The sequence below is a fragment of the Salvelinus alpinus genome, chromosome 5, assembly GCF_045679555.1.
Source record: "Salvelinus alpinus chromosome 5, SLU_Salpinus.1, whole genome shotgun sequence".
NCBI classification, from domain to species: domain Eukaryota; kingdom Metazoa; phylum Chordata; class Actinopteri; order Salmoniformes; family Salmonidae; genus Salvelinus; species Salvelinus alpinus.
Window position 1 is genome coordinate 80464289 of NC_092090.1, and position 55637 is coordinate 80519925.

Consider the following 55637-nt stretch of genomic DNA (forward strand, 5'->3'; position numbering starts at 1 on the left):
TAAAACAGAAGGCTAAATACAGGATACACTGGAGTTGCTTACCAAGATGACGTTGAATGTTCCTGAGAGGCCTAGTTACAGTTTTGAATTAAATCGTCTTGACAATCTATGGCAAGACTTGAAAATGGCTGTCTAGCAATGATCAACAACCAACTTGACAGAGCTTGAAGAATTTTGAACAGAATAATGTGCAAATATTGTACAATCCAGGTGTGCAAAGCGCTTACATACTAGGATTAATTAATAGATTAATAAAATGGAGTTAGAAGGAACTAGAAGTCCAAACCCTTGGAGTTCTATCCAATTTGGAAAAATGTCTAAAAACATGTTTTCACTTTGTCATTATGGGGTATTGTGTGTAGATGGGTGAGTTTTTGTATTTTTATGGATTTTGAATACAGACTGTAACACAAGAAATGTGGAATAAGTCGAGGGGTATGCATACTTTCTGAAGGCACTGTATATTATGGATAATTGTGCCCAATACATTTTGGGAAGTTTTTTAATCACTTTATGTATTTCTAGATATTATGTTTACACAGATCCCCTTGTATGTTGTATTGTTTGTAAATTATTGTATTTAAACATGTATGTGACTGTCCTTGTCTAGCAGTGTATCAGTGTTTTGTTACTTGTCATGTTTTGTGTTTTTTGTGGACCCCAGGAAGAGTAGCTGCTGCTTCTGCAAAAGCTAATGGGAATCCAAATAAACAAATACTCCCTCTTTGATAGGGAACTACAGGATGGAGGTGAGTAGATAGTTAGGGATACTAATACTGTCACTTACGAGTAAGGATAATGTTGATGGGTGTGCCAAGTATATTAGGTTTCCATTTTACCACAGTGGTTTTACCTCTCCAGGTAAGTGTATTAAAGTGGGAGTCAGATTCCTTATGTTCTCTGGTTTCCTCAGCAAACAGTCTTACATGAAGCTATTAATGTGCACTTATTGAGGCCCTGTATGTTCAGTTGGTTTATCTTCATGGGAATGATTTAATTTGCTTTTTGTGTCAAGCTTGAACATATTTTGTGTCAAGCTTAAAGTAACTGTCCAGAGAAAATCGAACTTTTATAAATTCATATTCTGTTAACTCATACCCAAATAATGTTTTTGTTTCATCCTATGCTCATATTTGTGGCCAAAGCATAAATTTGATATATTATTTTCTTTTTTGCCCAACCTTGTATCATAAACAGACCATTTAAAAAATGCTTGCTATTTCCTCATAGGATTATGTCATTGATGAGCTGGCCAATCCAGTGGTCTATTTACAGATTTTTTTTATGACCCAGATACACCCACACCCTTCTGTTGTTTGGGTATGTCTACACCATTCCAACACAGAAAAAGCATGTTAAAAAGCAGCTTATCATAATTTCTTGGAATTAAAACAATTTCACGTAATTAATGACCCTTCATATTTCATAGAAATCTGGAAACACTAGACAGTTACTTTAAATAATACTTTTAATCTGAGATGCAGTATTAAAGCACTACCCTTGGTTTAAAAGCAACCACCAGGGTCCACTGTTCAGCAGAATACAGTCAGAGCTCTTGTTTGCTACAGCTGTTTCACAATGGAATAAAAATGAATTTAACATTATAGACTATACTTGGACTATTCATACCCCTCAAGTGCTGTCAAAGGGGACAGCTGAAATACCCTGTTATTACCTCGTTTTTGACTGCTGTAGTAAGGTGACTGAGATGCAGTCACATTGAGATGTCACTTCTAATCCAGTTGTAACCTCTATATTGAAGGTACCACTTTGTACCTTCCCTGGTCCTTTTGTGACTAGGTCTGTGTGATGGTGAACATAATTTCGCCTTTTCCTTTCACAACTGCATTATAGGCTTTTTGCAAGGCAAGGGTTTTTCCTACAGTATACTAGACTATGGCTATCAGATCTGTCACTGTTGGGTTACATGTGCTCCAAGACTGACACTATTTGCAACAGCAGCCTCTGTGCCTCATACTGTATGTGTGTGATAAACTTAAAACAGTACCTGAGATTGGTCGGAAAAAACCTCAGTCCCACCTGAATGGAAATGTTTCTGAGAACAAAGGCCTTTCAGTTCCATCACAGCTGCTATCTCCTGAAACCATGAGTAACCTCAGAAAACATCATTGGCTTCACTGTGGGAATTCTCCATAAACATGATCAGAGTTCTGTATGAAAGGAGTTTGGAAACCTCTTCACGCTCATATTTAATTCCAGGGAAATTCGGCGTGGCACAGTTACCACAGTTGATTGACAAATTAGACCTTGTTTAAAACAATTGTCATTTCAAGTGTAGATTATGCCTGCTGTAATCCCAAACCACATACTGTACTACTTTAATTATTTGTATTCGTTTTTTTGTTTTTCTTGAGCATGACGACACCCTTCTCTAACGAAATTTGAATGCTTCATTTGGTGTCCTGATAACCTCATTTAGTGATTCTGTCTCTGGATGTCCTCAAGACTACTTTGTCCTTATCAGGCAGGGGTTGGATGATCTCAGGGGGACATAGAAAATTCCAGTCCCTGAAGCATCCGACTGCTTCCTCTCTCTGGTACAGCTGACATTTAACTGTCACTGGGATAGTGGCTCCATAACACCACCGTGTCATCATGGCATTATTTCCTCTAGCCCTGGTTTACAGTTTAGTGACTGTTGTTAATGGTAAAAAGGAGGATTGGTGGAAAGTCAGTTATCATGTGTTAACATGACCACTGCAGTTGCCCAGGTAGTGTAATGTAGTCAGTATACTGTGATCCGTAGTCAGATGTCAGTGCTCACTATTGCAGATCTTGATGTTGGTTCGGATCAAATATCAATGATGATGACCGGCAGTTGTATGGGGAATGCAGTACATTGTTTATGTAAAGTAAACAGTACAATTGTTATTTGACTTGCTACATTGGAAATTCCAGAGTATCATGGCAGACAATACATTGTCATTTATTGTTTGACTTCAAATGTGGTTAATATTTGATGGAAAGTCCTCTTATTCACTGGTATTTTGTGTAGTCATTTCTGCATTCAGCATTTCCACTTTATTTACTCTTTCTTCCCTTTATCAGCAGCAGTATGACGCTCATGTGATCACTTCCTGGCTCAGTCTGAGCCCCATCTGAGTTTCACAGGGCTGAATCTTCAAACAGTGGCGGGGAAGGACTTGAGAGGAGAGGGCCAGACAGGACAGCAGATACCATAACAGAAAGGAGACTGTCATGCCTTATATGTTAAGTGAGGAGAATGCCTTAGCCTTTGGACTGCTTCTCTGACCACCGACTGTGTGGGACTTCTAAGAGGCTTTAAGGTGAAGTGGTCTCTGTGTGGAGAGCTCAGCCATAGTCCCAGGCAGTGAGATACACCCTACAGAGTAAGCGCACTGCTGCCAGGCTGCAGCTATGGACCTTGAGGAGAGTGGTCCTCCCTCCTCCTCAGTGACCTCGCTGCTCTTCTCACGATGCTGAACGATTCTGCGTCTGTCATCTACATTGTGCTGGAGCTGCTGATAGCTGTACTGTCTGTGTTGGGCAATGTGCTGGTCTGCTGGGCCGTCTGTCTCAACAGCAACCTGCAGAGCATCACCAACTTCTTTGTGGTGTCCCTGGCGGTGGCAGACATTGCTGTGGGAGTGCTGGGTATCCCCTTCGCCATCGTCATCAGCACGGGCTTCTGCTCCAACTTCTATGGCTGCCTGTTCATTGCTTGCTTTGTGCTGGTGCTCACCCAGAGCTCCATCTTCAGCCTGCTGGCCATTGCCATAGACCGCTACATCGCTATCAAGATACCCCTCAGGTTAGTTCCAAATTGTATGAACATAACAGAGAGTGTGCTAACCATTTTAAACATATTGCTGCTGTCGCGCTGCTTTCCACTCCCATATACGGAGAAAGAGGTTAGATCAGGGGTGAGCAAAAAACTTTTTGGGGGAAATTATTATTTTAGGTAATAAAAAAAAATAGAAAGTATGTAGAAATGATAATGAACTCTTTATATTTTAAATAACTGCCCTTTTTCTGGCCCGCAAATTGATGCTGACTAACAAATTGGCCCACAAAAAATTGGAGCGGCCAAATTTCAAAATCCCTATGTGGCCCTCGAGTCAAAAAGTTTCCCACCCCTGGATTAGGCTTTTCAAAGATATTAATCTACCCTTTGATTGATTTGCATACCCAGGTTGCAGGTACATTGTGTAGTTCATGCTTTATGCCAGTAGCACATTGCTACATTTTTCTTCATCTTAAAATCTGTGTGAGATATTTTCAGAATAGAGCAGCAGAGGACCGTACTATTTTTAAATGACCTTTAGGTTTTTGGACCAAATGGCTAGATGAGCTTCTGATTTCCTCAGTGGAACCAGCTTTAGTCTCCCAGGAGGCCATATCACCCAAGACCAGTTAACTGTAATCTCCTCTTACTAATAGTTTATACAGACCATGATCCCCATTCAGAACTATAAGCATGTAAACAAAAAAAAATGCTGTTCAGACCAGTCATTTATTTTTACAAATATAAATTACATTATTCCCTAAAATGTATTAATCAGTAATTACTTATACACTTTCTGGATAGTGTGTGTAGATTGATGCTCTCACACTCTTTTCAACCTCACTCCTACTGGCATATTTGATAGTGTGCATTACCTAAAAACAACATGCCATTCACTCCCTTTTTATTGCGTCCAAGATTGCTGTTCTGTTGTTTCCCTGGGATGTGTTAAGGGCATTTGTGCATGTCTGTGTTGCTGCACGGGGGGGTTGCTGTTTTCTCACAGCTAACCTTTGAACCTCAACGTCTAGAGAATGTGACAGAAACAGGCCCAAACGCTCAGCTGCTCTCCCACACTGACCAACAGACACTTGAAATAGACTTCCCTTCTAAATACTGACGTTTTATTTTTAAGTCTCTTTTTATAACTTAGACAAGAGGTTTTCCCATAAAAAGATAGTGTGTCTAACCACATTTACATCCAAACATTTCATGCAGATGAATTACCTAGCGCATGAAACAAGTCACAACCGGGCAATGTTATATATGCCGACAGACAATTTTGTTAGTTCGACATGGTGGGATCTTTTTGTGTCTGTAAAATTAATTACGCAAGAAAAGCAGTGGAAACGCCTTTATGCACAAATATTGATATAATAACCATCATGTCGAGGTAAACTTAGTCACGCAATGATACACCATATATACAAAAGTATGTGGACAGCCCTTCAAATTAGTGGATTCGGCTATTTCAGCCACACCTGTTGCTGACGGGTGTATAAAATTGAGCACACAGCCATGCAATCTCCATAGACAAACATTAGCATAGAATGGCCTTACTGAAGAGCTCAGTGACTGTCAACGTGGCACCGTCATAGGATGCCAGCTTTCCAACAAGTCAGCATCAAATTTCTGCCCTACTAGAGCTGCCCTGATCAACTGCAAGTGCTGTTATTGTGAAGTGGAAACGTCTAGGAGCAACAATGGCTCAGCTGGAAATGATAGGTTACATAAGCTCACAGACTGGGACCGCCGAGTGCAGAAGCACATATTGCGTAAAAATCGCCTGTCTTCAGTTGAAACACTCACTACCGAGTTCCAACTGCCTCTGGAAGCAAGGTCAGCACAATAACTGTTCGTTGTGAGCTTCATGAAATGGGTTTCCATGGCCGACTTGCCAAAGATAACCATGCGCAATGCCAAGAGTCGCCTGGAGTGGTGTAACGCTCTCCACCATTGGACTCCAGAGTGATAAATCACGCTTAACCATCTGGCAGTCCGACGGACGAATCTGGGTTTGGCGGATGACAGGAGAACGCTACTAGCCCGAATGCATAGTGTGAACTGTAAAGTTTGGGGAAATAATTGTCTCGGGCTGTTTTTCATGGTTCGGGCTAGGCCCCTTAGTTCCAGTGATGGGACATCTTAACGCTACAGCATACAATTACATACTAGACAATTCTGTGCTTCCAACTTTGTGGCAACAGTTTGGGGAAGGCCCTTTCCTGTTTCAGCATGACAATGCCCCCGTGCACAAAGCGAGGTCCACACAGAAATGTTTTGTCGAGATCGGTGCGGAAGAACTTGACTGGCCTGCACAGAGGCCTGACCTCAACCCCATCGAACACCTTTGGGATGAATTGGAACGACGACTGAGAGCCAGGCCTAATCGCCCAACATCAGTGCCCGACCTCACTAATGCTGTTGTGGCTGATTGGAAGCAAGTCCCCGCAGAAATGTTCCAACATCTAGTGGAAAGCCTTCCCAGAAGAGGGGATGCTGTTATAGCAGCAAAGGGGGACCAACTCCATATTAATGCCCATGATTTTGGCATGAGATATTAGATGAGCAGGTGTCCACATATTTTTCTTCATGTAGTATGTTGTGTTGTCCTCCCACTACAACTCGGGAAAGCATGCAGTTTATTAGGCTACAGATTAAAGAAATGATGATGAACTTCGCAGTGTGGTGAATGTTGAAGGTGATGAGCTTGATGCTCCTTTCCAATAAATATCAAGGGTCTTATTCTGGTGACATGATAATCGATGCTTGGCTGCCATTTGACAAATACAAATAATATTGCTCTTATCCATAATAATCTCATAATGTAGGTAGCCTACCTGCTGTATCTGTGAGCTGTTGGCTAGAGTGCATGTGTCAAGACTGGAGTGTGCACATTTGCTAAATAACACAACAGTTTTTGTGACAAAACCATCAGTAGATTTGAAAATGTCATCACGCACAGCCTTTTATCTGCAAAAAGTCTGTTTTGATGGAAACATCTCTGGTGGGAAAATGCGCATATTGTTCAATAAAGATTTTAGAACATTCACATAAAAATTGGTCGCAAATTGGATGGAAACCTAGCTAATGAAATGCCTACTATTATAGTGTTTATTATTTAACTCACTATCCCTTGACCTCTGGGGGAGTCTAACCCTCCAGAGAGACAACTTATCCTCCTCCAGCCAAGAGAGCCCATAATGTGTGTCTTACTGACAGTCCATATCTTTATTATTCTCACAGGTACAATAGCCTGGTGACAGGCCAGCGTGCCAAGGGGATAATTGCTGTCTGTTGGGTGCTGTCCATCATCATCGGCCTGACCCCGATGCTGGGCTGGAATAAGTCCACTGAGCGCCCCAACAGCACCTGTCCTCCAGGCCTGATGGAGTGCCTGTTTGAGGATGTGGTGGTCATGGACTATATGGTCTACTTTAACTTCTTCGCCTGTGTGCTGATGCCTCTGCTGCTCATGCTGGTCATCTACCTGCGGATCTTCATGGCAGCTCGGCATCAGCTGAAGCTCATAGAACTGAAGGCTGTCTACGGGGGGAAGTCCCACTCTACCCTGCAAAAGGAGGTCCAGGCGGCTAAGTCGCTGGCCATCATCGTGGGCCTGTTTGCCAGCTGTTGGCTGCCGCTGCACATCATCAACTGCTTCACCCTGTTCTGCCCTCAGTGTGCCCGCCCGCCCCTCTGGATCATATACGTTGCCATCATCCTCTCTCACGGCAACTCAGTGGTCAACCCCTTCATCTACGCATACCGCATCCAGGAGTTCCGCCACACCTTCAAGAGGGTCATCCGCCGCCATGTCCTGGTCCGCCGGGAGCTGTTTGACATTGGTGGCAGCAGCCGCACCTCCACCCACAACAGTATCAGCGGCTCAGTAAGGGTTAAGGCCAATGGCATCCGCTTCGACCTCTTTACCGAGCACAGCAGCAGCAGCAGTAGCTGTGAGAGCTCCCACCCCTGTCATAGCCATATCAAACCTGCAGGGGGCGTTCTGAAGCCAGCGCCCATTCACAACCACCCTCTTACCGTGATTAGCTCCCACAACCACAGGGAAAGCCCCCCTGTGCCACAGCCTCTCAGACAGACACATACACACCCTTTATGTCATCCCCTGCAGTATGGGGACCAGCAGCAGCAGTCTCACAAAGGTCCGGAGGTGGAAGAGGTAAAGGACAGGCAGGATCTCTCCCCTGTCCAGGTCAAAACACTGTTCTATAAACATAAAACCTGCTTCACTGAGGTCTCCTAATGGACACAGAATGGGCATTAGACAGCTACAAAGGATCCTTATCACCTGGCCTTTGGTGTGAAATTACTACGGATGTGTACATTTTTTGGAGTCAGCTCAGAGTAGATTACTGGGCAGTCAGGCTCACAATCTGAGGATCAGAGTTTGGTTGTATCCCATGTTATCCAGATGGTCTGATTCCACGTTCTATCGCCAGGGATTGTAACCGTTGGTCCTGAATGAGTACGAAACGAGGACCTACACAAAGGCAGGCATGCAAAGCCTACTGTACATTCACCATGCGGAAGAGAACAACTTATTTTGGGTGCATGAACAATTCTATTTAAATTTGCAAACAAAAATCATTTGAGTTATTTATGGAAGAAACGTTAATGTGACTTGAATGGATAAATGTGATTCTGTTTACGATGTTTATTCTCTTGGTCTGTGACGTGTGTCTGGCGCTTAAATCTGAATCCTCACAATTGACTTTTGTTCTATGATAACTGGTGAGGTTTTAATAAATCACCTTTATGATTAATCTTGTGTGTTTGGGGATGGCAGGGATGTTCCAGGTTCGTGATAAGGGGACAGTACTACTGCATTGATTTAGAATGTTTGTGCACCATACAGATGGACATGATAAGAGCAATCTCTTAGATGTTCAGGTTTATGATCTTGCAAATGTATGAATGCTCAAAAAATTATCTGCGTGTTTTTAAATCTTAATGGTTTTAAACTATTTTGAGGAATATCTAAACTACTGTGCACTTTCTCAACTTGTCTAACTGTCAGTAACACAAACCAAAACTGTTGAGCTGATCGTTGAGATTACACAGACAATTAAATGGCCAAAATAATTAATCAATGACACATACAGCTTACATTTTTCACTGAATATACTCTCAAGTGTTACATAGCTATGGCGTTCTCTGCATTTTCACATTTTCAGATGCAATACAGGATGCAATACCTCCTGTTTGAAAATAAATATTTGTATGTAATTGTCATCTCTAAGTGTATCTGTTTGCGTTTCCATGTTGCACTGTTTACGCATTACAATTACTGTACAGCTTTCCCAACTATCGATCAATAAGCTTTCCCAACTATTGAGCAATAAGCTTTCCCAACTATTGATCAATAAGTGCAGAGAAAGCTCTAGGGCTCACCGTGGCTTTGCTCCAAGCAGGGAGGAGTTTTGGACAAAGGGAAGCTCCGGAGGCAGGCTTGCTAGTGAGTCTGGGGAGGGGGCAGACTAGAGCAGACAGGCCCTCTATGGGGATTTATGTCCCCTATCACAAGCTGTGAGATCCTCAGATTTCTCCAGCTTTCCCAGCTTTTATCCAAGTTCCCTGATGATTACAGGTTACAGGGTTACAGGGCATTCTCCTTTTGATATTCTCTCAGGGGCTTCCTGAAATGACATTTGAATGTTTTTTAAAAGATGCTCCCAGCCTAGTTCACTGGTGTTTTCTGCACAACAACATATTGTCTCTTCCCCCCATTTCTGACATTACTTAATCAGACTTCAACAACGCACCCTTTTAGCTGTGGCCATTCTGACCAATACATCTCTCACTCACCACTTACCTGTTTTACAGTGTCATCCTCACCCACATTTATTTTTATTCCAGTGTTACTGTACTAACCTCTACTGTTGATATAAGAAAACGTATGAACATGAATGTACTCACTACTGTAAATCACTCTGGATGAGACCGTCAGCTAAATTACTCAAATCTAATGTAAAATGATATACCTGTGACTGTCCTAAGTGACCTGGGGGGGTTATGTTACCTTCCTGTCATGACTCAGTGATGACCATTGGTCCTGATACTGTACATGGTTTACTGTACATTTGGCCATGAGTAATGGTGCTCAATGAACAAGAGTAATCTAATTCTGTCACTGAGTGGTTCTAGTGCTTCATTCACTGTACAATCTATCAAGTGTTCGATGGTCTGGTATTCTTGGCTCATCTGATTGATAGTGTGATTTGAGCAGTACCAATGCAATTCTCTTCATGGTCATAGAGGGGGAAATACTAGTTTATTCATAGTTCAGTGTTGATGGTTTAACTCTCACCAGCCCTGCTTAATGTAGCATATACAAGTCAGCAGGCCATGCCATGAATGGACTTAGGTCCTCAGATGATCTACTGTACTGGTCATTGTTATGGTGGTAAGTAGAGAATGTGTGAAGTGTATTCAATACAACTTGTGTGGTATTTGTGAAGTAAGAGGAAAAGCTGATTCCTGCCCCTAACATCTTTAAGCATAAAGACAGATTATTGCTCTCTTAGATTTGTTGTGATGAGGCTTGTGGTAACAACTGGCTTGCCATTGTAATTCGCTAGATATTAGTGTAGCATTGTCTCTATAGGTCATACACAGTCTTGTTTTCAATTCCAGTTAGTGGTCAGCTGACAATAAGTCATCCCCCACAGTATAGCTGTCAGACCACAGTTTTCAACAAGTAGCAGTAAAAGCTCTGTCTGTGTATTGACTCCATGGATACAAACAAAAACAGTCCCTTCACATAAAAGTCTTCCTGTCTTCTCATCTTTTGAAAGGAGAAGAGAGAAGAGTGGGTGTCAGAGGGGTTATCGACCATGGGGGAATGTGATGTCCCTGCAACAGTTAAAAACTGTTTACATGTCTGGTTAAAATTCCAAACAGAATATTTACCCTGTCAACTGTTGGTTTGCTCAGAGCAACTGCAGAAGCCATTCACAATGGCCTCTCCCTCAGTGCCAAAGCTTTGTCACTAAGTGTGATTGTAGTCAACAACATTGATTTAACACCCCCTATTGTGGCACTGTGTGCTTAGCCCAAACTCATTACTTCTTTTGGCTATATGGAAGAGGCAAGTGCTTCAGCTGCTTGTAGCGACATTACAGGAGGGGGCTATAGAGGTCTGGTCTGAAGCATTTTGTATAGAGAGAAGGTGAAATGTTTGTCACAGTGCAGTTTGGAGGTAAGTAAAAGATGGCGCTATATCATCATCATGATTTGATTGGGCATAATTCCATCATCTCTGTGGAGGTCACCAGCTGACCTATAATGAAATGTATGACATACGGTAATGGAGAGCTTTGTTGATATTAACAGATCATATGAGAATAAAACCTTTTAGAAAATCATTGGTGGGGATTTAGATGTGACAATCAGGTTACTTTAATGAAGTATGGGGTTATAGATAGAGGATATGTACAAAAATACTTCTCTTTTATTACTTTGAAAGAGGCCCAAACAGAACTGTTTAACCTGAACTGCAGGATGATAAACTTCATCCACAGTTTGAAGGAGAGGTGTGATCTGGATCCTCAAGGTACTGTCCTGTACTTCTCCCATAGAGAAGAATCATTTACAGTTGAACTTCTGATGTGTTTCATCAAATATCACATTCCTAATTCAACCTGATAGTGTGGTTACAGTATGAAAGAGTGATACAAACAGTACTGGATATACATTTAAACAGTACATTGCAGTGTGAGGTTTAATGTAAACTCAGCAAAAAAATAAACGGCCCTCTTTCAGGAACCTGTCTTTCAAACATAATTCGTAAAATTCCAAATAACTTCACAGATCTTCATTGTAAAGGGTTTAAACACTGTTTCCCATGCTTGTTCAATGAACCATAAACAATTAATGAACATGCACCTGTGGAACGGTCATTAAGACACTAACAGCTTACAGACGGTAGGCAATTCAGGTCACAGTTATGAAAACTTAGGACAATAAAGAGGCCTTTCTACTGACTCTGAAAAACACCAAAAGAAAGATACCCAGGGTCCCTGCTCATCTGCGTGAACGTGCCTTAGGCATGCTGCTTGGAGGCATGAGGACTGCAGATGTGGCCAGGGCAATAAATTGCAATGTCCGTACTGTGAGACACCTAAAACAGCGCTACAGGGAGACAGAACGGACAGCTAATCGTCCTCGCAGTGGCAGACCACGTGTAACAACACCTGCACAGGATCCGTACATCCGGACATCACACCTGTGGGACAGGTACAGGATGGCAACAACAACTGCCCGAGTTACACCAGGAACGCACAATCCCTCCATCGGTGCTCAGACTGTCCGCAATAGGCTGAGAGAGGCTGGACTGAGGGCTTGTAGGCCTGTTGTAAGGCAGGTCCTCACCAGACATCACCGGCAACAACGTTGCCTATGGGTACAAACCCACCGTCGCTGGACTAGACAGGACTGGCAAAAAGTGCTCTTCACTGACGAGTCGCGGTTTTGTCTCACCAGGGGTGATGATCGGATTCATGTTTATCGTCGAAGGAATGAGCGTTACACCAAGGCCTGTACTCTGGAGCGGGATCGATTTGGAGGTGGAGGGTCTGTCATGGTCTGGGGCGGTGTGTCACAGCATCCTCGGACTGAGCTTGTTGTCATTGCAGGCAATCTGGTGCAGTCCATGAGGAGGAGATGCACTGCAGTACTTAATGCAGCTGGTACTGACTGTTACACCAGATACTGACTGCTACTTTTGATTTTGCCCCCCCGCCCTTTGTTCAGAGACACGTTATTCAATTTCTGTTAGTCACATGTCTGTGGGACTTGTTCAGTTTATGTCTCAGTTGTTGAATCTTGTTATGTTCATACAAATATTTACACATGTTAAGTTTGCTGAAAATAAACGCAGTTGACAGTGAGAGGACGTTTCTTTTTCTGCTGAGTTGATATGGTAACTCTGCCAGATTGTTTCCTGACTGAGTAAATGTCATAAGTGAATATGTAATAGACCGAGAGAGCCCAGTGTAAAGGTCACGTTGAAGATGTACTCTGCAGACTGTGTGGACCTGATGGACAGGACAGGGGAGCTGGTGAACCTGAGTGACAAGGAGGAGAGCATGGAGCAGGCCAGCAGTCTGATGAAGAAGAGGCACAGCTACGTTCTCATACGCATCTGCAGTGAGTCTCTCAAAATATGATGAAGGCACTAGGCTTCACATGTCCATATTAAAAATCCCATGGGATCAAAGATTGGTTTCTCACATTGCTTGCCCAACACTATTACTATGCCTACTAATATGTTATAGATAGGTTGTTAACATGGCTGCAATAAATGTTATTATTACTAAAGATATTTTACAGTAATGAAACTGATTAACTTTAATTCACTTCATATTTTTCCCCTAGAAGGTGACAGGACTGAAGGGCAGAAGTATGTGCCACTCTTAAATGACCTGGACAAGAGCCATCCTGAGTTAGTAGGTAATGCCAAAAACAAGTTCATCCACAGCACAGGTAAATGTGCACCACTGAAACCACTGCATGAGTCTATTCAGTTGGAGCTGCGCATGATCTGAAGTGGTTCTTTGCGGCTTCCTAAAGGTACAGACTGGAGTTGTACCTGTAATATGACTCTCTTGCCTAGTTACTGTACATGTGCACCGCACTTGCCTTGAGCAAACCCACATCAAGTCTGATTTAAGACTTTATGAAAAGGGGTGGCTAATATGTATGTTTGTATGTACTGTCTGCACCCTTGTTACTTTTGTACAATTTTTCTACCTCAGAGGTCCTAAAGAAGCTGTCCAACCCCTGTAAGGAGCGGGACAGAAAGGGTGGTCCGTCAAGGAAAGGCTCTGTTAACCAGACCTGGAGCAAGGCCACCGCTGGAAACAAGAAGAGCCATTCTGGAAAACTTTGACTATGATGAGAGGAGAGGAGGAAAGGTGAAAATTATGGTGATGGACATGCATGAATAAAATGATGTGATCCACATACTAATACAGTAAATGTGTTGGTGCTGTGGTTCTCTTCACTCCGATTTTTTTTAACAAAGGTACATTTAGGTTGATAAATTAACATTCCAACATATCCCAACTGGTAATGTAAGAATGTTACATGTCTGCTGTGCATACTAGAGGCTGGTATAGGCCCAGAAACGTTTTGTACTCATATAGTACTATTTGTGAGAATTAGGCTATATGGACCACTTATTAAATGCATAAATCTACTTATCCATGTATTCACAACAATGAATGAAGTTAAAATAAAATACAACAATTGTTGAACAACTAGTAAAGGTAGCATATATATTTGTAGATACAGTGCCTAGTCTTATACCACATAGTTTTCTATACAATACAAGCTTTGTCTATACTGTACCTGACCTGTCATAGACTTCCTAACTGTAGTCAGTGTAAAGCATGACTCATGATGATATATGACAGAGAAACGTGATAGAATCGGACAGGTTGCATAACCGCAGCAAAAGTAAATATATGACTGTTTATTTTGCCCAATAGACGACGGGGTGGGCTTACTGGGCTATCGGGTTCACTAACAGAAGCACAAGGCTTGGACAGTGGAACTTGTACAGAAGGAGCCTCACAATGTCGGGGTCTGAGTTTGAATCTTTGGAGAAGACACTGGAGACACATATTCCAGATGAGGAATTGAAAGAAGTGAAACGAATGTTGTTTGGAAAAGAAACCAAGTGAGTTGTTGTTGAATTCTGCGCTCGGCCCTATCAGGCTGCAGAAGTCTCCTTGTCTGTATGCTGAGCCTGGTCTCATAGACTAGACGTAACATAGTAAAAGTAAATCCGGGGCATGCAAATTAGTATGATATGTAAAGTTTGGTACGGTTACATGAGACAGAAGGTTACTTAAGGCAAAAACGAAAGGAGAGTGGTTGGTCGGGGTGGATGGGTGAGCGCAGTGCATAATTTGAGACAGATCCTGGCAGAACAGGATCCTGCACCTCTCCGTTTTGCACTGTTTCGTTCCGCAAACCCATTTGTCAAGATCTGGTATCTCTATTGCCATAAAAAATAATTGTCACTGTCCTGCCCCTTAAAAACGTAATGTGAAAAAGTGCCTGATATTCTACGAATTGATTTGTGTCGGGCCGGCCCGGGTTCTTTGTTTGCGAAACATGTAGCCTATAGACCAACTTGTGTCCTTTGCTATGGTGAGAGAGAGAAGCACGCCTGTATCTCTCGCAGAACTTTTTATGATCTCTGTCCCTCTCTCTGCTCTGATGAACATGAGCCTGCAACTCTCATCTCTCCAGCATTACAGTTCATAATTTATTTCCTTATATGTACCCCAGCACCCCTGATACATTTAAACACTTTTGCCAAAGTTATAGAATTACTGCTGCCTGTTCAAAAAGAAGTGAAACAATTCAGAACACTTCTCCAGGAGTAGGCCTATAATTTAGCCACAGAGAATTAATCGTTTTTTTTTTTTTTTTGCCTAGCTGTAGATTGTGTGTAGCCCAATCACAATCGCGTACAGCTGGGAACGTGCAGACAATCGTTCAGTGAACAGAACGTAGCTAAAACAGGCCTTTCCCAGTATTTCAAATACAATCACTGGAAAACACAAATTGGAAAGTAAATGGCTCCTGCTGAAAAGAGAAGAATAATCTGCCTGTAAGAACCTGCTCAATCTTCTCTGTTGAGGAAGGGGTGCTAAAGGGGGGTTTTGACAAATAAGAAGAAAGTGTATGCGGGGGACAATAAGCAAAAACAAACCCCTCTAAATTTGAACAATGCATAACTAAGTAACCATATACTATGTTGTCCTTACACAGTCCTAGGAACTGTTAATTAAAAAATAAATATAGATTAAGCTGTCAATTACAAAATAAATGTAGATTAAGCTTGAACCCCGGGCATGGCTGCTTGAAGCTATATTGTTTTAAATAGTTTTGCATTATGGTGTCCAATAGGTGACTAAATTAGTAACAGTTGCTGTGTGATTGAAAACTGGATACAAATGTAATTAATTAAAAAACAATTCATTAAAGTCTGCAAAGATAAATAATACTGCATATTTTCACAGGAGGGGACATTGAACATTAGCTCACACCAGACGCCACATCTGTACAAAATGTGGAAAACAACACAGTGAAAGAAATTACAGGATAACGTGTGCCCCAAACAATCACAGCACAATTGCTCCACTGTCTGTATGTCACCTGTATACCTACTGTGCAAGTTAAGGTGATAGAAGACGGACTAAATTACAATACATACAAGTTAAAGGTGAAACCGTCCCTTTGTAGTAGACAAAAATAAGATGTCATTGTATTCTACTCAACTCATGACTTTTTTTTACAGTACATATTTCAATTTCATACATTGTCGATATATCCCTTTCCCACCCCCTCCCTATTGCCCCTGCCTCACACAAATTCTTATATGTATATATTTTGATTTAGAGGGTATTTTTTACATATTCTTTAAACATATCCCTTTTCCATTTTGAATATATAATAAAGTAAAATAAACCTTTACCGTGCCTCTTGTACTCATATATTTTGCACTTAAAACAATTAATTAATATTTTGAAGTTTTGAAGAGGGGACCATAGAAATGTCAGGAGAGTCTGTATAACTGTCCCTTTGTAGAAGACAATTGTAAGCAATGCTTATATTCACACCCCACATTTGAGTGAACTACAAATTACTAACAAATGTCAAACTTAAAACACATTTCAGCAATGTCCAAATGTCTGTTCCTTTGGAATAAATAATTGTTAGCATTGGTTAGACCCACATTGAAAAAAGAACCGATGTCAGGCTGGTGACTCACCTCAGACCAGTTTGTCATGGGAGCTCCTGCCTGTAGTCATAGGCTATAGACAATATAGCTCAGAGGGTCCTCCAAACACACAAGCCTCTACACTGTCTTGGTAGAGGGGAACAAGTTGAACTGTGAACTATACTGAACAAAAATCTAAACACAACATACAACAATTTCAAAGATTTTACTGAGTTACAGTTCATATCAGGAAATCAGTCAATTAAATAAATTCATCAGGCCCTAATCTATAGATTTCACGACTTGACAGGGGTGCAGCCATGGGTGGGACCCACTGGGGAGCCAGGCACAGCCAATCATAATGAGTTTTTACCCCACAAAAGGGCTTTTATTACCGACAGAAATACTCATCAGCTTCTTGATATGCCACACCAGTCAGGTGGCTGGATTATTTTGGCAAAGGAGAAATGCTCACTAAAATGGATGTAAACACATTTGTGCACAGATTTTGAGAGAAATATGTTTTTATATGTATGGAACATTTCTGGGATTTTTGATTTCAGCTCATGAAACATGGGACCAACACTTTACATGCTGCGTTTATATTTTTTGTTCAGTGTATATACAAAAGGATTGTTTCACGACCACCCTACAAGTGTCTCAGTTTCCTTCAGCACCTCGCCCCTCAGCGTATCTCACTTCCGCCAGCCACTGTTCTACAATCTTCCCCTCAGCAGAACTTAAAACATAGTTATTTTCAGTTCACAATTAACATTTCGAAGTTAGAGGCCATAGACATAACAGGAGTGTCTGTATAACTGTCCCTTTGTAGTAGATAATTTTAAGCATTGCATATGCATGCCACACATTTGAGTGAAATGCTGATTAGTTACAAAATGTTACACAGCATGGGTTAGACTCAGCATGGGTTAGACAAGCAAACACTGGACCGCCGTTAGTCTGGTGTCTCAAGCAAGTCTGTGATGAATTGTGCCTTCACCCAGGCTGGGGGCATGTCAGCTTAAATGCCCACATACAAAGGGGCATCCAGAACAGAGGACATGCAAAGAAGGGGATCGGGGAGATGGTACACAGCGTCCGGCCAATCCACTGCTGGCTGCCAGCTCACACTGGACCGACGTTAGTCTGGTGTCTTTCAAGCAAGTCAGTGATGAATTATGAACTCCCCATGCTGCTCCTGGTAAACAGCGTCCGGCCAATCCACCGCTGCTGATGCTTGTTGAGAGTTGCCCGCAAGCGCTGAGGGAGCGAGTGTTATACTACTAATAGTTGACTCAATATTAGCAACTATTCAATTACCATTTCTAAGCTTCTCATTTATTATAGAAAAACTCATCCCAGAACTTTCTGAGGCAGGCCTTGGAGGCAAGAAGGACATCACCCTCTTCTGGTTTTTGCCCACAGGGGCAAGGACAGTGATGAACTGTGAGCTCCGTAGGCAGCTATTGGTAAACAGCGTCCGGTCAATCCACTGCTGCTGCTTCCTGTTGAGAGTTGCCTGCCAGCTCTACGGAATCACGAGCTGTATTTAAGGGAGAGAGAGAGTTAAACTACTAATAGTTATAGTTAAACATTAGCAAATATTAAATTACTATTTCTAAGCTAATTTATTATAGAAAAAATCACCTCAGCACTTCCTGAGGCATGCCATCGAGGCAGGAAGGACATCACCCTCTTCTGCTGGTCTTCGCCCTACCAAGGCACAGACAGAAGAATGGGGTGGATACAAGAGGACCTGAGGTAGATCACGAGGGATAGGGGCCAAACGTGAGGCAGGAGGGCATGCTGGAGGTACCTGTACGTCCAAGGGTTCATACATAATACATACAGAGAATATATAAGTGACAGCTACAGTACTAAGCATTCTCAGCACCATGAGAGCAAATCTATAGCCAAGCAGCAGCATGGATGGTAAGTGACAGCTACTAGATTTAGTTATGTAGCTATAGAACAAAGAATCCATTGGCCTATATGACAGATACAGGAAGAGTGTCATCATGGAAGGGTTTTCATCTGTGCAAAGCACACATTGCATTTATGGAAAGCATGCGTGTAAAGTTGTGTAAAATTTAACGCATGTCAGATCTAAGAATTTGTTCTTAACTGACTTGCCTAGTTAAAAAAAGGTTCAATTTTTTTTAAATGTAATAAAAAAATCTACATGGACAATAGTAAGATTAACACAATGCATATCTTCCATTTTGGTAAAGTATTCATGCTTGCAGAATGTCAAGGGAATTAAATAGCCTACCTAACATTGCAGACCCATATGCATGTGTAGATTGAAATGCAAGGGAAATATCACGATTTTTACACCATTAAACTAGCTAACAAAATACATGTATTAGCTAATACATGACTGATACTACTACATAAAACTGTGCCATACACTGGAACCGAAAATAAACTACTGTAGCATGCTACTTTCTCACAACTTAACAGGCGTCTTATTCCATACAAAAAACACAAATTTAAGCGCAAGTATGCATTAAAATAGCTACGATTGTAAAAATATGATTTACCGGTGCCGGTAAATGCTACGTGCATCATAGGTAGATGACACCAGATATGTATTTTATTTATTTGTATTTAACCTTAATTTAACCAGGCAAGTAAGTTAAGAACAAATTCTTATTTACAATGAGATTGCACTGTATAATAATGTTTACAATTCGCTTTCCATTTTTACAAATTCACAAATGTAGCAAAAACATTACAATCGTTTTCATGCCATCTAATAAAACGATTTAACACTCTCCGTGTGATGTAAACAATGATCCAACGCGGGGAAAGCGTCATGGCCGCCGTTTGTTTTTGAAAATTTGAGTTGGGGCCGGGGCTAAAGTCAAAGTACGAACTTGATTGCACCACACGACAAACGGGTGATGGTGGTTGGATACCGTTAGTTGAGAATGTCTCGCATTCCCATTGGTGGCTTTAGTGGCTTTTCACTTAGTTGAGACTGGCTAGACATCGAATTTGCTGACAGTGTTGTCAGTCATTTCACGTAGAAGCAACAATTTTGACAGAGAAGAATGCGCTCCAAAAGGCTCAAAAAGCGCATGCGCAAAGACCCCAAACCAAATATTTTTTCAGTAATCTAAAATTATGTAGAAATGCATGAAATGCGGTTATAAAAGGCCCACATTTTCCCGGACCCTAGGCTACAAACGTGTTCCCTCATTTGTGCAACTTCTGCAAGCACCGTTACTCTACTGCTCTATGCCAGTATGTTTTTTTTTTTATGTGTTCAGGCCCAGGTTTCTCGGGCTCACTTTTTGTTCCAGCACCTCCCAATTTACCATTAAGCACTAGGTGGGAGTATAATGTGAACGTCTAACAACCCAATGGTTGTGTGTTTGAATCCAATCATGGAAAACTTTAGCATTTTAGCTCATTTGCAACTACTTACAGTACTACTTTTTAGTTACTTTGCAACTACTTAGCATGTTAGCTAACCCTAACATGTACTATGTACAGCAACAACAAATTGGAATTTGTAACATATCATACATTTTGCAAATTCGTAACATATCAAACATTTTGCAAATTCGTAACATATTGTACATTTGGAAAATTCATGACATATGTTACAAATTGCAATTCGTAACATATTGTACGACTTGCAATTCGTAACATATCATACAAATTCAAATCAAAGTTTATTTGTCACATGCGCCGAATACAACAGGTGTAGTAGACCTTACAGTGAAATGCTTACTTACAAGCCCTTAACCAACAGTGCAGTTTTTAAGTAAAAAATAGTGTCACGGCTCCTCCTCTGCAGTGCAGGGGCGGTTCCTCCTCTGCAGTGCAGGGGCGGTTCCTCCTGCAGGCAGAGGAGGGTCGTTAGTGATTGGAGTCACCTGGGCTCAGGGTATTTATAAACTGTTTCACTAATCACCTCTCTCTCTCTCTCTGCTCCTCCAGGTATGATCATGTTTTGTTTGTTCCTTTGTAGTTTTGCATAGTTTTCACTCAGTCATGTTCACACACACATATTCACGCATCCATGCACTTTACATACACCTTACATTATGATACTTCCACACCTCATTCCTTTTTCTTAGTTTAAAGTTAATAGTTTTGTTTATAATAAAGAACACTTTTAATTGGCCTATACCTGTTCGTGTCCCCTCATTTTTGTCACAGGCTATGAGCCGGCTTGTGACAATAGGTATTAGGTAAACAATAAATAAGTAAAGAAAAAAAATAACAGTAGCGAGGCTATATACAGGTGGTACCGGTACAGAGTCAATGTGCGTTTGCACCTGTTAGTCAGGCTATTTGAGGAAATATGTACATGTAGGATTAGTTAAAGTGAAATGATAAACAGAGTAGCAGCAGCGTAAAAGAGGGGTTGGGGGGGGGGCGGACACAATGAATAGTCAGGGTAGCCATTTGATTAGATGTTCAGGAAGCTTATGGCTTGGGGGTAAAAGCTGTTAAGAAGCCTTTTGGTCCTAGTCTTAGTGCTCCAGTATTGCTTGCCATGCGGTAGCAGAGAGAACAGTCTATGGCTGGGGTGGCTGGAGTCTTTGACAATTTTTAGGGCCTTCCTCTGACACCGCCTGGTATAGAGGTCATGGATTGCAGGCAGCTTAGCCCGTGATGTACTGGGCCAAACGCACTGCCCTCTGTAGTGCCTTGCGGTCGGAGGCTGAGCAGTTGCCGTACCAGGCAGTGATGCAACCAGTCAGGATGCTCTCGATGTTGCAGCTCTAGAACCTTTTGAGAATCTGAGGACCCATGCCAAATCTTTTTCGTTTCTTGAGGGGGAATAGGCTTTGTTGTGCCCTCTTCATGACTGTCTTTGTGTGCTTGGACCATGTTATTTTGTTGGTGATGTGGACACCAAGGAACTTGAAGATTTCAACCTGCTCCACTGCAGCCCCGTTGATGAGAATGGGGGCGTGCTTGGTCCTCCTTTTCCTGTAGTCCACAATCATCTCCTTAGTCTTGATTACGTTGAGGGATAGGTTGTTATTCTGGCACAACCCGGCCAGGTCTCTTACTTCCTCCCTATAGGTTGTCTCGTCAGTGAGCAGGCCTACCACTGTCTGCAAACTTAATGACGTGTTGGAGTCGTGCCTGGCCATGCAGTCGTGGCTGAACAGAGACTACAAGAGGGGACTGAGCACGCACCCTTGAGGGGCTTCAGTGTTGAGGATTAGTGTGACAGATGTGTTGTTACCTACCCCTTACCACCTGGAGGCGGCCCGTCAAAGTCCAGGATCCAGTTGCAGAGGGAGGTGTTTAGTCCCAGGGTCCTTAGCTTAGTGATGAGCTAAGCTAAGGATCCTGGGACTAAATATATACCATACCAAACATAACATATCATACTAAATGGAGTGTTTCAGATACATGTACAGAATAATATGAAATGCTATGAGACCAGGTTGCTATGCGACCATAGAAAATACAGTAGATTGCATTTCATAACTATGTGGACAATATGTACTCACCCATGAGGTTTAGCCACATATTGACACTGCTGTTATAAAGTGAAAAATATATGAAAATGTTAATGTCTCAATTTTTCCTTTTCATTCATTCCTTTGGAGTTTGATGTTCAGCAGAGTGAGTAAATTATTTACAATCAAGTGGACTTCGATCAAACGGTGTCCTTTCAACCAACCCCTGTCATGGGGGCAGTATTGAACCCTGGTTTTAATGTCTATGATTGAACCTTTCATGGGGGCAATTTTCAGTCTTTAGTATATATGGACATTAAGCAATCCACACACTATCTGCCTGGCAGGCTGGTGCCACCTGGCAGCAATGGCCAAATAAAAGGATGGTTCAATCAAAATCGTGTAGTATTTTGTTAATTACTCAATTAATACAATCACACAGATGCACTTGTTTGTAGGGTTTACCAGCATTTCATATAGGTGTTGCTGAGGGTCTGTGAAACCAGATGAGAGTCACTTCTGTCTGGATAATTAGGTTTAGCTGACCTTTAAAGCACATTTGACAATCTCTTGCAGGAAGTTTGATCTCCCAGCATGTGCAGTGGAGGCTGCATTGGAGAGGGACTTTGAGCTTCAGGGGTACTTGCTTGATGCGTCTCCGGAGCAGCTCAGGCCCCCGAGAAACGTCCTCATTCAGAACCGCATCGTTCTGCCCACTGATGCCCCTGTCCTGGTTCAGATTAGAGAGTAATGACTACTTGGGTTAAATCTCTTAACCAACCAAAGCCTGCTGCAATATTGTTTGCATCTATGGCACTCTCTCTTTCTTCTCGTTATATGTGCATGTAAAGTTACAATAAATCCATTTAAATTCAATCACTTTTTCACAGCATCCCTTTTGATTTACTCAAAACGTTTTATGTTTACCCATGGAAAAAGTGGTCAGAATGATTTTTTTGACCTGAATGCTAAAACATACCATGAGACATCCATGTCTTCATCGCTGGAAAATATAAACGGTTGAGTTCGATATAATTTTAAAGCTTACAGTTTTGTCACACTATTTTATTATTTATTGAAAAAAATGCTTTTAAATAAAAATGTAAATTTTAAACCTTTAATGTAAATTATCTAAAAACACGTTAACTCAGATTTGGTTCATATTCACATATGTTGTAGCTTAGATCCTATTTCACATCTGAGGCTTTTGTGTTGTGCCCGCCATCAGTTGAGACACAACATGCTCTTGAATACAGGGTGGGTGTCATTTCAACCATAGAAATATAATTCATAGAACAGACCCTATCCCTTCAGACCACTGCAATTTAGCTGGTACAACATTAAAATTGAATAGAACCACCCTGTATTCAAGCGCATGTTGTGTCAACTGATGGCGGGCACAACACATAAACCTCAGATGATGTAAAATAGGGTCTAAGCTAAAACATGACCTATTTTTTATTTGCATATTATAACATTTTTGACAACCCTGTTTGTAAACTTTTAAATTATATTAATCTCAACCATTTATCTTTTCCAGTGATGATGTGGATGTTTCATGGTATAGTGGGGTATGCAAAATGGGTCAACTTTGAGCACCTTTTTCTCTTGAAAGATTTGGCATTCAGGTCCAAATAGTCACTTTCTGAGCCCTTCTACAATTGGAAAATATGTATGGAACGTTTTGTTCAAATCAAAATGGGTGCTGTCAAGTTATTGAATTTAAATGGATTTACCCAATTGCAATTTGAAGTCCTTGCTATGAGCAGTGTTGAGAAGATGCATGGGGTTTGGTGACTGATCTCTGTGTTCATCAATGAAGGCCACCATTCCATTCACTCCATTCCAGCCATTACACTCCATTCCAGCCATCATTATGAGCCGTCCTGCCCACAGCAGCCTCCACTGGTGTTCAGCCCTCTACCCGGATAATAGCACTCCACAAAAGGATTGGTGAGATGGTCAATGTGGCGGCCATGTGTGGGGTCAACATTGTCTGCTTTCAGGAGGCCTGGAGTGAGTGAGATTACAGATCTGTTTTACTGGGGTAGCCTATTGGAGCTTTCCATACATTGTCTTTGTGCAATCTGTTACAGAGAATAAGGATACAAATTGAGCTTTTTCACTTTACTGTACTTTAACTGGATCAGCCAGTTAAATTTGGGTATAAAATTTGGGATTTGGGTATACGGCAGAGGGTTAATTTATCCTTAATTGGTTATAGGGACATCAGCAACACACCAAACACAGTCTGTTATCCTATTTGTTTGGGGTCCTAAACAACATTATGATGTGTTGAACATGTGATGAAAGAGAAGTGCATTCCTATGGCCTCTTGCCCCTTTAGAGTGTCCTAGTATAGTAGAAATACACCAAACTCACCCCCAAGTGCTCCATCAGGGAGGTGACCCCATCCCCACAACTATGTGCAACAGTAATAAGCATACACAGAGGTTTTCATCCAAATGCTTCACATTGTGTGAAGACAGATCACATGATACATTTTTGGAGCATAGTATGCATATTTTCGGTCCTCTGAGAGATATACTTATATGAACAGTTATGTTTAAGTGCTCTCTAGTGTGTACCTCAATTTTACGGCTCTGAGTTTTTAGAGACGATCCTGCTTTGTTCCCCATCACAGGTATTCCCTTTGCCTTCCGTACCCGGGCGAAAGAAATGTGGAAAGAGTCTGCATAAGGTGGATACACCACCCGCTTCTGCCAAGAGGTTAGAGGTCAAGGGTCATCCACGGTACAGGAATGAACCACATCCAATGCAATACTGCTAGTGACTCATACTCTGAGAACAGTCATAGTAGTAGCCATTTAATAGTATGGGTAGTAGTAAGTATGCATAATTTAACTGTAGTTTTACAAATTCCCTGCAGTCAAATGACCTAGTGGCCTCATGGGTGGAATGAATTGTGACGAAAATCCTGTGTTTCTATATCAAACAGTGTTGTTATATTTCAGTCTTCTGTGATGTATATAAAGTGTAATATTGAGTTGCAAACTAAAAATGTTATACATTCAACTCTATATCTAACATGGTCCAGGTGTCTTCTTTTTGTAAGCCCATAACCATGTGTGTAAGGTGTATACTTTTGTTTCAAAGTAGATTTATTTGACTACCAAGACACACTCTGTGTGACCCTGATTTGCAGTAAAAGGTTAACAGATATGAAGCTGTAGTCAAATAATGCCATTGTATAGATTAGAAATTGGTATTGCTCCTTAGTGTATTATTTATCATGTGAAATAATGTTCCATTATGTTTAGCTACAAGGCACATTCTACAACATAATGTAGGCCCAGCTGTTGAGAAACAAAGAGTGATTGTACTCTGGCGTAGTTTGCATGCTGCCATCTAATTCATGCATAGTGAATAATACATGTTTGTGGTGGGAGTTCATGCTCAGCTTGGGGTCTAGAACATAAAAACAGCTCCAGTCTGATATGAGCATTCCAGCACGTAGCTGTGCGCTGTCGCACACATACGTCTCTGTGTTTGCATGTGTGTGTGTGCATGTGTGTTTGTGCTGATGGAGATGGGCAATTCCAGCCTTTTGTCTTTGTATGATGACTAATGTCTTAAACTCTACTCTTGTTTTGTCTTCAGCTGGCAAAGAAATACAACATCGTAGTGATATCGCTCATTTTGTAGCGAGAAAAGGTACACAACGTACTTTTGGAACAGCAGTAGAGGTCTCCAACTCAGGCAGCATCCTGGGTAAAACCAGGAAGAATCATATTCCCCGGGTGGGAGACTTCAACGTGGTCTAGAAGGCCAGCATCCCGGAGTCACCTCTTCACTGTTGATGTTGAGACTGGTGTTATGTGGGTACTATTTAATGAATCTGCCAGTTGAGGACTTGTGAGGCGTCTTGTTTCTCAAACTAGACACTCTAATGTACTTGTCCTCTTGCTCAGTTGTGCACCGGGGCCTCCCACTCCTCTTTCTATTCTGGTTAGAGCACTGTTCTGTGAAGGGAGTAGTACACAGCGTTGTACGAGATCTTCAGTTTCTTGACAATTTCTCGCATGGAATAGCCTTCATCTCTCAGAACAAGAATAGACATGAGTTTCAGAAGACATTTCTTTGCTTCTGGCCATTTTGAGCCTGTAATCAAACCGACAAATGCTGATGCTCCAGATACTCAACTAGTCTAAAGGACAGTTTTATTGCTTCTTTAATCAGCACTACAGTTTTCAGCTGCTAACATAATTGCAAACGGGTTTTCTAATGATCAATTAGCCTTTTAAAACGATAAACTTGGATTAGCTAACACAACGTGCCACTGGAACACAGGAGTGATGGTTGCTGATAATGGGCATCTGTACGCTTATGTAGATATTCCATTAAAAATCAGCCTTTTCCAGCTACAATAGTCATTTACAACATTAACAATGTCTACACTGTATTTCTGATCAATTTGATGTTATTTTAATGGACAAAAAATGTGCTTTTCTTTTAGAAACAAGGACATTTCTAAGTGACCCCAAACTTTTGAACCGTAGTGTATGTGTACATCAAGTCCCGAGCAGATCATTGTGTACATATTAATTGAATAGTGTCCCATTTGTTCATCAAACAATAATTCCTCATGTTTCTGGCATTCCAATCTGTAAACCAACAGGAAGCTGAATTTAGAGCCTGTAGCTCGCCCCTCACAAAAATAAATGAGTGTTAATTGTAGCGGGTGCACTTTGAATGCATGGATAAGGCCTATTAAGAACCCCACTCTGCTATATATGTTCTACACTAGCTGCAGCCCTGCAATGTATGGCCTGAACACAACAAAGGTTCCCTGCTTACGACCCCATCTCTTTTATCTACCTGTGTGCTTGTCTCAATAGATGCATGTCCATACTCAGAGTGAGGAACAGACATTTGTAATTAGGGCTGTCAGGAGGACTGTTCCAACCGTCTTTGTACTTTGTACTCTAAAGTTGCTTGTGTCTGTCACGCACACACACACACACACACACACACACACACACACACACACACACACACACACACACACACACACACACACACACACACACACACACACACACACACACACACACACACACACACACACACACACACACACACACACACACACACACACACACACACACACACACACACACACACACACACACACACAATACTCTTCCAGCTCCCATCCCACAATGGTCGGTCTACAGTAGGAAGACATACTCATTACTTGCTGAACACAACAGGCTGTTGTTTCATTTTCAAGAAGTTAATAATCATGTCATGTCATCCACTAAACCTATTATTACAGGTCAACGGATTCTGCATGTTCATGCAGATGACAAGGCATGCATGACATGTGCATTGCTCATGTTCATTGTCCTACACTGACACCTACAGTATCAACCATTTCCTTAGGAATACGTTAGATTTGTAGAGCTTATGAGAATTTATTTGAACCTTCTTTTGTCTTTTTCTTCTATATTTCCTTACATGTAACCATGTTTAGCTGACCTCTAACATTTTTTTATGGCAAATATACTATACTGGATGCAGATATGCACAGACCTTTGCTTGGACTTTTTTCCCCCTCCCTAACTCAGTCCACAAATTACATGAAGGGTGACACTGGCCACAGAGTGTTTCAGACCCAGTTTGGAAAGATTGCTATGAACATCTACTATGGGCACCACCACCCTCTCAACTGGTTCATGTACAGTATGAATGGATTGAGATTTGATTAGATTTTTTATTTATTAGGATCCCCATTAGCCGATGCCGATGCTAGTTTTACTGTGGTCTGAAACATACTGAAAAATACATTACAGACAAAAGACTTTACAATTGACATACATTTAAAAACATTAACATGTAGTGTAATTTGTGCATCTATCAGTTACACATACATGTCAGTACATACACACAACAAGTAGGTCACATGGGGAGAGGCGTTGTGCCGTAAGGTGTTGCTTTATTTGTTTTTTTAAACCAGGTTCACTTGTGCTATATAAGATGGAAGGGAGTTCCATGCACTCATGGCTCTGTATAATACTGTATGTTTCCTTGAATTTGTTCTGGACCTGGGGACTGTGAAAGACCCCTGGTGTCATGTCTGGTGGTGTAAGTGTGTGTGTCAGTGCTGTGTGTAAGTTGACTATGCAAACAATTTGGAATTTCCAACACATTAATGTTTCTTATAAAAGCAAGAAGTGACGCAGTTAGTCTTTCCTCAACTCTCAGCCAAGAGAGACTGGCATAATATTAGCCGTCTGATTACAATGAAGAACAAGACGTTCCGCTCTGTTCTGGGCCAGTTGCAGCTTAACTAGGTCTTTCTTTGCAGCACTTGACCATACTGTAATACTGGACAATAATCAAGATAATATCAAACTAGAACCTGCAGGACTTGTTTTGTGGAGTGTGAGCATCTCTTTATTATGGACAGACCTCTCCCCATCTTTACAACCATTGAATCTATATGTTTTGACCATGACTGTTTACAATCTAAGGTAACACCAAGTAATTTTGTCTCCTCAACTTTTTCAACAGCCACACTATTCATTACCAGATTCAGCTGATGTCTAGAACTTAAGGAATGATTTGTACCAAATACAATGTTCTTAGTTTTAGAGAGGTTCAGGACCAGTTTATTACTGGCCACCAATTCCAAAACAGACTACAACTCTTTGTTAAGGGTTTCAGTGACTTCATTACCTGTGGTTGCTGATGTGTATATAGTTGAATCATCAGCTTACATGGACATACATGCTTTGTTAAATGCCAGTGGGAGGTCATTGGTAAAAATAGAAAAGAGTAGAGGGCCTAGAGAGCTGCTCTGCGGTACACCACACTTGACATGTTTGACATTAGAGAAGCTTGCATTAAAGAAAACCCTCTGAGGTCTATAAGACAGATAGCTCTGAATCCATCATAATATTATGGCAAAGGTTGACATAACACATACGTTTTCTCAACATGTTAACAAGTGTCATGTTGCTGAACGTTAGCCTCACAGCACATTCATATCCATAGACCTCATGACCCATGCAAAAGTTGCAGGTTGTCTACCTGTGAAACATTAACAGACATCAATGTCTGGTCTAACCTGTATCATGTTCAGTTACGCGATAACATAACCCTGGTATATTAAATTTGCATAAGTAGTTTGCACTACTATATCTGCAGATGACTGGGAGGTATGGGAAGTATTCAGAGGAGCTCACCAGGGCAACCAAGCATGACTTCAAGCCGAACATTATCAAGGAGTAGAAGATCGATATGACCTGAAGGTACCCCTAAACGAAGAGACGTGCTGCACTGTAGGAAGTAGGCTATCTCAATAAGAGGACATGAAGTCAATGTTGAGGAAGACATGATTAGTGCTATCAAGATTATTAACAGACCAAACAAGCCAGCCATAAGCTAAACAAAAGAATGTGTTCAAATTATTTTATTGAGTACAGTACATACATGGAATTGTATATTTCATAAAAATAAAGCCATTTTAACACATTCCATTTGTTCATAACAAAAATACACAAGCAGGAATAAATCATTGTCATCCCATTTAGATTGGGAAAATATGCTATCATGGTAAAATGAAAATTAAATAATACATAATTATGGCTGGTACAAAAACCAAAGTGCAATAACATCATCCATGATACCAAAATATAAAAATAAATGTTGAAAGAGAATAATGAAGTCATTCTGTGTGTTGCCTCCACTTGATTGCTATTTTCAACAGAAAATATCTTATGATCTAATAATTCCTTTAAAACTTGGAAGGTAGTGTTAAGTCATATACTGAAGCAAAACCTGCAAGGCATCCATCTACCTCGTACCGAGTATTTCACACTTTGTCTCCATTCTCCCTTTTCCAAACTCAAAGAGCATGGAGATCGAGGCATGTAGTGCAACACGGAAAAAACGTCAGACAGTGGAGGCTGGTGGGATGAGCTATAAGAGGATCAGGCTGATTGTAATGGCTGGAATGGAATTAATGGGATGGATTCGAACATGTGGTTTCCATGTTTGATACAGTTCCATTAATTCCATGCCAGCCATTACAATGGGTCCTTCCTCCTATAGCTTCTCCCACCAGCCTCCACTGCCTTCAGATGAAACTATAACTGATTCTCTGTAATAATCTCCTTGATGTGAATGACACTGACATGGACTGTAATCATCGGTTCACATAACAAAAGCAAAGTCTGTACAAAGCAGCAGGCTGAGGTTGAACATGATGTCCTGATGACTGACACCTAGGCCTGCCAGGCAGATTTGGTTCCATTAACAGGCTATGGGTCAAGGTGTATTGCATTAAAGAAAATACATTTGTAACATGGGTTTGCTATTGTAATACAACACATCAGACTCTATGGACATTAATTACCTGAGTCTTTCAAAAACAATTTCTCCCTCTGTTCCATGTTATTAGAAAATAGTAAATAATACATGAAGTTTAACAAACAGTATCAAAATAACTATTAATAAAATAAGACAAGGCTAGTCTAAGGGGAGGAAAGTAGCAATACATGGCCCATCGGACTTGCATGACACCAGGTAAAACCAAAGAAAGCATCATGTTGCCATAAGCCCTTGTATGTGCATTGTTTTGTCCTCCTCTCCAAGTCCAGAATCAACTTGAGTGTCATGTTATTTTTTCCACCCAGCATTAGGAATAGGATTTCAAGTCTTGCACTGCTCACCATTTCACACGTCAATTGGTAGAATTAACTAACTGAAGTAAAACTAAACAAAATGGGACACAGGAAAAATTCATTTATTCTATTTTATCTATCTGCTTGTCCCCCAACCAACTTAAAAACCACACTTTATTTATGTCTTCGGTGATTATTCCTTTACACACTGACGACTAGCATGGGCTATGTGAAGTGAGGCGTGTGTGGTGACGTTGGAGTGGTGTTGTGTGTTCTGTGAGCAGTCAGTTAGCACTGGAGGACAGCCCGGGACCATCTACAACACTGGGCTAGAGCTGGAACCAGCAGTCCCAGTTCAGGGACCTGTAGACCCACTGGTGTGTCATCATAGTGAGGATGGGGCGCCATAGCGATGTGGAGAACATCTACATCTTCATTGTCCCTAAGCCATTCAGCTCTCCTTGAAGATGAACAGAATATCCTCATCTGTCCCGTAGCTCATTCGAGCCTCTTCAAAGTTACTAATGCTGGTGCAACACACGCCTGTAAGCAAAACACACAAAGGCTTTCTGTCAATGTGATATTTTCACTCTTACTCAATCTCTCTGTGCTTACTGACAAGAACATGGTCAACTTTTCACCCTCTGGTTACATGTTCATGCAAAGCCCCATGCAGGGCACAGAGTCAGCTGCAGGTGTTATGTTATTGTGCAATTTATTAAGAAGCACTTAGATTTAGAACTTGTAATGCCAAAAAACACAATGTGATTTATTCCACACTTATACTTAATGAATATATGGGTCTAGTAAGTCAGTGGCCCTGTCTACTGTCGGAAATGTGTAGAGGGAGGACTAACGGTCTGAGTAGGCAGGGTTGTTGTAGAAGATGCAGCCAGTGCTCCGGTTGAAGCCGCACACCACCACAAAGTGACCCTGGTATTCTGGCTTCCTGCAGAAGCACTTCTGGCCCACAGGCAGGAAACAGCAGTACTTGACAGGCGAAGAGCAAAGTTCACACACCAGAACCACAGCATTGACCAGCACTATGGCCACATGGCCCTGGTCAATATGTTCCTGGATTTCCTGAATTGTCACAGAGCTACAGGTGACATTCAAAAAGGCAGAAAGTTAGCATCTCTTAGTTATTTTCTGTCTAGGTCTGTAAAAAAACTATTACTAACCAGACAAGCTGGTAGATTTGGAACAATTTGTCTTTTTTCTTTATCTGTGCAATTTTTTCACAAACTAACCATTTATTCACCACCACACCCTTGCTTTCAGCCTTTAGGAAGAGTTCGTTGACTCGGTCTTCCTCAGTGTCAAAATGCTTTTTGTAGAAGGACTGGAAACAGATGAAAGAAACATAAACATGGTAAGTCTCTCAGGTACGTATTAGTTAAGGACATTTGTTATAGTTGGCTACATGATGATTAAATGTACTTAACCTTACATTATACCTAGTGTACTTGTGATGGCCTGCAAAGTGTTGACTCATTACCTGATTCCTGAAGCCCTTGTCAACACCCAGTGTCTGAGTGCAGAAGCGGTGCCGGACCCTCAGCTGGCACATGAGGTAGGCCAAGTCAATTGTCCAGACACTCTGCGTCAGCTTCAACTCCCAGCAAGCACCCTGAAACTCCTCATCACTCACAGGGTGGAGGTACCTGCCAAATTATTGTATATGATGAAGTCTTCAGCTACACAATGCACTGTAGTTAAAATGCAGACCCATGTCTGTATGCAGTATATGATGAAATGTCCTCTTACTTCAAAACCATTCTGGAGCAGGCTAATCCACAGTCCCAGTGGTACAGCTGCCGAATGACGGGTACATTCAGCAGGACAGCATCATCTGTCAAAAACAAGATGTGATGAGGCTGATGGAAAGAATTACACAATCTTAGCTACTGGTCTCACCCGGCCTATAATATGTCCGTTTCTTGCTGTTGTGGCAAGCTTCTCCAAATGAATACAAATCATGTTTACAAAAGTAAATAACTACTGTAGCTAGCTAACTAATGTTTTTTCTAATGGATTGGACATTCCTTTAGCAACATTGATAAACACAGCAAGTGTTATTTACATGTGACAATGTCATGAGATGGATGGGATGCCCTGGTTCGATCCCGGGCTGTAACACAACCGGTCGTGATCGGGAGTCCCTTAGGACGGCGCACAATTGGCTCAGCGTCGTCCGGGTTAGTTGGGGGTTTGGCCGTCATTGTAAATAATAATATGTTCTTAATTGCGTTGCCTCGTTAAATAAAGGTTAAATAAAAAAATATGCTTTTGCTTCACATTAAATTTGTGGTTAGCTAGCTAAGTTAGGTGGGTTCTACTACCAAACGTGACATTTCAAAAACACTCTCTAGATAACTAAAGCACACATACCTGACATTCTGTTGGTTTGTTCTTTGCTACTAGATGCAAATCACCAACTAGTTAGACTTGATTACGGTCGGTAGCTAGTTAATCCTCCGGAGTTGGATTGCCTCATGAGGGTGTTGGCTAGCACTGCCTGGCGCTAGCAACCAAATCAGTGTACTCTAGAACATATCATTATTTACATCTTGGTTGGTCGACTTAATAGTCAATTCTCCCACTAACTGTTAGATCGTTCAAAGTGGGTTCATGTTAATTGTTTAGTGTTTTCTTGTACTGATAGCTAAGCTAGTTCTGTTCAGATAGCTAGCTGGGTTTCTTCAAATAATTGATACGAACGAGGATTGCGAGTCAAACTCACTTCCGGTAGCTAGTGGCGCACGCACACCCAAATGTTGTTAATAGCGCGCGCACACACTTAAAAGTGGATCCAGAAACTACACTGCCACCAAAATAACCCTGGTCGCGAACAAGAACAACATCTGTCACAGAGTGTATCCCACATTATTAGAGTCGCTTAATTGTTGTTCATACTATAGATGGAATATTAAAAAAGGTGTTAAATTGGATTGAGCGTTGTCTGTAAAATAAAAAAGCTTTATTAGTAAACTAAACTGCACCGTTGGCAGGACATCAGTAGGTGGCAGCACGCACAGTTCTCGCTCTAGTTTTCACCCTGCATCGCCACAGATAGAACAATGAGCTATTAGTTATAAAACATCTTTGCCATGGCTATGAATGAATCAAACAGGAAATACACGGGGCTGGAGAGGCTAGCTTTCAAACAAGCAGGACATCTTTGCCATTCACCCATCGCTAGACTAGACCTAAATAAAATTATTAGCTATCTAGCTGAATAATTTCCACGAACTTGTTTGCAAGGATTTAAACGGTAAGATATTACGGTTATCATCATCTATCTAGCTATTAGCATTATAGCAGTGCACACGGAAATGAGCTAGTTACAGTACGTATCATTCGGCGCTAACGTTAGATAGTTATCGTTAGCTACCAAGCATTGCTAGCTAACATCCAGCTAGCCAATTCCATTCTTCCTGTTTTAGGTACTAACGTTTAACTACTGATTTTTGTGACAAATAACATCAACCAGAAGGTAACTGTTTTATATTTGACCAAAACCATTACTGTATTTGTGGTGGTGCTCAGAAAGATGTCCATTGGAGTGCCAATCAAAGTCCTTCATGAAGCTGAGGGCCACATCGTTACCTGCGAGACCAACACCGGGGAGGTGTACCGGGGGAAACTCATTGAAGCTGAGGACAACATGAACTGCCAGGTAATAACATGCGTCGCAAACTTTAAAGTTGATTTCATGCCTAACATGAATTACAATTTTATAGAAAGTATCATTCTGAACATGTTGCATCAAGTTCTCTTAAGTTCTAAGTTCCTTACTAGTCTATATTTTAATATTATGATTTACAAATCAGCATCTCTTTTCCCTGAATCCCTCATAAAGTAGTCCTCCACAACCTACCCCCAACCCCTCCCTTCCTAATATTGTATTTCTTATTCAACATTCTGTTCCCTCCAGATGGCCAACATCACAGTGACTCACAGAGATGGCCGTGTAGCCCAGCTGGAGCAGGTGTACATCCGAGGCAGCAAGATTCGATTCCTTATTCTACCAGACATGCTGAAGAACGCACCAATGCTAAAGAGTATGAAGAACAAGAACCAGGGAGCTGGAGCTGGGAGAGGCAAAGCTGCCATTCTCAAAGCACAAGGTATAGATTTTATTACATTCTGGCCCTAATCAGATCTTCTTTGAATCCAACTGGCCTGCGTGCGCCATCATGCCAACTCTTTGTCAGTCATTCTGATGCCAAACATGTTTGGCTTGACTATGACAGCAATGGAGTTGGCATTAGCAGGAGCACAAATAGATCTAGGCCCAGGCTAGTATCCTATTGGATTTGCTACATAAATTATGGAAGCAGATTATTGTAATAATGTATGTTGATTGATGAACAATTTGCTTTGTCTCCTCTCCCAGTGGCTGCTAGGGGTCGAGGACGTGGAGGGATGGGAAGAGGAAATATATTCCCGAAAAGGCGATAATTTTAAAAATTATTTTCAACTTTCTATAATACCGCTTGTTTGTTATTTTGTTGACAAATGATGCGAAATACCATTTCCATATTAAAATGATTTTCTTAATATTTATCTGTTCCTTGTTATCAGGTAGCAAATAACTTTAGAGTAGCCATAATAGATTCCGACAATACGCTTGCTTACAGCTGCACTGGGGTTGAACAGGTTTCCTGTTTAGATTTAAAACACAGCGGAGCCGGTGTGAGATGTGGCTCGGGAAACGTACCTCAATGTAGGGATGAGAAATTAGTTGTATGTCGAATTGTCCCATTATACCAACTGTAACATTGAGGAGATTGAACAACTGCTAGTTTTTAAGTAAACTGCTGTTTTCATTCTCATGCTAGCTAGCAGTAGCCACTGCCGCCGTTATGGAATGTTCCGTTGAACAACAAAGGAGCTGATTGGCTGACACTGCCATTACAAAACGGCTGCTCTTGCCTCTGCTACCTAGCATTAGGACGAAAAGGGCCGTTTTCTGTAACTAGTCTTTCAATCTTATCGGTGTAACAGTTGAGATAAAGGGACAATTCTCTGTACAACGCATTTCTTATCCCTGTATTATGGTATGTGCACATACTATACCACATATAAGCAAGCATTCTGGCTAAACTTCAGAGCAGTTTGATAGGTCGTACACTGAAGAGGCTTCGTTGGAAAGTTAAGGAAATACGAGTGTATGCATGATGTTTAGTGGCGGGCTGGATATTGGAGGTGGGTAAAGGTCTGGACAAAAAGAGCATGTCTTCAAGGTTCTTGTTTACACATTATCAGCGGTTTTGTAGTACTTTGCAAACCTGTGGAAATAACATACTCTTATTGAAAAGCTATATTTAATCTCTTTAGAGTATTGTGGCCACATATTCATTGATCTCACCTAAAGTTGTATCCAGGGGCTACAGTTGAAGTCAGAAGTTTACATACACTTAGGTTGGAGTCATTAACTCGTTTTTCAACCACCACAAAATCTTGTTAACAAACTATAGTTTTGGCAAGTCGGTTAGGACATCTACTTTTGTGCATGACACAAGTAATTTTTCCAACAATTGTTTACAGACAGATTATTTCACTTACAATTCACTGTATCACAATTCCAGTGGGTCAGAAGTTTACATACACTAAGTTGACTGTACCTTTTAAACAGCTTTGAAAATTCCAGAAAATGATGTCATGGCTTTAGAAGCTTCTAATAGGCTGATTGACATCATTTGAGTCAATTGGAGGTGGATGTATTTCAAGGCCTACCTTCAAACTCAGTGCCTCTTTGCTTGACATCATGGGAAAATCAAAATAAATCAGCTAATACCTCAGAAAAAAATTGTCGACTTCCACAAGTCTGGTTCATCCTTGGGAGCAATTTCCAAACGCCTAAAGGCACCACGTTCATCTGTACAAACAATTGTATGCAAGTATAAACACCATTGGACCACGCAGCTGTCATACTGCTCAGGAAGGAGATGTGTTCTGCCTCCTAGTGATGAATGTATTTTGGTGCGAAAATTGCAAATCAATCCCAGAACAACAGCAAAGGACCTTGTGAAGATGCTGGAGGAAACAGGTACAAAAGTATCTATAAACACAGTAAAACTAGTCCTATATTGACATAACCTGAAAAGCCGCTCAGCAAGGAGCGGCATTAAAAACCGCCATTAAAAAGCCAGACTACGGTTTGCAACTACACATGGGGACAATGATTGTACTTTTTGGAGAAATGTCCTCTGGTCTGATGAAACAAAATTAGAACTGTTTGGCCATAATGACCATTGTTATGTTTGGAGGAAAAAGGGGGAGGCTTGCAAGCCGAAGAACATGTTGTGGGGGTGCTTTGCTGCAGGAGGCACTGGTGCACTTCACAAAATAGATAGCGTCATGAGGTAGTCAAATTATGTGGATATATTGAAGCAACATCTCAAGACATCCGTCAGGAAGTTAAAGCTTGGTCGCAAATGGGTCTTCCAAATGGACAATGACCCCAAGCATACTTCCAAAGTTGTGGCAAAATGGCTTAAGGACAACAAAGTCAAGGTATTGGAGTGGCCATCACAAAGCCCTGACCTCAATCCTATAGAAAATGTGTGTGCAGAACTGAAAAAGTGTGTCCGAACAAGGAGGCCTACAAACCTGACTTAGTTTCACAAGCTCTGTCAGGAGTTATGGACCAAAATTCACCCAACTTATTGTGGGAAGCTTGTGGAAGGCTACCCGAAACGACCCAAGTTATACGATTTAAAGGCAATGCTACCAAATACTAATTGAGTGTATGTAAACTTCTGACCCACTGGGAATGTGATGAAATAAATAAAAGCTGAAATAAATCATTCTCTCTACTATTATTCTGACATTTCACGTTCTTAAAATAAAGTGGTGATCCTAACTGACCTAAGACAGGGAATTTCTTACTAGGATTAAATGTCAGGAATTGTGAAAAACTGAGTTTAAATGTATTTGGCTAAGGTGTATGTAAACTTCTGACTTCAACTGTACATTGTTCTCAGAGTTTTTATGTCCAGCCTGCAGAAAGACTATTTAGGGCCACAGGTCCCAGCTCCAGCCAATCACAGTCCCAAGAACGCCACCCGTAACAACATAACCATGATATAGTCTAATTTCAAAATTCAGCTATTTAGCGAATTTTACACAGAATATACAAAACATTAAGAACACCTTCTCTTTCTATGAAAGACTGACCAGGTGAAAGCTATGATCCCTTATTGATGTCACTTGTTAAATCCACTTCAATCAGTGTAGATGAATGGGAGGAGACAGGTTAAAGAAGGATTGTGTATGTGTGTCATTCAGAGGGTGAATGGGCAAGACAACATATTTAAGTGCCTTTGAATGGGATATGGTAGTAGGTGCCAGGCCAGGTGCATCGGTTTGTGTGAAGAACTGCAATAATGCTGCGTTTTTCATGCGCAACAGTTTCTCGTGTGTATGAAGAATGGTCCACCACTCAAAGGACATCCAGCCAACTTGACACAACTGTATGAAGCATTGGAGTCAACATGGGCCTACATCCCTGAGGAACACTTTTGACACTTTGTATAGTCCATGCCCCGACGAATTGAGACTGTTCTGAAGTGGGGGGGTGCAACTCAATGTTAGGAAGGTGTCCCTAACGTTTGGTATACTTAGTGTATATACACCACAGAGTTACACTACTGCCCAAATAGCCTATAGCCTGATGGGCATGGATGAAGCCCTTATTAAATTGTGACACAAACCAAACACGGCATAACTGCTGAGAATAACTTCAAGAATATCTAATATGGGCTTATGCAGAATCAAATCTAAATGGGACCTGAGAAAAGAAAGTGAGTGGCTACATGTTATACCCTGATAGCCATGGTCTGAATGTCCTCCTCAGTTTCAGTGAACATGTCTTTGAAGCGGAAGATGGGACAGTCGTGGTCTGATGTGTGATTGAAATCACATTGCTTCAGATATGAAGGGTTAACATCAGGCAAAATGTTTCTTCTGACTAACAGAGAAAATATGGGGTATTCTGCAGAATAAAAGAAAACTCTTAAGCAGGTGTCCTGCCTTTATTCCTACATGTTTCACTTGAGTGCAACACAAACATACAGTGCCTTTGGAAAGTATTCAGACCCCTTGACTTTTTCTACATTTTGTTACGTTACGTCCTTATTCTAAAATTGATTAAATAAATAAAATCCTCAGCAATCTACACACACTAACCCATAATGACAAAGCAAATACAGGTTTTTAGATTTAAAACAGAAATACCGTATTTACAGAAGTATTCAGACCCTCGAAATTGAGCTCCAGTGCATCCTGTTTCCATTGACCATCCTTGAGATGTTTCTACAACTTGATTGGAGTCCACCTGTGGTAAATTCAATTGAACATTATTTGGAAAGGCACACACCTGTCTATTAAATCCCACAGTTGACAGTGCATGTCAGAGCAAAAACCAAGCCATGAGATTGAAATAATTTTCCGTAGAGCTCCGAGACAGAATTGTGTCTAGGCACAGATCTGGGGAAAGGTACCAAAACATTTCTGCAGCACTGACGGTCCCCAAGAACACAGTGGCCTCCATCATTCTTAAATTGAAGAAGTTTGGAAGCACTAAGACTAGAGCTGGCCGCCTGTCAAAACTGAGCAATCAGGGGAGAAGGGCCTTGGTCAGGGAGGTGAGCAAGAACCCGATGGTCACTCTGACGAGCTCGAGAGTTCCTCTGTGGAGATGGGAGAACCTTACAGAAGGACAACCATCTCTGCAGCACTCCACCCATCAGGCCTTTATGGTAGACTGGCCAGACGGAAGCCGCTCCTTAGTTAAAGGCTCATGACAGCCTGCTTGGAGTTTTCCAAAAGGCACCTAAAGGACTGTCAGACCATGAAGAACAAGATTCTCTGGTCTAAAGAAACCAAGATTGAATTCTTTGGCCTGAATGTCAAGCGTCACGTCTGGAGGAAACCTGGCACCGTCATTACGGTGAAGCATGGTGGTGGCAGCATCATGCTGTGGGGATGTTTTTCAGCAACAGGGACTGGGAGACTAGTCAGGATCGAGGGAAAGATGAATGGAGCAAAGTACAGAGAGATCCTTGATGAAAACCTGAGCCAGAGCGTTCAGGACCTCAGACTGGGGCGAAGGTTCACCTTCCAACAGGACAACGACCCTACGCACACAGCCAAGACAACGCAGGAGTGGCTTCGGGACAAGTCTCGGAATGTCCTTGAGTGGCCCAGCCAGAGCCCGGACTTGAACCTGATTGAACATCTCTGGAGAGACCTGACAATAGCTGTGCAGCGACGCTCCCCATCCAACCTGACAGAGCTTGAGAGGATCTTCAGAGAAGAATGGGAGAAACTCCCCAAATACAGTTGTGCCAAGCTTATAGCGTCACCCAAGACTAGATGCTGAAATCACTGCCAAACGTACGTCAACTAATTTAGTAAAGTGTGATATCTCTGTTGTTTGTTGTTTTTCATTGCCATCATGGGGTATTGTGTGTAGATTGATGATGGAAAAAAACATTTTATTAATTTTATAATAGGGCTGTAACGTAACAAAATGTGGAAAAAGTCAAGGGGTCTGAATACTTTCCGAATGCACTGTAATGTGTTCTTTACTCAGCTAGGTTAGTGTCTATTTCAAAAGGACCCCAAGATAACACCTCACAGGTATTGACAGTCTCTGAGTAGTTTACGCATAGCCCTGTCTGCATACCTTTGAAGAGAGTAATATGATTAGAGACATTGCTATATAGTTATTCAAATATATTGCAGAATGATTCAGAAAATGTTAATGAATTTTAGGACACATTTCTCTGGAGCAGTAGATATGTATTTACTTATGACACTGAATGAATGTTTCAGCCATCTCTTTGCTGGTTGCTGCCCATGTTAACAATTCTACAAGGATTCATCAGCAAGACATGGAGGTTTACCGTTGCCACGGACATCACTGGATCCCTCTGTGCAGTCACTGTCTGACATGCAAATGGTGGATTGGCTTGGGAGCTTAATAAGATACAGGATCACATTTCACTAACATTCAAATACCTTTTTGACTACAATTGAAATAAAGGTTGTATAAGTAAATTTATTAATGTGTAACTACAGTCTCATTATACATTTTACAATATATTTTTAGTAGTGTTCAATTCAAACAATAACATAACTTTTCACAATATAGCCTATTATACTTTTCAGTATATTTTAAAGAAGAAATCAGAAACATACCTTTGGACAGCTCAGTTGAGTTTGATTGGGGGTGACGATCATGTTAGTCTGCCAGACAAAGATCACATTTTCCTCAAACAAATCCCCGTATTCACAAATATAAAAACAGTTAAATACAATTTGAACTGAAACTGACCAAAATGTGATACACTGTAGATGAAGTGTATTGAGTATATGATGCTACCTGAGGGGATGTTGTAATCAGACAAATCCCACACACGGGAACCCAGATCAGAGATGTTGGGGAAGGCAGTGTCCTTCACCTAGGTGGTGACAGAGCTGATCACTGAGTCGGTCTCCTGGTAAGACTTTTGCACCGTACAGACACACCTGCAGTATAACAGGTTAGACACGACACAAGAGGAAACAAGTGTAGAGACAATGTGATACAATCACACACCATCCACTCTGACTTAATATAGATGGCTTTGTAATAGAAACTGAATTATTGAAACCCCAATTTACCCAAACACATCAAAGATGACCAGAAACTGGATTAATCTAAAGACAGCTCCCACCACTTTGCTCTTAGCCACAATAATTCCTAATGTTTCATAATCAAACAAACAGCAGAGGCAGCTCTGACAGGCAGCTCTGACAGCTACAGCAGCCCGTCTTCTGAGTTATGGATATACTGTAGCAAACTAGCAATGGGAGTAATACAAGAGGTAAACAGGTCTCACACTCACAGCCTGCTGAGATAATAGTAAAATCATCTTCATGGCTAGTAAGAAAACTACAACAACCCAGTGGTCATACATTTTTGGGGGAGGGGCTTGCATGTTTTGCAAGTCATTTTGGCATTAATACGTGTCACATATCAGTTTGCAAACAATGTAAAAAAAATATATATACTATAAACTCAGCAAAAAAAGAAACGTCCCTTTTCAGGACCCTGTCTTTCAAAGATAATTCGTAAAAATCCAATTTACTTCACAGATCTTCATTGTAAAGGGTTTAAACACTGTTTCCCATGCTTGTTCAATGAACCATAAACAATTATGTACCTGCGGAACGGTCGTTGAGACACTAACAGCTTACAGACGGTAGGCAATTAAGGTCACAGTTATGAAAACTTAGGACGCTAAAGAGGCCTTTCTACTGACTCTGAAAAACACCAAAAGAAAGATGCCCAGGGTCCCTGCTCATCTGCATGAATGTGCCTTAGGCATGCTGCAAGGAGGCATGAGGACTGCAGATGTGGCCAGGGCAATACATTGCAATGTCCGTACTGTGAGAGGCCTAAGACAGCGCTACAGGGAGACAGGACGGACAGCTGATCGTCCTCGCAGTGGCAGACCACGTGTAACAACACCTGTACAGGATTGGTACATCTGAACATCACACTTGCGGGACAGGTACAGGATGGCAACAACAACTGCCCGAGTTACACCAGGAACGCACAATCCCACCATCGGTGCTCAGACTGTCCGCAATAGGCTGAGAGAGGCTGGACTGAGGGCTTGTAGGCCTGTTGTAAGACAGGTGCTCACCAGACATCACCAGCAACAACGTTGCCTATGGGCACAAACCCACTGTCGCTGGACCAGACAGGACTGGCAAAAAGTGCTCTTCATTGACGAGTCGCGGTTTTGTCTCATCAGGGGTGATGGTTGGATTCACGTTTATCGTCGAAGGAATGAGCGTTACACCGAGGCCTGTACTCTGGAGCGGGATCGATTTGGAGGTGGAGGGTCCGTCATGGTCTGGGGTGGTGTGTCACAGCATCATCGGACTGAGCTTGTTGTTTTGCAGGCAATCTCAGCCCTGTGCGTTACAGGGAAGACATCCTCCTCCCTCATGTGGTACCCTTCCTGCAGGCTCATTCTGACATGACCCTCCAGCATGACAATGCCACCAGCCATACTGTTCATTCTGTGCATGATTTCCTGCAAGACAGGAATGTCAGTGTTCTGCCATGGCCAGCGAAGAACCCGGATCTCAATACCATTGAGCACGTCTGGGACCTGTTGGATCGGAGGATCAGGGCTAGGGCCATTCCCCCCAGAAATGTCTGGGAACTTGCAGGTGCCTTGGTGGAAGAGTGGGGTAACATCTCACAGCAAGAACTGGCAAATCTGTTGCAGTCCATGAGGAGGAGATGCACCGCAGTACTTAATGCAGCTGGTAGCCACACCAGATACCGACTGTTACTTTTGATTTTGACCCCCCCTTTGTTCAGGGAAACATTATTCCATTTCTGTTTGTCACATGTCTATGAAACTTGTTCAGTTTATATCTCAGTTGTTGAATCTTGTTATGTTCATACAAATATTTACACATGTTAAGTTTGCTGAAAATAAACACAGTTGACAGTGAGAGGACATTTCTTTTTTTGCTGAGTTTATCAATGAGTTAAGAAAGCTGCAAACAAACATGGTCTCTTTTTGTTTTCTTGAATAAGGCAGCTCCAAAATGCAGGTGATTCAGCCTAGCTCAGTGCTTTCTGTGGTGGTGGGGCAAGCCAGCAGAAAATACGGAGTGTTGCGCCGTGATTGGCTCAGTGTTCTGTCACTCATGGGGAAACTACGTCACCGTGAAGTGTAAGGGGAGACTTCAAACATTCTAGCCCTTTGGCTGCTGACTTTAGAAGTGCCCATCCAAGAAGACTCAAGGTCATTGGCCACAGATAAAATGACGTCAAATCACGTTACATGTACAGTAGCTTTGATTTGGACTGATCATGTCAACATCATACTTTCAAAATCTTAGCTAGCAGTAATCATCATGAATCAAGTTGACAATCTACTGGTAAATCCTTTTTAATCCTTGTCACATGAAGATAAATAATGAAGAGAAATTATAGATACAACTTATCAGTGCTCATTGGACATAAACATTACACAACAAGTTAGAAATCTCAAATTTAAAAAATGAGTTGTTTTGAAGTCCAAAAATGTATTGTATTCTGCTGCATAAATGATGTAATATGCCAGGGAGATATGTATACTCAGTGGCGTGCCGTGGGCCTGGGGCCTAGGCCTTCAGTGAGGTACTACACAGTCCCACCCGAATTAATCCACCTCTTATTATCATCAATTATGCCATGGCTCTAGACACTATACATTTAGACAGAAACGCAGTATAACCAGGCGTTGCGTCACCTTGAAATTGACAAATTGAAATTTTTGGGTAAACAGTGTTTAACAGACAACTCAAGTTTGCAAAGCCAGTGTGGCTCCAAACACCAAATCGATCACTTGCAAATAATAGGCATTCCCAGCAGTACAGTTTGCAGTGCTTCTCGGAGCCTTTGAGCCATTGACAGCGCTCGTAGTTGAAACTTTGAAAGTGGCGAGCGAACGAACCCCTTTCCCGCCTGTGACAGGCTTTGTGGCGTCGGGCGACCTCTCCTTACAATGCCTAACTTTTCTTGAAAAGTTCGTCTTGAGAATGGCGTTATAATTATATCCTCGACGAAATCGATATCTTCTCCTCCTTCCGCCATTGTGGGTTCAAAAAACAGCTTAGTAGAGTTTCCTAGATCTGCATAGACCTGCCCATAGGACCTGCCTCTCAATATTGGTAATCCAATCAAAAGACGTGGACGCCCTAGGCCTGCTAGCTGGCTCCTGTGTAACACTGGAGCCAGCCAGCAGGCGTACAATAGCCAACTCTAAAGCTGATTGGTTGACACAAAATTTTAATTTCCATTCACTTTAAGCTACAAGCGCCCGCACTGTTGATTCTGAAGGCCTGAGAGCAGATTTTAGACCCCTGGCAACACATGATGGCTGAATATGATTGGATAAAATATCTAACATAAAGACCAGCCCTCCAAATCTCAACCTGGGGCTGGAAGCAGTGCAACCAAGAGGAAAGCTATGAAATGAAGTACAGTATAACTCTTACTCTGGGGAATAATTTAATACATATTTGTGGGAAAATATATTTAAAAAAAAATTATATTCTGATGATGTTTAGGCCAGCAGAGAAGGCCTTGCAGGCCCTGACGGCCCACCACTGTGTATACTGTAGCTAAGAAAGTAATAACGTTACTTAGTGTATGTTGTTTAGTAAGTTGTTAGTAGCCCATGTGCCTCACGCCAGTAATTTGGTCCCTTTTCCTCTCTTAATTAGCCTATTGCCTGTTTTTAGAGAAATGTAATCATCAAATATTGTAAGAGCTTTCATTGTCTGCTTATATGCCCCGTTATTTATCTTATGGTTCTGACTTGGTGTACAGGGAAAATACTGTAAGAATGGCCCATGTTCTGAATTCTGTCGCTGCACATTTCAAAAGTGCGGATCCATATATTGACAACGTCCGTCCTAGCTCGCTCATTCATGTCTTTATCGAAATTACGGATTGCCTTTTATCCGTTTGTCATCCCCTTATGCCATAGTTTGTACATTTCAAATGTCAGTAGAAACCACATTTGTTTAAGTAAGTCAGTCATATCAGCTATGTTTTTTTTTAAAGGCAGTAAATGAGGCTGAATGAACTGTTTCGCTGCTAGACAAGGCTCCCCTGATAGCCAGGTGTAGCAGTAGTAAGGTGTTGGGACTGCTGTTGGGACTCTGCTGTTGAGACAGCTCTATGTAGGCCAGTTTGTGGGAACCGTTTGTCACTGTTATAGTGCAATTAATGTATTGTTTAGTGTTGTGTTGTTTTGTGGCTTTGCTGGCATGCATCCCACCTTTAATTTTTTTTTTGCCCCACGTAGATTTACATGCTAAAATCTACACTGCAACTGACCCTAGCTCATTTCGCAAATCTAACTCATCTGAGTAGAGGCATAATAAAACTACTGTACATCGACTACAATGGATCCATAGAAACGGTATGTACTATTGTATGCACATAAGAACTGGAGAAGATGTGAAATTACATTATCATCAAGTCAACAATATTTTCAAAATTACATTTATTGGACATGGCAAAAAAGATTTGTTCAATATAAAAAAGAATTGAAATAGGTTACATGTATGCAGACAGTCAACAAAATGATAACACAATTCCCTTCTCCAGTTAGCTCCAATTCATTGTCATCTAAGATAATGGATCTTCCGCAATCTTTTTTAGTTTTAAAATTTAAAAATATATATTTTTAATTGTATCTTTACATTTTACATTACATTTAAGTCATTTAGCTGACGCTCTTATCCAGAGCGACTTACAAATTGGAAAGTTCATACATATTCATCCTGGTCCCCCCGTGGGGAATGAACCCACAACCCTGGCGTTGCAAGCGCCATGCTCTACCAACTGAGCCACACGGGACCACATTTAACTAGGCAAGTCAGTTAAGAACAAATTCTTATTTACAATGACGGCCTTCACCAGCCAAACCCGAACAACGCTGGGCCAATTGTGCACCACCCTATGGGACTCCCAATCACGGTCGATTGTGATACAGCCTGGATTCAAACCAGAGTCTGTAGTGACGCCTCTAGCACTGAGATGCAACGCCTTAGACCGCTGCGCCACTTGGGAGCCCTCTTCATCATTCATGGTCTCTAGACAGTGGGATGGATAGACACAATATCTATAGGCGAGGATAATGATCAAGTTGAAAATGTTAACCTTAATGCAGAATGGAAGATTAGATAAATACACCAGTACAAATGCATGATACAGCTGCTACATGATGAGGACCAGTCTCTGATGGAGCTTTCTATGTAGAACACTGCTTTCTAGAACACTGACTCTCCCTCTTCCCTAAATCTATGTGTTAGGGCTGGACTGGGGAGAAGTAGTTCTACTGGGTCTCATGCCAGTGTACTCTCCATCTTGGCTGGAGTATTCCTCTCTGATTCTCCACACACTACAACTGGGTATGACAGGGAGGCTTTCTCTGGGTGGGGCCCCAAATCTCCAGGTGATATACTGATTGTAGGCGCAGTGGCGCAGGGCGTTGGTCCCCTGCTCCCCCTCGGTCAGCTCACAAAGAGGCTCCCTGTACAGCAACACTGCCTCCAACAAGGGCCGACTCAGCACCAGCTGTTCAAACAGGGAGGAGGTGGTGATGCAGCGACCTCTGCTCATCCTGCAGCACAGCTGCTCCTGGGGATGGGTGGAGGGGAGGCAGCAGCCACACAGACACCAGGCTGGACGGCTGGGCCGAGTGAGAGCCTGGGGCAGCTTGTCTATGATGTGCCCTTTCTGCAATACACCAGCCATGGCACTCATGTGCTTTATGTCGTCCTGACAACAAGAGTGCAATACATACATATTACAGTAGTCATATGTACTTATATACAATAGTTTACCTTACTCAGTAACTGTGTAAAAGACAAGAGAAGGGTAACATAAAGTGAGGTTAAAAGTGAGTATCTACTGTATCAGGGGGTGAGAATGGCACTACATTTGGGAAAACACAATTATGCTAACCTTGAATGGGTGAACGGACATGGGCTTCACTTGTTGTAAACTTTTCCTATGTGATCTTTTCACCACTCTTATATGGTTCTCGTCCACAAACGAGACACAAAGAATGCACTGGAACACAGAAGAAGAATAGTGCCATTGTTCAGCGTCTCACCACATATTTACATCCAACATTCAGTCAATGGGAATGCAAATGTTGCTGTGGATTTGAGGGCATGTATAATCCCCAGTGGGGAATGCCATCCCACTCCTACCTGTTGTCTGTCCTGAACAGATTCAACCTTTTTCTCTGAGTAGTTCTGCCTGGCTTCTTTAGAGAAGCAGCTGGTCCCAATGAGCCAGTCAATGAATAAAGTGGTCTGGGGAAAGTCACAGTCAATGTAGGCTTCTTTGCCTGTTAAAATGTTGAATTAAAAAAAAAAGTTGAATAAAAACATCTGAATAAAGCTCACCAGTGCATAATAGGATAGAGTTGATCCAATATAGATGATCAGTTGGATTATGCTGAATTTTCCTGCCTTTAAAAGAACACACATGATAAATGACCATTTGTATTATTCTGATTCATGCACTGATTAGAATAATATATGCTCATTCGTAAGATTACCATCATCATTATTGCAGGTTTGAATGATAAGACTTAATAAGTCATACAAACCTTTCCGAATACCATGACATCAAACCTGATCCCAAACGCTTTAAACAGGGTTCTCTCCCCAACACCTTTCTCTGTCTGATATCTAGCAAACCTGCCAACACATGTAGTTATAAAACTGTAAAAAACTATGTTACACTGTAATATCTGGATGCACCAATATCTACAATTACAAATGCCTATTCCAGTATAGATTGACAGTTTTCCATAATCTCATTTGAAATGGGTCAACTGGCCATGTATGGTCTATGACATTCGGCCTAAAGAACAAGGCCAGTCACATTTACCTGAAGTTGAGACCAGGGTACAGAGTTCTGTTGCTCTCCTTCTCATCCAGCCGGCGGAAGGAGTATTTGGGCAGACAGTTCCGCAAGAACCCGTCCAGATTACAATCCCACTTAATTTGGATCCCAATGACGCCACCCTTTGGTGAGAGAGCATGGTGGAGATGATCCACTCAACTTGTTGTACGTCAACCTTACCTGACAATCATGTAAACCCTCTCACATCTGAAGTAATTAAGGGGATTTCATTCTGTAATTCATTAAGTAATCAAATATGTTCAACTTTATGAATTGCCAGTATGTGCAATGCCAAAATAGATGCAGACATCAGTGACATACATACGTAATTGAGAGTCATAGAGTAAGTTTGTGGTTATTTGAGAAATTTCCTCTAACAGAGCAGCCCACCTCAACTGCCATCTCTGAGAAGTTCTCTCTGGCCTCCTGCACAATGTCCCCGAGGCGGAAGATGGGGCACCAGGGGTCGGTACGCCTGTTAAATTGGCAGTGCTTCAGGTAGCTGTCCGTCATCTCAGGGAGGATGTTCCTTCTGTGAGACAAACACACATTAGTAAGATCAGCTGAATGTAAAGACGGTGCTCGTTTTCCATCTGTTTATGAATTCATGTAATTCTGTTTTTTGTGATTATGACCCTTTGAGTATGTAAAGGTGGGGTGGTGAAGGTTACTCTGAATATAATATATATAATATACTTAACTGTGGTGTGCAAGCTAAAAATAAAAATCTATTCACATTGAATTGGGCAGTCTCACCTAATGAAGTTAAAGTTTGGGAATCTTATGTTGTTCTTGATGAGGACTGTGAAGTTCTCAGCTGATGCCAAGAGAGCAGGCCTAGATGTCAGAGCAGTCATCAATTGCACTATTGAAGCATAGTTGTGAAAAAAATATGTTTTTACAGCTGACGGTTTAGGGCTCTATTCAGTCTTTAAAGCTGAAGCGTTACAGATTCCGTGATAGAAATGTAAAGGTGATTTCAGGTTGAGCCGACATGCAGCGTGTACCGTGAATGCAGTCTCCGCTAAAACGGGAACATTGCATTTTAATTTAAATCACGCTACAAAGCTGAACTTCCACAATTGAATAGAGCCATTCATTTTCATTCCAAAGTTGTTGTGAAACTACTTTGAAACAATGTTCCTCATCATATTTGACTATACACTCATGCAGCGGTAATGTGGTGAGCTTCCTCCACATTAGAGGAACTAAAGTATAAATATAGCTGTCAGGCAGTGGTCTATGTAGAAGTGAAGATAACTTGATTTACTGAGTAATTAACCTCTGCAGAGACTGCAAGTAAAATCACACTGAATATGATGAGAGGGGGAAGGCAGGCACACATACTGATAATGAGAATACAAATCATAGTGAGCTTATTTACTTGGGGGGCGTTTTCTTGGTCTCTATGGGGCACCATGTAGACACCTCACATGTTTTCTGTGTTACATCAAACTTCACACATGCACCTGTCTGAACCCCTGAAAGGAAAGCAAAATGTGAAATTTAGAATGAGTTCAATTTGAACTATTATATGGTTCACATGACAAATAATAACAAAAATTGTCCTAGCTGTTCTATTATCATGTGTCTACATGTTTACTACTACTGTGTAACCCTTACATAACCTTACAGATACAGAATGTATCTGCCTACAGTAAAGACAGAGAGAACAGAGCAGACCATCTGAAACCTCAACACATCAGGGACAAATTCCTCCCCTCCTTGCAAGAACTCAGGGTCTAACCAGATAGAGATGACACAAACAGAGGAGAATGATCAGGAGAAAAGTTGTAGACAGCTGTAGTTGTACCGTGGCTGTTCTGATCCCAGAACCCCTTCACACAGTCCTTGTCTGTCCAACACACTTTTCCGTAAGGAGGGACCTGTAATACACAGACTCCTGGGAGATGAGTTGGTTCTAGTCATCAAGTAGTGTGGTTAATAGAAGTGATATCAGACATTATCATTTACAGGAATTGGGTAGGGACGTCCTACTGGCACTCTACCTCAGGGCATTTTCCTTGCCTTTGATTTTTTGTAACAATGACATTGGTCACCACGAAAAATGAATTCTTTCCCTTAAACAGAAAGTCCAACAAATGTATAGAAAGTCAGAACCAATGTACAAATATATGCATGTATTATACAAATCTAATATGTGTATAATATACAACAATAAAACAACAATGTTTGTAAAACACACACGTATGAACGCACACACACACCTGTGATGGCCCACTGTAATCTACAACATCCCATACTATATCACCAACATCTGGCAAGCTGGTCATGGCCACTCCCTTGACCTTAGCAGTAACAGAGCTGACCACATAGTCGTGTTCTTGGTACTCCTTGTTCCAGAACATTACAATGCTACAATGTAAAACAGTATTTTATTATAGAATGTTGCAAATTGGAGTAAATTACTTGTATGTGTCCCTGATGGATTTGAAATACTATTGGTATGGCTAGAAAAGTTGGATGGTAAATAAATAAATAAAAATAGTAAATACAATTGATAAAAGTAATACATCATTATTTTAGAATGTATTCACTATCTATAATAACATTCATTTTGAAATATTATTGGTATGGCTAGAAGATGGATGGTAAACACATTAAAATAAATAGTTAATACAATTGATAAAAGTAATACATCATTATTTCAGAATGTATTCGTTATCTATAATAACGTTCATACTTTATTTTCATGCACACATTCTTGATCAAGGTCCGTGGGCGTTCCTTGTCTACTACCGTTATTACCGCAAACTGAATCATTCTGCAGAATACTCACCAGATGAACATCAGTATGACACCGTTAAATGTCCATTTCAGCGATCCCAGCCTTACACTTTGTATTCGGACCAGTTTATGTGTTTCATATTCACATAGATTTAGCCGTTTACAAGGCATTTTGGAAATTGTCAGAGAGAGTGAATCTCTTTCTTCTGACTCATACTGGTTCTTCTCCTTCCTGTGTGGGTCAGTGATCACATGTACATCTGCTTGGAGCTGTTTCAGTTCCATTGACCAAACAATATTCTAAGTCTGTGAAATTCAAGACTGGTCCAGTCGTCGTTGTTGTATAGCATTATGCATGTATCCCTGTTGTGCAGCCAAAGCTGGAACAAAGTAGCGTTTGTCTATTGTTTTATGTTATTTGCTACTTTGAAATTATTTGATCATTTATTACATGAAAATTACACGAATGCATTCATATGAATTAAAGACTAACATATGAAGTAGGCCTACCATGGGGTATACCGATAAATTAGATCAAATGAAGATTTCTGTCACTATCAGTATTTGCAAATCAAAGGGTCACATATCCCTATGAAGGAAGTCATTGTATCTGGGCATGGCTGTATCCTGACCACTTAACTTGATTGTGAAGATGTGCACTGCATCCTAGTCCAGATATGATATAGGCTACAGTAGGCTTGATGTTTTTTTATGCAGTATGAGTGACAGTTTCTTTGGGGGGAAAGTTGTGCCAAACAAGTTTCCTGATTTGGTGCCCAATCAAGAAATCATTTAAAACTCTAGATAGCAGTAAATAATTAGTATGGAACGGAAATGGATGTATTTGGCCACCACAGGAGCTTGAAAAGGAGGACTATATAATTGTGTCACATACTAGCTTTAGTTTCACAGTAGTTAAATATATTTCGTTTTTGTTATTGTGTGACATTAAAATTGCTTGTGCAATTATGCCTGAGAAAAATCCAAAATCTGGAGAAAAGAGACTATGGGCTCAAAACCATTTACATTGTGAATTACATAACATTGAAACAGGATGAAAAGCACAGAACTTCATTTTGAATAAGCTAACTTGTACAAATGAAATACATAATGGATTTGAATAAGGAAATACATCCAGCCTCATCAGGCAAAGGAAAATAAAATACATATCATTTCCATGGTTTAAAAATGTAAAACCAGCCCCAGAAGATGCTTGTAAGTAAATGAGTGTCTGGTCTGTAAACAAAAGCCATGGCACGATGGACAGTGGCAAGGCAGACAGTTAGTAACATGTCATGTTTATCCTCAGTAGGGACAATGAGAGTGGTTGAGATGATACAAGTATTGACTATCTTGCATCCCTACTCCTTCCCTCCATCTTCAATTTAATCTGTGTCTGGTTACAGTATTACAAATCCAGTAATAGTCTACATTCTAGTCGATGTATACTTCATGCATGCTTTTCATAAAAGCAAAATGGTCATGAATAACGTGACTTGTCTTCCTCATGGCTAATTTGTGTTTTCAAATTCTGCTGTGGAATGGCCATGCCCTACCATCAATCAACATTGTCCCTCATTTACATTATCTCAGAGAGTCATTACTCACAGAAACAGATTTGCATAGGAATACTCATTTTCTCTATAAAATGGTATGTGAATAATACTCAGCTTCATAACAAAGAGGAATTCTGCCAAATCGTTCTCCTCTGGTTATAACTATGGGTTTTGGACAACATGAAGTCCAGCTGTATGGTATAGCTGTCCTGGTCGTTATTGGAGTGCTATGGAACACATTCAACTTGATAACAACCATGTTCCAGCAGTGGAAGGCTGGTGGTGTCCAGACTGTGGGACTGATCATCTCCACTATCTCCCTGGGCAATGTTTTCCTGCACCTCTCCACCTTTGGCATCGTAGTCACTATGTGGCGTGGGGTGTTGTGTTGGGATGATCTACCCATGTTCTTCTGTGCCATGTTGTATGTGTGGCTGAGCAGCAGCTGTTTGAGCTTCTGGTCCATCGCCTGGCTGAGTGTCCTCTATTGTGTGAAGGTGGTCAACTTCACCTCTGAGCTGTTCGCTAAGATCAAGACAAACATCTCACCCATCATCAACGTGGCTCTTGCAGTGACCTTCCTGAACTCCTGTGTGATGTTTTCCCCCTTCTTCTCCCTTAATTACCGTAACGAGTCATACGTAACACCTGTGACAAAGAACACCACCTGCGTGATTAAGACACCTCTATTCCCCACTTGGATCAACATGAACCTTTATGTGCTAGTCTTCATCTGCTACCTGGCTCCGTTACCTGTGATGGTGATGGTTCCCTCCTCCATCAGACTGGTGGTCCATCTCTGCAAACACACACTGGGGATGAGAAAGAACAAGACCGATGTTCAGAGTGCTGACTCCTACCTGCTGGTGTGCAAGCTTACTGTGGCCCTGGTGGGCGTCTACATAACCACTCTGACCACCATCTCCTTGTTCTATCTCTCTAAACTATATGGCTCTGACATTAGCATTAACTCACTCCTGCTGGGTTACTCCTTCTATTGCATAGCATCAGGCGTTCTCTTGACTATCTCCAATAAGAACCTGAGGGAGAAACTCTGGGCTCTTTTCTGTGGTACCAAGGCATCAAATGCATCAAGCAAAAGCCTGAGTGGAGAAACTGGGGCAGCTTGATATGCTTTTGAGTTTTAATACATTGTCTCCTTTTCAGTTCTTCAGGACAGTGTATTATGTCACAATATACTTAATGTTTGTCATTGACAGATATTACAAGCAAGTGCTAATTATTTTATTGTAAAATCCCTTTTTGCTACTGCTGTTGTTGGCTTTTTATGCTTAGGTGTACTGGGTTTCATAGTATTTTACTTTTAAGTAGCGGTGCATGTATTGGCTTTATTTGTCTTTTTATATTTGTTATGTATTTTTGTAATGATGATTTGCACAAATTAAGGAGTGTGGCTTTATGTACAGTGCCTAGTGAAAGTCTACACTATTTCAATGTCAGTTAAATTTTTCAGAGGGACAATTATACAAATGTTAATGCCAAAGACACACCAGCATTGTGCTGAGTGTTCCTGAGTTGACCAGTAGCAGTCCTGACTTGAATCTGTTTGAAAATCAGAGGCAAGGTTTGATTATGGCTGTCCATCAATGATTCCCAACCAAATTTACTGAGCTGGAGCAATTTTAACAAAAACAATGGATAGAGTTGTGCAGTTGTGCAGATTTGGTAGAATCTTATTCAAAATTATTCACAGCTGTAATTTCTGCCAAAGGCGCTTCCACCAAGTATTAACTCTGGAGTGTGAAGACATGTGCAATCTTATGCAAGACATCTTTCTTTAATATTTTTTATTAACTAAGAACATTTTCTATAAATGTCACTTTGTTAATGTGAAGCAGGTTGGGTAGATAAGCAGGGGAAAAATCCACTAAAATCCAATTATTTCCTTTTTTAGATTTACATAATTTTATTAAGGCAGCAAAAGGTGAAAACTGTGCAAGGAATGTGTAGACTTTCACTAGGCACTGTAAATGAAATGTGAAGAGTTTGAAGAATGTTCTTTCAGGTTTTGGACTTTTGCATATCTCATCAAATAGTACTTTACATTCTATTGTTAATTGGGCGTTTTATTTTTAGAACTAAACCTTTTTAGAAAAATGGGAAGAGTTTAAACAATTTTCTTTCAGGTTTTGGACTGCAGAACCTTTGCATCTCTCACCAAATAGTACTTTACATTCTATTGTTTAATTGTTTTAAAGAATTAAAAATCATTTGAAAAAATTGGAAAAAGACACATTTAGATTTTATTTGATTTATTATCAAGAAATTAAGGGTTTATTCTAATAACAGCTTGGTCTCATAGACTAGACATAACATAGTAAATGTAAATCCGGGACTCTCAAATTAGTATGATATGTTATATTTGGTATGGTAACATAAGACAGATGGTTACTTAAGGCAAAAAGTAGGGTGGTTAGTCAGAGTGGCTGGATGGGCGTATAACGGGAACGTCTAGCAACCCAAAGGTTGTGTGTTCTGAATCTCATCACGGACAACTTTAGCATTTTAGATAATTAGCAACTTTGCAACAACTTACTACTTTTTAGCTACTTTGCAACTACTTAGCATGTTAGCTAACCCTTCCCTTAACCCTTACCTTAACCCCTAGCCTAGTTAACGTTAGCCACCTAGCTAACGTTAGCCGCAACAAATTGGAATTCGTAACATATCATACGATTTGCAAATTTGTAACATATTGTATGAATTGCAATCCGTAACATATCATGCGAATTGTAATTTGTAACATATCACACAAAATGGTTGATGGAGTTCCACAAATTAATACATAAAATACGAAATATAACATATCATACTAATTGGAGTATCGGATGTGCGTTTACTATGTTACGTCTAAACTTGAGTTCAGGTTGCTAATAAAAAATATTAAGACAAAAATTAAAAGCATTGTCACACAATACTTGGTGGTCAAAATGTTCTCATCATGAGTTAGTTGAACATCTTCTGTATCTTTGGCTTGAGAAATTCCAGCATTCCATTGTTCTCAAAGGTTTGAGGCAGGCTGGCCACATCCATGATGGTCTTGTGAGCTTCGTCAAAGAGAGCCTCGCCAAGCTCCATTTTTACCCTGTCTCTCCAGGCACCGAGAATGGGCCTGTTCTCAAACAAATCCAGACCAGTGCCAACCGGCTGAAAAACATGCACACACAGGAAAACCCATATCATTTCAGGGAAAGTACAGC

At 41.2% G+C, this 55637-nt stretch overlaps 7 protein-coding genes, 2 long non-coding RNA genes and 1 pseudogene across 14 annotated transcripts in view; 5 read left to right on the forward strand and 5 right to left on the reverse strand.

The window, feature by feature from the left end:
• The first annotated feature begins 2978 nt into the window (after positions 1 to 2978).
• LOC139576926 (adenosine receptor A2b-like) lies at positions 2979 to 9016 on the forward strand. The gene is made up of 2 exons (XM_071403535.1): positions 2979 to 3793; positions 7013 to 9016. The coding sequence occupies exons 1-2, from the start codon at positions 3459 to 3461 to the stop codon at positions 8031 to 8033; spliced, it is 1356 nt and encodes a 451-aa protein (XP_071259636.1). The 5' UTR covers positions 2979 to 3458; the 3' UTR covers positions 8034 to 9016.
• Positions 9017 to 10876: 1860 nt separating this feature from the next.
• LOC139576927 (uncharacterized protein C22orf15-like) lies at positions 10877 to 16279 on the forward strand. 3 transcript variants are annotated; one of them, XM_071403536.1, is made up of 5 exons: positions 10877 to 10988; positions 11256 to 11342; positions 12815 to 12937; positions 13166 to 13240; positions 13546 to 16279. In XM_071403536.1, exons 1-5 carry the CDS (start codon positions 10964 to 10966, stop codon positions 13677 to 13679), a joined length of 444 nt encoding a protein of 147 aa, XP_071259637.1. In that variant the 5' UTR covers positions 10877 to 10963; the 3' UTR covers positions 13680 to 16279. The 3 variants fall into 3 exon arrangements, with proteins under 3 accessions (XP_071259637.1, XP_071259638.1, XP_071259639.1); XM_071403537.1 differs by having other exon boundaries at positions 13166 to 13360; positions 13546 to 13658; XM_071403538.1 differs by having other exon boundaries at positions 13169 to 13360; positions 13546 to 13658.
• On the forward strand, positions 14347 to 27693 carry LOC139575348 (beta-ureidopropionase-like; annotated as a pseudogene).
• LOC139576928 (uncharacterized) lies at positions 16737 to 20105 on the reverse strand. The gene is made up of 2 exons (XR_011675191.1): positions 18174 to 20105; positions 16737 to 18069 (listed from the first exon to the last, which is right to left on the reverse strand). It is a non-coding gene; the product is annotated as an uncharacterized lncRNA (long non-coding RNA).
• A 2615-nt stretch (positions 27694 to 30308) lies between the features above and the next one.
• LOC139576929 (protein GUCD1-like) lies at positions 30309 to 34238 on the reverse strand. Of its 2 annotated transcripts, none has more exons than XM_071403540.1 (6): positions 33004 to 33390; positions 32380 to 32464; positions 32111 to 32276; positions 31863 to 31954; positions 31470 to 31711; positions 30309 to 31155 (listed from the first exon to the last, which is right to left on the reverse strand). In XM_071403540.1, the coding sequence occupies exons 1-6, from the start codon at positions 33008 to 33010 to the stop codon at positions 31064 to 31066; spliced, it is 684 nt and encodes a 227-aa protein (XP_071259641.1). In that variant the 5' UTR covers positions 33011 to 33390; the 3' UTR covers positions 30309 to 31063. The 2 variants fall into 2 exon arrangements, with proteins under 2 accessions (XP_071259641.1, XP_071259640.1); XM_071403539.1 differs by lacking the exon at positions 33004 to 33390 and adding an exon at positions 34141 to 34238 and having other exon boundaries at positions 30719 to 31155.
• Positions 33622 to 35177, forward strand: LOC139576930 (small nuclear ribonucleoprotein Sm D3). 2 transcript variants are annotated; one of them, XM_071403541.1, is made up of 4 exons: positions 33622 to 33886; positions 34162 to 34291; positions 34550 to 34742; positions 35012 to 35177. In XM_071403541.1, exons 2-4 carry the CDS (start codon positions 34166 to 34168, stop codon positions 35074 to 35076), a joined length of 384 nt encoding a protein of 127 aa, XP_071259642.1. In that variant the 5' UTR covers positions 33622 to 33886; positions 34162 to 34165; the 3' UTR covers positions 35077 to 35177. The 2 variants fall into 2 exon arrangements, with proteins under 2 accessions (XP_071259642.1, XP_071259644.1); XM_071403543.1 differs by having other exon boundaries at positions 33729 to 33886; positions 34166 to 34291.
• A 5233-nt stretch (positions 35178 to 40410) lies between these two features.
• On the reverse strand, positions 40411 to 41147 carry LOC139576931 (uncharacterized). The gene is made up of 3 exons (XR_011675192.1): positions 41009 to 41147; positions 40825 to 40872; positions 40411 to 40602 (listed from the first exon to the last, which is right to left on the reverse strand). It is a non-coding gene; the product is annotated as an uncharacterized lncRNA (long non-coding RNA).
• A 4528-nt stretch (positions 41148 to 45675) lies between these two features.
• LOC139576932 (P2X purinoceptor 4-like) lies at positions 45676 to 53286 on the reverse strand. Of its 2 annotated transcripts, XM_071403544.1 has the most exons (14): positions 53170 to 53286; positions 50913 to 53064; positions 50341 to 50488; positions 50122 to 50193; positions 49926 to 49998; positions 49497 to 49593; positions 48869 to 48949; positions 48503 to 48644; positions 48098 to 48234; positions 47814 to 47904; positions 47608 to 47673; positions 47410 to 47514; positions 47159 to 47266; positions 45676 to 46972 (listed from the first exon to the last, which is right to left on the reverse strand). In XM_071403544.1, the coding sequence occupies exons 2-14, from the start codon at positions 51143 to 51145 to the stop codon at positions 46493 to 46495; spliced, it is 1833 nt and encodes a 610-aa protein (XP_071259645.1). In that variant the 5' UTR covers positions 51146 to 53064; positions 53170 to 53286; the 3' UTR covers positions 45676 to 46492. The 2 variants fall into 2 exon arrangements, with proteins under 2 accessions (XP_071259645.1, XP_071259646.1); XM_071403545.1 differs by lacking the exon at positions 48869 to 48949.
• LOC139575349 (taste receptor type 2 member 40-like) lies at positions 52581 to 53546 on the forward strand. The gene has a single exon (XM_071400270.1). The coding sequence runs from the start codon at positions 52581 to 52583 to the stop codon at positions 53544 to 53546; it is 966 nt and encodes a 321-aa protein (XP_071256371.1).
• A 1126-nt stretch (positions 53547 to 54672) lies between these two features.
• The window catches only part of gstt1a (glutathione S-transferase theta 1a), a 3240-nt gene continuing 2275 nt past the window's right edge, over positions 54673 to 55637 (reverse strand). Inside the window, exon 5 of the mRNA XM_071403546.1 lies at positions 54673 to 55584. Coding sequence (XP_071259647.1) covers positions 55384 to 55584 — 201 coding nt within the window. The 3' untranslated portion in view covers positions 54673 to 55383. The remainder of the gene's footprint in view (positions 55585 to 55637) is intronic.

Coding starts and splice junctions, on each gene's coding strand:
- LOC139576926 (XM_071403535.1), top strand. CDS start 3,459: ATGCTGAACGATTCTGCGTCTGTCATCTACATTGTGCTGGAGCTGCTG. Junction 3,794..7,012: donor GCTATCAAGATACCCCTCAG/GTTAGTTCCAAA, acceptor TTATTCTCACAG/GTACAATAGCCTGGTGACAG.
- LOC139576927 (XM_071403536.1), top strand. CDS start 10,964: ATGTTTGTCACAGTGCAGTTTGGAG. Junction 10,989..11,255: donor TGTCACAGTGCAGTTTGGAG/GTAAGTAAAAGA, acceptor TTACTTTGAAAG/AGGCCCAAACAGAACTGTTT. Junction 13,241..13,545: donor GAGCCATCCTGAGTTAGTAG/GTAATGCCAAAA, acceptor TTTCTACCTCAG/AGGTCCTAAAGAAGCTGTCC.
- LOC139576930 (XM_071403541.1), top strand. CDS start 34,166: ATGTCCATTGGAGTGCCAATCAAAGTCCTTCATGAAGCTGAGGGCCAC. Junction 34,292..34,549: donor AGGACAACATGAACTGCCAG/GTAATAACATGC, acceptor TGTTCCCTCCAG/ATGGCCAACATCACAGTGAC. Junction 34,743..35,011: donor TGCCATTCTCAAAGCACAAG/GTATAGATTTTA, acceptor CTCCTCTCCCAG/TGGCTGCTAGGGGTCGAGGA.
- LOC139576929 (XM_071403539.1), bottom strand. CDS start 34,198: ATGAAGGACTTTGATTGGCACTCCAATGGACATCTTTCTGAGCACCAC. Junction 32,277..32,379: donor TGCTCCAGAATGGTTTTGAA/GTAAGAGGACAT, acceptor ATAATTTGGCAG/GTACCTCCACCCTGTGAGTG. Junction 31,955..32,110: donor ACAAGGGCTTCAGGAATCAG/GTAATGAGTCAA, acceptor ATCTGTTTCCAG/TCCTTCTACAAAAAGCATTT.
- LOC139576932 (XM_071403544.1), bottom strand. CDS start 51,145: ATGGAACTGAAACAGCTCCAAGCAGATGTACATGTGATCACTGACCCA. Junction 50,489..50,912: donor GTCATACTGATGTTCATCTG/GTGAGTATTCTG, acceptor TTTACATTGTAG/CATTGTAATGTTCTGGAACA. Junction 46,973..47,158: donor TGTCCGTTCACCCATTCAAG/GTTAGCATAATT, acceptor TCTTGTTGTCAG/GACGACATAAAGCACATGAG.
- LOC139575349 (XM_071400270.1), top strand. CDS start 52,581: ATGGGTTTTGGACAACATGAAGTCCAGCTGTATGGTATAGCTGTCCTG.